Genomic DNA, 72089 nt, shown 5'->3' with positions numbered 1-72089 from the left:
GTTAGCATTCACAATATTGTGAGCTATAAAATATTTATTTTATTAATACTGATATATGGACTTCAAGTCGGTTCAGAATTTAACAACTTGGAACCTGTTCAGTCTATAGATTTAAAAGCCTGTGAACATTCCCATAAATAAATCTCAATATATGAAGCTATAATGCGATATACATTTAATTTTTTATGTGAGCTTTGTATACTCTTATTTTTCATACTTTTTCTTAGATTTCAATAAATATTTGAGTAACATAATAATTGTTGTTTTCTTATTACATAAACCTTCCCTAACATCTAGTATACAAATTTAATGAGTAAAAATATAATTTAATTCATAATAGTTGATTGAGCAATCAGCTGATTTGTTCGATATCAATTCAATAAATTGTCGATTGATCCAAGATTGATTGATGTATTAAATCAAAACAAAGGATTCTAACCTCAAATTGTACAAGCAATCTTTTTTTATAATCTGCCAATAATAAACAAGCCGCTTTATAATTTTATTTCTGCCAAACAATTCTCATTACTGCATAATTACAATTTTGCATGGTTCTCTTATCGCTTTATAGATAATATGATTACTCTTTATCATAAATAATATTAGAGTGGTACCTTGACTAGGCTATCTATTCTTTCAATTTCACAATTCTACTAAAGCTCAGTTATTTACTTCGCAATTATTTTATGGTGCCAAGACACGACGTCATACATATAAATATATTACAATTATATCTATGTCCATTCCAAAATTACTCTGTAGAATAACTCATTGATAAAAATGACTTATTGATACATCTTTATGTACGAGATTTAATTATTCTGTCGAACTAATACAAGACAAGAAAGATCACATAAGAGATGAAGTGATTCGACAGGAAGTGGCAATGAAACTCCCAATGGGATAATGCAGAAATGGCAACCGAAGTGGTTTGGCCATGTGACTAGAATTCCAGAGGAAAAAAAATACCAAATAAGTCTGGGACATGAAACCAATTATTGGAGAGGGACAGAGAGTACGTCCCAGAACAACGCTCGAAAAATACGTAGGATCACTAGGAGATCGAATGAAGAGAATGGCAGGGGATTAGATTAGATTTCTCTATTTATGTATGTTACAATATTTACTGGCTTATACACTAATTTACATTAAATGACGGTAATGCTAATATTTAACGAATTTTACAAAGTGAAAACAATTAATCAATGAGAATAAAGATTGAATGCAATTAGAATAACAATAATATAATAATGTGATGTAACTTCATAAATCGGTGGTGTATCAACAAATAATTGTTGATCCTCTAAGAAGGATATAAAATATCCTCCCCATTAACAGGGGATAGAGGCAAGTGGAGGCGCTGGTTCGAAGAATCCTCAAGCTACCCTACGCTGTGAGACAGAAGAGTATCTGTGAAAGAAGAAGTAGAACCAATATGTGATTTGTTATAGTGCTGCATTCTATATATACAGGTGATTCTTAATTATGGTAAAATAATTCAATACGTGATAGTAGAGGTAAATATAAGAAAAAAAGTTCTTATAAACATATATCCATAAACACTCCATTAGCGAGCTAAACAGGAAGAAAGATTTCGCACGGATTCATTCAGTTCCTCTGGTGAAATACACCGAAGCTGAATTGTTTGGGGACTAGTTCTTGGAAAACTTGAATAAAACTAGTCTGGAAGCTGTAGTGTGAGTAGTTTTTGGGAAAAAAGTTAAAATATGAAAAAAATCTAAGTAGAAAAACACAGACTTCTACGTTTGATGCCTAATAACTTTCTTTAATGACCAGTAAACAAATAATTTTTCGCAATAAAAATGTAGAGAATTTAATTCTGAAAAGAATCATGTAAGCTGTGTAAACTAAAGTTGAATAAAATGTATTATTATGTAGTAGTACATTACACCACAAAAATTTACTGTTTTATGAGGAGAGAACTAATAACTCATAGGTTGTAGCTGATTGCAAATAAAACATGGATTCAAATAACAGCTGTTCCAAAACAGTAGCTGATTTATTTTGTTTCAAATAAGGAAATATTCAAAAGAAATTATCAGCTGAAAGTTATTTTCAGAAATATTTTAGCTCACTGTTGAACAAAACAACAAACTGTAGACTAAGTTATGCCTACTGTAACCGCGCTGTGTTTTTTGTTTTTTGTCAGTGCAATTTAATGTCAATCAATCTATTATTTGGAGGATACTGAAAGAGCAACAATTACATCCATACAACCTCCAGAAAGTTCATACTCTATTGCCACGAGACTGTATTCCCCGTGCTGGCATTTGCCGATGGTTTTTAGAAACACTTGTTAACCCAAACTTTTTAACAACCGTTTTATTTACCGACAAGGCACACTTTACAAGAACAACTATCGTTAACGTCCACAACCAACATATTTGGGCAGATGAGAATCCTCATGCCATCAATCCTAATCGTCAACAACACCAGTTTTCAGTAAACATTTGGGCAGGAATCATAGAAGATCATCTACTTCTGTTCGAGCTTCCTCCCAGGCTCAATGACATAATCTACTTAAACTTTTTGAGAGAGGAGCTATTTATCTTACTTGAAGATGTACCTCTTCAGTTGCGCCAAAACATTTGGTTTATGCATGATGGAGCTCCAGCACACTTCAGTGTTGCTGTTTGTGAACACCTGAATCACAGCTTTCCAAATCAATGGATAGGCCGAGGTGGGCCAGTACCATGACCAGCTAGGTCACTAGACTTAAATCCTATGGATTTTTATCTTTGAGGACACTTGAAAACTTGGTATACAATACTCCGATTGATACCATTGAAGAACTCCGAGTAAGGATTTTGAACGGAATAGAAATGATAAAGCAGACTCCTGGAATATTTGAACGGGTCCGACAATCGATGAGAAGACGTCTGAACATATGCATTCAGAACAACGGAGGTCACTTTGAACATCATCTTTAGTCTTTTGGTATAAGTTAAATGTCATTTTGATATGTTACTTTCATATAAGAATCAAACTTTTCATAAAAAAACCGAATATTTTTTTTTTTGCAATCAGCTACAACCTATGAGTTATTAGTTCTCTCCTCATAAAACAGTAAATTTTTGTGGTGTAATGTACTACTACATAATAATACATTTTATTCAACTTTTATTCAAATTTAGTTTACACAGCTTACATGATTCTTTTCAGAATTAAATCCTCTACAATTTTTATTGCGAAAAATTATTTGTTTACTGGTCATTAAAGAAAGTTATTAGGCATCAAACGTAGAAGTCTGTGTTTTTCTACTTAGATTCTTGCATATTTTAACTTTTTTCCTAAAAACTACTCACACTACAGCTTCCAGACTAGTTTTATTCAATTTTTCAGATATTCTTCCATATGAATCCAGCATAAGTTTTCCAAGAACTAGTCCCCAAACCATTCAGCATCGGTGTATTTCACCAGAGGAACTGAATTCCGGGCGAAACCTCTCACTCTGTATAGCTCGCTAATGAAGCGTTTATGGATATATGTTTATAAGAACTTTTTTTTCTTATTTTAACCTCTACTATCACGTATTAAATTATTTAACCATAATTAAGAATCACCCTGTATAAAAGCGAAATGGCACTCACTGACTGACTGACTCACTCACTCACTCACTCGCAGAACTAAAAATCTACCGGACCAAAAATTTGGTAGGTATGTTCAGTTGGCCCTTTAGAGGCGCACTAAGAAATCTTTTGGCAATATTTTAACTCTAAGGGTGGTTTTTAAGGGTTTAAAGTTCGTCTTGTAGCATGTATATTCTTCTTATTCTCTTAATTATAATTGACAAATGTTCATACCATATGTTAATATAGAACTAAAATCTAGAGAGATTAACTCTTCGAAACAGTTGTTAACTGGTAACTAAATCAATAATTTTGTCAGGTTGGCATTTAGTTGAGTTGACTTTGTTAGGTTGGCACCAAGTTGAAGATAGAAATGTGTTTATCGCGGAAAAATTGATTGGGCACTGCTACTTCAATCAGAGCTATTCCTGGGAATATTATATTACTAGCCGTCAGGCTCGCTTCGCTCGCCATATCCGTCTAGCCAGACCCCTGGACCCCCGACTGGATCGTCCTAACATATGACAAAAATGTTCAAATGAAAAATGCAGACGAGCGAAGCGAGCCTGCTGATCCCATTCTTGGACAATCCAGTCGGGGGTCCAGGGGTCGGAGCCCCCTGGCTAGACGGATATGGCGAGCGAAGCGAGCCTGACGGCTAGTTATATAATAGTTTCAAATATAGAAAATTTAAAGAGTTTTCTGGAATTACTACACACTGAATATTATTGTAAACACTGATTGTAAGACAAAAAGTGATTCAGTCTTATGAATGCTTGCATTGCTCAGGATCCCAGGAATCAAATGATGAGTTAAAGAATTAAATATGAACCACCGATTAAAAATATTAATTAAACATGCTTTATATACTTACTGTAACCTCTCAACAGGATGTCGGCTCAAGTAGTAGTGAGTGATCAGCCTCTAGGTACACAGGTGCAGCTTGAGTCAGATTGCGGATATCGGTGGCAGATATCGATAGCGTGTCGCGTGTCGATAATATCAGGTTTCGTTGAGTCTGTGGGAGCGTTTCTAAAGTATTGAATTACGTGCCCCTGGTAGCTGGCACTGGCAACGCTGGGCGTGAAATGAGTTTTACACAATATAAAGGCATGTTGTTGAGGGAGGGTGTGAGGGTGCGGCAAATTAAAGTGTCAGGGTGCGAGAAAGAGAGAATGAGTGGGGGGTGAGTGGCCCTGCTAATAAATTTGCGGTCGACCAGCGCTTGTCCGCTCCAGAAGGCCTGCCTTTGACAGAGGACGGCCGTCGCTACTCTCTCTCTCTCTCCTGACTGACCATTCGCCACTAGTTGTTCGCTCACCGACTTGCCAACTCGTAAGGGACCAGACAAACAAATCGCTAATCGCATTTTCCAATTGATACACACCACATGAAAGATTGAATTAGCATAACTCAGTTATAAGTATAAGTGGTTGAAGTTTATACGAATGTTGATGTAGTTACTCATACGAGCTAACTTCAAGAAAAGTATACTTATACATCAAATGTTTCTTATTTTCATTATTTTCAAGCTAAACTGATCTTGTCACTTGTGTAGTGCAAAACGCCGCTATAGTGAGGTTCACGTTATAATGGCAGTGTTTCATTAGCAATTGTATTGTTATCCTTGTCTATCATTCAACAAAGCGGATAGCGCTATTTCTCGTTTTTCTCTGTTACAAGATCGTCTTCCAACAATGCAGAATAAATAATTAATTAACAAAGCATTTTATCTTTATTATGAAAATTCATATGAAGTTATTGAAAAAATAATTTCTCTTTCAATATAATATAATTATTTCAAATGAGAATGAACAGTTAATATTACATCAAGGGTAGTGTATCAGCTACCGTCTATAGAAGGCATTGACAAGACAGAGGATCGGCAACGTTGTTGTTCTATTTTTCTCCATTGCCATTATAAAGTAGACCTCACTATAGGTATTATAGGTATAGGTATAGTGAAAAGTATATTCACTCGTACAACAACCCGAGTGTTACCCAAACATGGGAAGATTTCAATCACCTCATACTTTTAGACAATTTGATCAAGTAGTTTTTCCATCTAAATATAAAATTCCAGCTGTTTTGCTTTAGAACCTTGTGCTAAAACACTGTTGAAGGTGTCACGTGGTAATTTAAAACCACCAAATATTTTAAAATGAACCAATGAAATGTAATAGAACTATAAAATTGAAAAGAAGGTTAGACCTACTCAAAGGATAAATCAACTTAAATCAAGTATCATTAGCGATTAGGAGTAATAGCGTTATCAAAAACGATAGGAAAACATGTATAATTGTGATTTAATAATTATGAGAACCCATTGGTAAGATCAAAAAAAATTATAAAGCGGCATACTTATTATTGGCGGATTATAAAAAATAAAATGCATGAACATTGAGGTTAGAATTATTTGTTTACATTTTGAAAAGAATTAGTCGATCTTGGATAAATCGATAATTATTAGAATCAATACTGAACGAATCAGCTGATTATTCGATCAACCCATATAACAGGTTGAATTATATAAATTTACTCATAAAGGATATATTATGTATACTAAAGGAAGTCGATGCGTAGAAATACGAACATCCATTATTTCTGTATAATATTTATTATAATCTAAAAAGCATGATAAATCAAGAGTATACAAAACTCATATAAAAACTAAATGTATTAACATCGCATGTTAGGATTTATTTATGAAATCAATTTAAGATAAACACTCCATACATTTGTATAAAAACTCTTTTTTAGTTAATTTTTTCTATTATAAAGCCGAGGAAGCCCTGATTCCCAAGGCAACCAATTGTATTGAGTTTATTAAATTGAAGGCCAATCAGAGAGTAGCTTACAGAATTATTCGTGGAAGAGACAATTTTTCTGAAAACCTCCTTCTTCTGGCTTAAGATCCCGACCTGAGAGGATGCACATGGAGTTTAGGGTTCTTTCTTCCTCTTTTTAAAATTTTAAAACTATTAAGCCAAACCCTTTTTTAATGTAAAGTATTTGTATTAAATGTCAATTATCTGTGAACTCAGTGCTGTCAAAGAGTTCGTAATTTGTAACGATTCCCATAAAAATATCTTTAATTCGAAAGAAACTTATAAAAATCTGGATCACGCGTTAGCCCAGCAGTGACGAAAAGGAGCCTACCTAATTAATTATTGGAAATAATTAATTCAATCCACGAGACCATCAAGAACTTCAGTTCAGTGAGTGATAAGTCAAACGAGCTCGTTTTTTCTATGTTCAGTGGGGTAATTAATAAAAAAAAGCGCTATTCAAATTAACTTGAATTAAATAAAAAGTCACCACGTGTTGTATAATATCACATAGTTCATAAGAACACTTTATAAATTTATTTAATATATGTAGGAAGCTTACTTCCATGCACAGCCCGAATTCATATAAATCCCTGAGATCTCATGTTTGAATATTAATTTATTAATTATAATTTTGTTAATTGAACAAAGTATATCATATCAAACTTATAGACCGAACAGGTTTTTGTTTGCAGAATTTTGTATTGATTGGAAGTATAAGTATCAGTATTAAATATAATATATTTATGAATTTGAAACTCACTATTGTGAATATTAGCAAAGCCTGTGATAATTATTCAGATTTTAGAAATAGATTATTTAAGTGAATTATAGATATATCTAATATTTTATGCACACCTTTTTTTATGGGAATATATTTTGTGTTTTATGTCAGCATACAAACTCATAGAATTTTTTATTACATCCTAACTCATCTCGTGATATACAGTTTGAGCTGTTTTAATACCAACAAATATTTGGCAGCACTTAAAATTATTGAATCGAGTAATATTAATCTTATTCAGAGCACTCAATATTTATCATCCTTTGATGATATTCATCTCATCTACCAGAACAAGTATATTAAGAAATTATATTAATAAGGTTCCAGTTATATCATATAAGGATCCAGAGAGCTTCAAGAACTGGCGTTGTAAGTTCTAAGGAATTTTGGAAGGGTATATTGGTGAATACTTGTATTCACAACGAGCGTTTTAAGAATCAACTAGAAACAACTATAGTTGGTCCTTATTATTCTCTAGTGATACATGGTTACTGATAATCAGTCATCAAATATTCTTTTACTTTCCTTATTGGTATTCTTCAAGAACTTCATAGAAGCAGCGGTAAGAATTATCAATCACCGGTCACTGAACCTTATGGTGATTATTTGTATTTATAAAATTCATGTTTCTACCACTGAGCTAGAGCTGAGGTTTGAACCCAGTAATTTTGCGAGCCGGACGGCCTTAATTTTTTGTGAATTTATTCGCAAAAGAGGGAATTTAGAGACTGCTCTTATAAATATCAGAAACATCGTATTATCTGTGAAGGATTTACAATTCACAACTTCACATAATGGCTTCACAACGTGGGACTCTATCATAAGAGATAACCCCTCAGGAAGCACCATTTCACAAAGGTTCTAACAGAACGGTCAGGTCAAAATAGAGATTTCAGCTTGCTATCTACCTTCTATATCCATATCTATTTTATCGACAGTATATCAATGACAACAGAGTGTCAAAACCATTTGGTACAATAAGGGCGTACGTCAAGGCTGTTGTCTCTCTCCAACCCTGTTCAAAATCTACCTTGAGGATATATTACAAGAATGGTAAAGAAAATGTAAATGTATGGGTATCCCAATAAATAACGAATATATTTACTCACTCTTGTTCGCTGATGATCAAGTAATAATGGCTGGTGATGAACATGTTATTCATTACATGATCAGGAAGCTTGCTGATTCTTATGAAGGAAATGGAATGAAAATAAATTCAAGAAGACCAAATAAAATACCTAGTCTCAGGAGGTACAGCTAAGGATCTACAAGTTGGAGATCATAAGGTGATGCAATGTGTTGAATATAAATACCTGGGCAGTGTAATATCATCAGAGAGCAATTCCAAAAGAGAGATCACAAGTAGAATTGTACAGGCTAGGCAGGCAACACAAACATTAAATTCCATAATTTGGTCCAAAAATATTACAAATCCCACAAAAATAAAAATGTATCATTTAATTGTACAGAGTCTATTGATCTATGGCTGTGATACATGAGAATTAACAAAACGAGACACTCAAAGAATAAATGCTGTGGAAAAGGATTTCTTGCGCCGGAGTTGTGTTTCAAGGATGGATCGAGTGAGGAATACGGAGATAAGGAACAGAATAGGGAAAGTGGACACAACAGTGGAGCAGATTGAAAAGAAGCGCCTTGTATGGTTAGGACATGCACAGAGGATGAGAGATGAGAGGTGGCCCAAAAAGATACTGAATTGGGATCCACCTGGAAAAAGAAGGAGAGGTAGACCGCCCGAACTGTGGAACAAACAGGTGTATACGTGTATGAGGTATAGAAATCTGGTCCAGGGAGACTGGAATAATCGCAATAAATGGCAGATGGGATGCGAGAAACGGCTGGAGCTGTAAAATAAACTCGATAATATATCAATGACTCCAAATGTTTCTATCTTTGCACAGTTTTTTAGTAACATCGATCTTCACCGCGACTTACTCTTTCTGTTCGTAGGTGTTGGTGCGATTCTTGATTGAAAATCAATAGCAATCTGGAATCTACATATCGACCTGACCTCTGTGTTCGTTTTCTTGTATCTGTGGAACCTATCTGAACGTTATTTCTCTTTTCACGTCCATTTTTTTAACAGAAGAAACATCCACATATTGGAACGCTTACCTTTGTTTTAATTTATCGTCAAATTTCATGAGAAAAATATCTTCGATTCATAAATCTAATACTAGACAGAAATGTTTTACTGATGTATTACTTCTTGGCTGAGAATAACTGCACATAGAGCAAATGAGAGGGATCAAACATTAATTTTGATTTTTTCAAGTCAGACGATTGATAAAATAATGAATAAATTGTAGTCTGCCACTGCAGACTACTGTTTACTGTCTATTTGGTTGGATCTTTTTTAGTATTGAACTGATTATTGCATTGAACTTTCCTGTTCAAGAGGGCTCAGAATACATTTTGATAGTTGTGCCTACCTTGATTTTCCCTGCATCCAATATCTTCGTAAAATCAATGAAGACCATTTCAAAGTTCACGGAGAAAAGCGTCAGAGAGAAGACGCCTTTTTCCGTGGAAAAGGTAGACGTTGCAAAAGTGGAAATGTGAATAGGGGGCAACGGTGGTGGTGGGGGGAGGACGGATTATGATCAAAAGAGCCGACTTGGCTGGCGAAGAAGTGGGCACTTCAGAACGGAGCACTCTTTCTCCAACACTTGTTCATAATGCAAAGCCCATCATCATTACCCTTACACTGCTTGTTGTGCCACTGGACAGGAGGCAGGAGGGTGGTGGTGGCTGATGGGGACCCGATATCACGTGATCCGTACTGTAGGTACCCTTTTTCCTCCAGCCTTGTGCTCAGGTTCTGTTTTAATACTTCCTTTCTCAATTCAGCCATTACTTAACTTATTTTCAATTTAAGAGAACTTATTTTCAAAACACAGTGAAGTTATCTGGAAGGCTGATTCGAGGTTTTCTTAGGATTTATGTAATGATGGACTCAAGTTGATGTGAATCTAGTCATCTAGTACTACCGTAGGTCTGTTATCGTGAATCCAGAACCCGTTTTTGCCGTACTATTCAGTTCTGCACTAAAAACACATGCCAGAACTTGCAGAGATTCAATCTACCTTATTCATATAATTTTTAAGTTGTACAGTAGTATCTCATAATAACTTTTAATATGATTAATAAAAAGGCGGGTGGGAGTAGCAAACTGCAAATCAAACATGACGAAGTGGGGGTACCTGGAAGGAAATATGGACCTAAACTGCAGATGCGGAGAAATCCAAGACCAAAAACATCTATATATCCTAAGTATAATCCACTTCCGATATCTTTCACACCCATTCTTCAACTATACTTCCCGAATCAACTATGTTATTAATAAATTTATCAAGTTAAATTTGTTAAGTTCATATTGTAAATTTTACTATACATGGAATTGGTAACTTGTGGTTTAGAGAAAAGATCGATCGAGACTTTAATTCTCAACGATTCTTCTCTTAATTAGGTAGCCTACTCACGTAATCAATTACAATCGACACAATGATGATAATTTCCAATAATGTGTTCTAATTCACATCATCATTCATGTTCTTCATTTAACTCATCTATCAACAGAATTGTTTCATTTTTACTGCTGTTATTAGATTAAAAAATGTATTTCTTATTTTAGAACCCGTGGCTGGAGGAGCTCAAGGCTTCTTTTTTTCAGTCACGCCAAAACCTATTGTATTTTTAATTATTGTTTCTATTTGTAAAATTATTTCTTTTATTTGGCAAAATAAATTAAACTCTCTAGTCTTCATTGTCAGTTACAGCTTCTTGGATAGTCTTCTTGTATATTATACGAATTCACTTCACTATTTCCAGTTAGATCTAACGATTTCAAAAATGAATTGGAGGAGGTTCACTAAATTTAATCGAGCGCGCCAGTAGATACTTCTATCGATGACGAAAAAACTAAGCTAATTAACCCATAGCTCGATCACTCTTAAATAGATACATCTGATCAGCATTATACTGAATCAATCAGCATGTTGGCCATGAGACATGAAATTTATTCAGCTTTGAAACAACATAACAGAGCAAATAGTCTTACTAAGCACCAGTTTTTTCCAGTCACAGTCAAAAGCCGTATTCAGCCTAATCGGGTAAGCTGACGACTTGATTTAAACAATCATTCTTGGAAAAGCGAAGTTCAGAGTTTTGAGGATTCAGAAACATAATTTGTTCTTATATCAAATTGGAAGGACTTGCGTAGATAATTCGACAGCGACTGTTGGTTGGTGATAAAGTGATTGCAAAAATTACACGCATGGATCTCCACCACCTATTTTGTTCAATTCTCATTGTAGATAAACCTACCCCACCTATAAAGTTGGATTCGAAACTCTTTTTTAACGTTTCAGCTCGAAGGCTTGTTTCCTTATGAAAGATAAGATAGTTCTCCGAAAAATGTTCAAAAGAGAATAAGATGAATAATAATATACCAAAATAATATGGTACGTCAGCTCAAGTTGTATCATTATTGTACTATATCAATTGAAAATATGTTTTTTTCTGAATGGAAAGAATCTGCATTACTCTCAACACCTTCAGAGAATACATTCTTGAATACCTCCTGTTTGTGTAATCAGTGTAATCGATCTACTTAGAAAATTCTTCATTATTTGACGGGGCAAGATAGGCTACTTGCATTACATGATCTGCGTTAATAAATTGTGGTATCATTGATTGAATGCAAGGAATGTGACAGGTCTAGAGTACCTCTTCTGTTTCAGCTTGATCAAGGCATTACTGTAAATTTGGTTGGCAACAATTTTGTTTTAGAGATTTAGTATTTACTACAGTAGCCTTCTACAGCAGTATGAGCATCATAACTATTACCATAATCTATACAAACATCGTTTATGGCATCAGCATTAACCTGTTTTGACATTGTTGTTGATAGTCCACGGTTATAGCACAGTTTCTATCATTCTTCATGTTAATCTTCAAAATAATATTAAATCATCATCAAGAATAATAGTTGTATACTGTGAAAGTCTTTCAATATTAGTATACATTCTACTGTAAGCCATTATGATAAATTTGAGTTTTGTGATGCTGATGATGTACTCCATATAACATGATTTCCAATAGAAGATTGAAAACGTGAATTCTTAATACAGTCTGTTCAAAAAGGTGTTATATTTTATACCATTCTATAAATATAAGTCGATACCCGTACACACATCGCAGTGTATACAGTTTCTATCATTCTGTATGTCAATCTTCAGAATAATATATAATTATCATTAAAAATATTCGTTTACTGTAGAAGTCTTCCAATATTAGTATATATTCTACTGTATGCCATATCCTATTGTATTAAGCGAGCAATTTATATATTGCTGTATATATTTATATCGTTATATGGTTATATATTCATGTACAACGGATTTCGAAAACGGCTATAACGATTTTCACGAAATTTGGAACATAGTAGGTTTATGATATAAAAATTCGATTGCACTAGGTCTCATCCCTGGGAAAACTTGCTGAAGGAAATGAAAAGGATAATAATTATTAATCCTAGGAAAAACATATGATAATTTCGTCGTCTGTCGATAACAGAAGATGCGTGTGCCTGTGTGGGAGAGAGACAGAATTATGTTCAGCTGAGTAATCAATCAGCTTATCTCACGAGAAATATTAATAGACTTGATCAAAATAATCTGATTTGTTGACATGACATGGTATATTATTCGAAATTAGAGTAGGCCTTTATAATAATTTTCAAAGTTACGGTAATCATTATTTTACTGTTGTAAGTGTTATTTTTTTATTCAATTTGGTTTGTGAACAATCTGAAATGGAACTTTTCTGTTTTTAAATGTTTGGACTGAAAATTGGATATGAATTCAAGTGTATGGAACATAACCTACTTTTTGGACTATATAATTATAGTGTATAAATCAAAATTCGGGAAAGAAAAAGTTCTGGGCTGTGCCTGTTAGTCCTTCCCCAATCATTTTAATGAATTGTGTTCTGTTTATCAATAAATAAATAACGAGCGAAGGTCGGTGCTCCAATACTTATTTTATATCTAATTTTACTGATAAATTAGAGAGGTTTTATTATAACTAGGGCCTCAGATCTCATAGTTCAGTTGTTTGATGCTTTGCACCCTCAACACACCCATGCAGCCTATTCACACGGCATTCTGATTCATCCCTCGACCCATAAGTTTTATTGTGTGGAAACTAGGTTGCAGCAGAAGCAACACACACATAATCAAACTTCAATATCGCTGTCAGGGGATGATGATCGGCATTGTTCACCGGTCTGCCGGCTACTTGAAGAGGCAACAAATGAGCCGGAGCCTGATAACTGATTGTGACCCCCGCTGCTTGTGACCGTCCAACGCGACAGCTGTTCCCAAAACGTTTCTTTTTTGTCGGTAGAGGGGAGGGATGGGAGCTGACAACCCCGAATCGAAAGCTCAGTGCTGACATCGATAATAGACCCCGCCCATGGCCGCCATTCATTTCCCACCACAGCCAAAGACAACTGCGCAAGGCTACCAGGCTATGCTATGCTCTCTGCTATGCACTGCTCTACTCTCACAAGTCTCTCTTATCAGCCAGTCGTCATCCATACAACGCCAATGCAGCACAAACCGTTCACAAATTCAGCTCTATACTGCAATATCTGCAGTTCTTTCAAACATCTTATTTTCATCTATCTGAAGTAATATCTTATTTCTACTGTATGTCTACTTATGCACACATCGAACTTTGGTCGTAAGATTTTTGCCGTCCTTATAAATTCCAATATAACTTGGCAAACCGATACACCCATCATGTGTTTGCTAAGTTCAATCTTTGATTGATTGATTGAAGATCTATTCAATTTGGTGGAATTTCTAAGGACAGAAGAAAATCGTACGTCCAAATATCGATATGTGTTTATAACTAGACTAGACAAAGGCGGTTGAATTCACCAACATTCTATCAAGATCTCAGTACACAACAAAAATATTCAAAATGAACCTCTCCAAGAGAAGAAAGTCATCCATGGAGTGAATCCTAGCTTAGTTTTTTTTTAATTCTGCCTACTCGAAATTATATGAATTTCTGGTTACTGAGATCTATGACTTCTGGCATTGAGGTGATTTATTTGGTGGAAGAACAAATTAGTTAGATTTATTTGTTTTCTCAGGCTCTTATCAATCTGTCCCACACTGCGTTATTCTGTTGGATTCTTATGATTGATAGGCATATTCAAACATTTAAAATACAATAATCATGTAATTTGTATTGTGATTTTCATATAAGGTCAATAGTGAACTGATTTCTTTCATTTTATAATTATAATCTAATCATATATCTCATGATTTAGAGCTCATACTTCAGTACCACTATCTAGAGGTGGACTCAAAATATTCCGTTGAATGCCTGTTTAATTCATAATAGAGTATTAAAAAATGTATCAGGAAAAATGACGTACACGTAAGCCGCATTTACACAAAAGTTATTAACAAAATGTTAATAACTTATTCCATATAGATTCTATTAGATTGAACGAAACTTGACAAACACATATGACCATCATGTGCATGATAAGTTATGTTCAATCTAATAGAATCTATAAGGATTAAGTTACTAACATTTTGTTAATAACTTTCGTGTAAACGCAGCTTTAGGTAAACAGGGAAAGGAGAATCGGGGAAGTAAGTCAATTTAAAAACACCATGGAAACTTGATATCATAGATTGTATTTTGTGTATTTACAACATATATGGTCTAAAGTATCTTGTTCAGAAACAAGTGATTGTGAGTAGGCTGAATTGGTTTTATTGAAAAATTTATAGAATTCGAAATTATTGCCATGATTCGATTAATAATCGGTTCGATACATTTTGTTCAAAACAAATAATTTCGTAATAATTGAAAATATTATTTTATCTTCACAATAATCATGAATAAAACCTGTTTAATCAATTTCTTTTAATAGTCAGCGTTCTTAATAGATTCGAAGATCATTCAACGATTATTAAAATTGCTTACTAGCATAACAAACAAAATCTAATTTAATGATACTGTAATCGTTTACTCCAGCCATCGTTTTTCCTAAAAATAGGATATTTATTGCTATTGATTAGAACAAACTATATTTTTTACTCTCTTCTGGTTTATTACAGACTTTACATTAGAAGAAACACTTGTGCGTTGTAAAGTTATAGTGATGAGTGAGATGGGAATTGTGTTTAGAATTAAAAAGAGGATAGAATATTATCTGGAATTTTCCCAAACAGGAAGCAGCCAATCCACACCCATAGTCTACCTGAACATGTTTTCATCAATGAAAAGTGTTTGAAATCGATAAAATGTCTGTTTTATGGGATTTAAAGTTATTTCCAGTGATAGTGAGAATTATATTTTCAATCACAATTCATCCAAAAGCTTTATTATTTTATTCAAACAAGTGAATTTCATCAACAATGACAGTTTAAAAAAGTATAGCCTGCTCTGAGGAAGCTGATTCTAATTGATTCTAATCATTCAATGATCAATTCGATAAATTCATCAATAAACAATGTCTGATGAAATATCTTAACTATTTGAAAAGCCTACAATTCAGTATTTCAAATTCAACTTACTAATCTAAAATATTATTCAACTCAATTACAATCAAATGGATAATAATTCAACAAGAGCTCACGCACATTTTTAATTTATTCACTCGTTCTTTTCACTCATCTTACAAATATTTACAGTTCACTTTTACAAAATTTCTATTTAAATAGTTAAGTACAACAGGCAACAATAAATTATTTATTTTAAAATTATTGCGCTTGAGGCGTACTTGTCAAGGATGCAGAGACTCTTCTATGCCTTTTAATTCCAAGAAGGGAGTGGAGAATTATTTCTAAATTATTATAATATTAATCAATACTATAGTTTCTGGTATTTTAATTCTTAAGAATTTTGGGGCTGGCTATTACCAAGTCAGAAATTGGGTAATATCGACCAATTAAATTGGGTAATAAAAACTATTTCTCGGATGTAAAAAGCTACACCTCTGAAATCGATTCTTCAAATTCACGAATGCCGATGACCGGAATGTCTAAACTAGACATAAACTAAACGAATAGAATAGACAAATCAGAGTATGGGTTTTAAAAATGAGGCACTAGGCCTATTCCGAGAATATTTCTGAAATTATGAGAATTATGGAATGCTCACCCACGCTCTCATTTCATTTTCTACCCCTATTCGAAATGAATTTTGTCAATATAAACCCATTCCATTTTGTTATTCAAAGCTAGATAAGCTTCAATACTCAGATTACTTGAATAATATAATTTATTTAAAATCAATTTAGTTGCAAAAATTATACCTTCAAGATCATTTTGGAGATACATTATGGCTGATTTATTAGCCTATAACAAAATTTTTAAAAACGTTCCATTATAGCGAAATTGAAATCGAATGAGGTAAATACTATAGAAACTAAGTAGATCTTACCCCCAACTAAAATTAAGGCTAAAGTTTCTGCACTCCTTGTAACAAGTGCCAATACCTTATATTATTCACATGTACAGTACATAATAAGTAAGACCACGCACTGATTGACTAGACAGTGAGTCTTTCTTGGCCAGATTATAACACAGTGTTCCTTTGATTACAATAATCACACTTTGGGAATTTAGTAGACTGCTCATCACTACGCTCTAGTAACTCTTTGGTCTTCACTTTCTTATTGATAGGATGACAGAAATGGGTTTCTGGTTGAAAGGTGTCAGCCAATCAGCTTTGAAATCAATCATCTTTCGTGAGCTATCACCCTCATTTGAGCCTTTGATATGCTCACATTTCCAATCAACGGGCATCTACATTGTCGAAAGATATCAAATTACAAGGATAATATCCGACATTCAATTGAATATAATTTCATTTTCATACAATTTATTTACATTCAATTCAGGCCACAATGTAGTGAATCTTGGAATCCTATTCATTTCCGAACGATGGAATACGGACATATGAATTACAAATGGTAAACTGTCCTACCAGGGACTACACATTTTTGGTCATCCGGTCGTCTTAGGTAAAGCCCGGCACACACACATCGATTTTGTTTGTACGATTTTTTGCCGTTCTTATAAATTCTATCACATTAAACAGACGATTACAAACAGATGATGTTTGTCAATCTCTGTTTGATCTGATAGAATTCATGAGGTGATCCGTGGTCTAGTGGATAGAGTGCTTGCGTAGCAGCATAGAGATCCCTGGTTCAAACCCTCTCAATACCAAAAGTTTTTTAACCAGATCACTCCCGTGTTATCGGATGGGCACGTTAAACTGTCGGTCCCGGCTGAAGTATGACAGTCTTAAGGACCATTGACGGCAAGGGACTCCCCACCAACAAAAGCCATACGAATTTACTTTACTTTAGGACGGCAAAATATCGTACGAACAAAAATCTATGTGTGTGTGCGGGGCTTTACATGTACAGACTCAATTTATTAAAGAGTTACAAGAGAATCACGTGGAAAACTTAACACTGCTTTACTGAATTCTATTGATGTGGATATACTCGAGGGCTGTTTCCCTCACTGTATAATCTAGCTATTCATAGTGATACTTGATGTGTCAAATCTTTACAGACTCAACACTTCAAACTTCAAATTCTTCTTTTCACTAGAAAGGTTGATTAGATACGTAGCCTATGGCATTTTATTGGTGAGGAGTCTCTTACGGGAAGATCTCACCTGGCCTGAATAGATATAATTTAAGCCGATTGCTTATATAGGTAATAATAATAATATCGTGTGACCTAGCTGGCTCAGGTCTTGTGTCAGAGTTTTCAGGTCGCAACTGATCAATTTCAGGGCCTCTGACATGACCTAACGTCTGCTTGTTAGGCAGCCGGGACAGACAGTTTAACGTGTCCATCCGAAACACGGGAGTGGCCCGAAAAAAATATCTTGCCCGGGCTGGGATTCGAACCCAATAATTACTATATAATTACATAGTTATAATTCAATTTTAAGACTTTTATACTTTGGCCTGGACCATAACAGTTCGTGCCCATCCGAAAACACAACGGGAATGACTTGGTTAGAACCGTTCAATTAAAAACCCGGGATCTATACATTGCTATGCAAGCACTTCATCCACAATACCATGGATCACTCCACTTTTAAAAAAGGATACACTCAAGATCTGAAAAACGTTTCTGTCAATATTTCAACAAGAAAGTGTGAGACTAATATTGGCTATAATACATTATGTTTGTATGGTCGAGTACAAGGAGCGTTGTGATGCAGCAGCTAGCGAGCACGCGGCTTGGCGTTGAGAGGATGGTCCCGCCCCGGCTAGAGGCGGCCAGTCGGACTACCAGGCGCGACCCTGCAGCGGCAGGTAGGACGAGCACTGCTGGTGGGGATGCTGCAGGTTCTGTCGCGGGTAGGCAGCTGCCGCGGCTGCAGCCGCCATGTTGCTCAGTATGCTGGCCTGTTGGTGGTGCTGTGGATGTGGACTGTGTCCCGCACAATGGCTGCCTGCCCCCGTCTGCCCCCGGCCGCCGCTGCCTCCACCTCCGCCCCCACCACTGCCACCACCGCCACCGCCGTTCTCGTTGCCGCCTCCGCTGCCGCACGGCTTGCCGTCCTTCACAAGAACGGGCACCGCTACCCGTCGCGGAGAGCTCTGCGCCTTCGATCGCAACAAAAACGTATAATTAATAAATAGTTGCATTCATTCATCTATTTCCTCTATCAAACGGAATTGACATTCATAATGATTTCAGAGCATGTAGCCTTCTATAAACAGTCGTACCATAGAAAAAAGATAGCATTAGAAGATATCCCATGGTTGTTTATGTTCCAAATTTCAAGCTGAGTTTTTTTAACTCAAGCCGATTACTGTAGATTACTGTCTATTATTGCTGGTTTGTTGAGGTGTGACTTTAAGAACGACACAGTATGAGAGACCACCAGCGGCATATTGCTTCACGGAAAACAACTACTAGGACTATATCAGCTTGAGTGAAATTTGGAAATTTTTAAATTATGTGAAATTTGTAACATAGACGCCCTATACCACGGGATATTTTCTGCTATATTTTTTCTATGGTTGTAGTGAAGTGATTTGTAACAAACACCTCTGGTTCCAAACTTACCACTTTATAATCGAAACCGATTACAGGCCAGGATCCACTTGTCATTCAGCGTTCCGATCCCACTCATATCCGATAATTCTGTTGGGTGGAGGGGTGGTGAGACACCATGTGATGGCATGGTATGGACTATTCTAGGCCGTTGCCATCCGTGATCAGATCGGAGTGGGATGGTGATGGCATGGTATGGACCATTCTAGGCCATTGTCATTCTTCATAGGATCGGAGTCGAATCGAAACGCTGCATAACAGGTGTGTCCCCGGTTCACGTCGTGGATAATTTCTCATTTAATCTTATCAAAAGCATTGACACGAGCTCAGGTTTATGGCCCAAGTTTGATAAAGTTTATTTTTTATGGAGATCTGAGAAAACTTCTTGGAGAGAGGATATGTTCATTATCTATAGACCAGAGTGCAACCAGGTTATCTTGAAAACCGTATGATGTTTCATTTGATTTCTCGTCTGTGTTCAATCATTTCATGATCTTCACAATCCTTACTAATACAATATATTATACAGAAGCCTTGTAGTACTGATTGGAAATTAATATTTTACAGTATCAACCCAACATCATCTACAAATACATTCACAGAGAATGAAGCTCGTAAAGCTGATGTAAAATAAAGGATCCCACTTTTGATGAATATAGATGTAAGCTACAATCTAATTTCATGGGCGATAATAGACTATACATTCGAAGCAATTGTACCAAAGTTTCTTGTAATTGAATCAATCTTGCTGTATTTATGCGGTGGGATTGGATAATAGTGTGAGGTCGAAGCTGTAGCATCAGAAGAGAGGGAAGTGGACGAAGAGGCGTGTGTGGGATACGCAATAGGGTAACTAGCTGAATCGCACACCCCAATTACGCGGGGTTTGGCCTTTCTGTCGACACAACCCCCGAAAATTGAATTGCCAGACCGATTCCTCCCCCAGCAATCATCGAAAACAACCAAACGACTGGTGAGTTAGCTTTGAGTAAGCCTGTACTCTCAATAGAAAATCAATTTCCTACTCGACCCTGTTTTTATGTACCCTACAGTATTACTGCTTGCCTTCAATATCAGATCACTCGCAATTGCCTTTCCAACTCCTACTTTCTTCTATAGCTCAATTATTAGTGGTTCCAGCAAATAAATTATCGAAAAAACTTAAACCCAGGTTATGTTACAGTTCACGTTCTGTCGCAGATTCTGTAACATTCCATGAATCTATTAAAAATGTTTTATTCAGCAATCCCCTGCAATTCAAATCTTTTATTTTTCCTCTTAGATTTGAAAATCTCAATCATGATGTCAATGCTTCGCTGCTATTCAGGAGACTCGACCCTTCTTGACAAATTATATATTTCCTTTGAAGGCGAAACATGAAGACTCATCAAGTCTGGTTACACACACATTGACTTTTCTACGTCCGATTTTTTTGCGTTCTTAATAAATTCTGAACATAACTTGGCAAAAACATGATATGTATCTGCACACATCATATTTTTGCCAAGTTCCTCTTAATCTGGTTGAACGGCGGCAAAATATCGGACGTCCAATAAACCAAGTGTGTGTAGCTGGCATTCAGGCTCAAGGTTCTTCAACTCATGATGGTCATTAATCTATTCAATATTCCGTAACAAAAGAGTAAAAGTATAAAATTATGCATAAGAACGAATAGACCTTTTCTTGTCCTCCCCAATTCTTCATCTTCTTAATTTATCACATCCTACATAGCTTATCCTGTTTCAGAATAATTACTCCGATTTAAAATGTTCCTGTAACATAATATAGGTTTTTGTAGAACATATTATAGATATTTCTAGAAAAGCGAAATATATTTTGAGGAACTCTCGCTAATGTTACTGAAAAGGGATTGATGTTGATAACTCACTTGATTTTGAGCGTTTTGTTCAGCCATTGCTTTTTCTTTGGCTTGCCTTTTACATTTGTATCGGTGGTTTTGGAACCAGATTTTAACCTGAAACAATACAAAATATTTCAATTATATGACAAATTAATCTCTATTGTCTAATATCTCAATTACAGTATACTGTAAATTAATTGAATGAATATTTTCAGTTCCAGAAATTGTTTTTATTTCAAAGAACCAATACTCTACTATCGATGCTCGATGCTAATCTTTAGCTGTTGACAAACTCGGAGCATTGGTTTTTGAAAATAATTATGATCGACAATAATTCATTCTTGATAGTATTATGGATAGGTTCAGTAATATCTCTGGTATTATCAATGAACATTCTTATATTATTAAGCGTTGAACTATTCCCAACTATTTTTTCTTTTAAATTAATGAGTAGAACGTAGAAAACAAGAATGATTTATTTGTAGAATATTAAAGTATAGAAGACGAGACCACGTGAACTTTCGATTCTCTAACCACAGTGCTTGGTTTTGGAGAGGATTAACACCTGGTTCCTGAAGCATTTTCTTTTGACGTTCAATCGAAAGTTGAATTACCATCTCTACCAATGTGTTATCGGGGTGAATATATGATACTTTTACAGTCGATTACCAGTTTGAGTGTCAATGATTCATTGTTATGAGAGAAGCAATCCTTTAAGGTGGATTATCTCTTCTCACTGGTCAACTATAAAGATGAAAACTTGAACGGTTGCGATTTGGGTTGTAGCATATCGAAAGCCGATTTGCCGATTCATGGGTGTTGAAGCCGAATAAGGACTGAAGTAAAACTGGAGACCTTTCGCCTTACCCCATGAGGGGGACCCGCTGCTATCACAACACGACGCATCTGCCATTAAATCATCCCTCTTTCTTTCCCTGCTGGCGTTCTCCAGCTCAGATAAGATCCCCTCTCTGCTTGTGAATACATAATTACAGCAGCACAAAATGAAGTCTAAGCTATGAATAAATACGACCACTTGAACAGAAATTGTGCAGACTATTATGTTCATTTTAGTTTGCTTTTCCTACGACAGATGGCTCTGTTTTGCTCCTCGTCCATTATGAACGTCAAATAGAGATCCTTAATGAGTAATCTGAATATTTCAATAATTCATAGTAGACAGATCTATTCCATGTTCATCAAGCCACTTTAAAACGAGGAGAGCATTTGGAATCTTCTGTACATCGGAGAAGTTCTAGGTTATTCTAATAATAAGCCTCCATCGCAAATCTACAGTTTTAGAATGATATAGTTATACATTTCAACCTGTTAAGAAATATACATTTTCCTCATTTGATTTATACTCATAATAGTTGAAGGTAATGGTGATAAGTATAAGTGAATAGTATCTTCAATTTCGAGCTATCCTGAGATTTCCTCAGCAAATAGCTCTGAGAAACAATTGTTAGTCCTGATGGAATTCTAAACTCCTCATCATTAATATCATAAACTACTGTATAAATATTATTGTGAGACAGTTACGGTGATCGGGGATTCCTGATGATTCAATCTATTTTTATATTGATAAAAAAGCATGATTTTTGAGGGCAAAATTGTACAGTAATCTCTCTTGAAAATCGTTTGAACGAATATTTCGAAGAAGCCGAGAGTTTGACAAATTGTGGACTATGAAGAGTTTGAAGTAATTCATGTAATCATCCTGTTTGATAATACTATTATCATTTATCAGAAATACAGTATCAGAACATAGACTGTATCAAGGAATAAACATTTTTAAGCAACCTGAAATTCTCTTATCGACTTTAGCGTCAGTTCCGTGAAATACTCATCAGCAGTTTCGTTTCCCAACTGTATTATACCCTCAATTTGTAATGAAAGGAAACATTACACAGTGAACTGAGAAATGCTGTGGCTTACCGTGGAATTACAAGGGTTTGTGAGAATTGTGGTTTCAAAAGGAACATATAAGAACGATCAAAAAGTGAAAGACGTAGAGGAGAATGAGAAGGGTTTGAGATAAGCGCGCTTTGCTACAAATTCACCGCTGTATTGTTGAGGTTTTGCTCTCTCTTCTGTTCTATTCGCTCACTCTCTGTTCGTTCAGCTTGTGCAATCTTATTTGGCTCTTTTGTTTCAGAAAGGCGATACACTTGTGTGGGGGAAACGGGTACCGCAAATCTACCACCGCAAGTCTCCAAAACCGAGCGACCCTCGTCTAAATGGCTACGAAGCAACAAAAGCGTAAACGCTGAGTGAGTTTTAGTCGAAGAAGCAGGAGGAGGAGGAGGACTATGAATGAGTGCTTGTATGACGGTGAAGGGGGGCGGAACAACTGAAGTGGCGGCTAAATCAAGCGTCATTTGTTTCCAATATTAGAGAGCATTGTCCCGTCCGTCCCCCGCCAAGAAACCCCGGGATTCGAACCCACTTCACTCTTCTCTATCTTCACTGCAAGCCTCTGTGTTAGCAGCCATTCTCTCTTCCTTTCTGCAGGGTAACAACGGCTAAATAATCCCAGGCACCAGCAGCACACCCTTCTTTTAAACATGGCAGCACAAAAAGCGAGAAGCTGGATGAGGGAGCAACACGAGAGGGAGACCAAAAAAAAAGAAACCGGATCACATCTGCTGAATCGCCGCGCATGGCTACCAACTTGGCCTCGCTGGCTTTGGATAAGTTAATGGTATAAAACAATCTATATAACTGAGCTATGATAATTATTTTGAACCAGTGGAACAAAAAAGCCGGAACCGTAGTAAGGTTTTAGATATATTTCTGGAAGAAAGTTATTTAGATGTGATTTATTGTCTTTCGGCAAAATTACGCGTTATTGATTTCCAATTTTTCTACAAACATAATTCTTAGAATCATGATGATCTTTTTCATTCAAGTCAGTGATATTTTACTTCTGGTCTGTAGAAATACGAATTACGAATCTATATAATGAGAGAGAGTAGGGTTGTGTTTGTTCGTGTGTTCATTTGTTCGCATCAAAACATGTCAACTTGTGGATTGCATACCGGAAAAACGGGAATGATTTAGATCTCCAAATTTTGCACATAGATTCTAAAAATATCAATCTCGTGCACCTGGAAGCTGAAATTTCAATTTTCCTTCTAGATTTTTCAGAATAATTAATGTTCAAATTCCATTAATGGTACATAATATGATTTCATAAAAAATTACCAATTCATATGGTCGAAATTGAAAAGGGAACATCTGTTTCTATTATTGCTTTCTACCTGTTACCACTTAACCTCAATAATATTGTTTTGATAATTGATAAATATTTTAATAATAATTATAATATTTTCATTATAAATATAATAATAGTATTGTTTTGATAATTAATAAATATTTCCATTTTCACAAACTCTGTATAATAATATGGTGAATGTGAAACAGCTGCATCAAAGAAATTATCTCAAAAACATCTGTTTAGAAAAAAACTTTCCCCCAGTTGCACGTACATCAGTTAACGTTTAATCGTGATAAAATTCTATACTTTAATTGAGATTAGCTCTAACAGATGCATTTTGGTTGCACAAAAAAGAAATTTCAAGTGATAACGCCCATTAAAATAATCGACGTAAACAAAAATTTAAACAGGCCATTCACTCGCAATCAAATCCAACTAACGCCGATTAGGTACCTACTGATAGCTGTCTTCCAAAATTAGTTTTTGGTAAAGAAACTAAATAATTAAAAGTATGAGCTAAATAATATATGAATGAATTTTATCAGTTAAGGGCGTGCAAAGGCTAAAAATAAATTTTTCCTATAGTTACCTTGAAAAGTGACCATTCCTGCACTGATTACAGAACGCAAAGAATCACTTTTCCGCTCTAGTGTGCAAAGTATTACTTTGCGTACTCTTAATACTTTTCATATTATCTTGCATCCATCCCAATCAGCTGTTGACATTGTTGGCATGTATTTTGAATGCAAATTTGTTCTATCAATATTTTTTCTGATTTTTAAGTAAATAAAAATGAGATCTCATTAAATTATACATTTTGAATATTATTCATTATTTCAAATAATATTTTTTTCATTCATAAATTGATTGGTTGAAAAATTATTTAAAAATTAAGATTTACTCAACTTTTTTCGAATAAATTGGATTAATTGAATATTTAATTTGAATAAATTATTGATTATAAATTTTCAATTGGATTATCAAGTTTAGAATAAATTAAAGTTGTTAATAATAACAAAATTATACAGACAAACATTTGATGGATTTCAGCCATCATTTTACCCATAATCAACCACTTCTCATATCCAATGGTAACTGTAGGAAAAATTTAATGTGAAATATGTGAGCAAAGTTCCTCTGCTGCACTCAAAAAACCATTCAGCCCTCGCCTACGGCTCGTGCCTAAACGTTTCTTTCGGTGCAGAAAACTGAGCTCCTGAAGTTTGAATTTTTGTGACAGAACATTTCAAATTCGGTAAGATATAAATCCATGAAATTTATAGGATGGATTCTTCATGGTATTGTTGATCTAGTAAAACAAAATTTTATGAAAATATCAATTTTCGAAAAAGTTATTCAATTTACCAAGAATAACTCAACAAAAAGTTATTTTTAGTAAATTGAATAACAACTATCTTAAAAAATGATATTTTCAGAAAATTGTTGTTCTACTAGACTAACAATACCATGAAGAATCCATCCTATGAATCTCATGGATTTATCTCTTACCAAAAATTCAAAATTTAGGCGCTCATATCTCAAAAAGTAATGATCGGAAAAAAATTTTTCCTGAGAAAACTTTTTCATTTTGATAGCTTAATGATATACAAAAAGGAAAACTTTGAAAATATCACGAGTAGAAAGTTTGTTTTCAGTCTTTGCACAGCCTTAATAAAATAGAAAAGAGTATTTAGCTGATATTAGCATTCAAAATTAGATAGCACCACACTGGCAACAGACGGAATATTTTTATGGCGCATGCGTAATGAATAGTCACCGCTTCAATAACATAACCTCACTTTTTGCCATTTGTTTAGAATAATAATTATTTTAATAACATCACTGTCGGATAAATTACAGTGTTGCCGGACTATGAAACCGTTAAAATCTTGGTTAGTTAACCGGAAAACTTAATCGGAATTAAAAACCAACCGATCTTTGTGGAACATAAATGAGTCCGTAAAACTAACGCTGATTTGTTAATTGGCGTTAATGTCCATATTTAACAGACGTACGTGCAACTGGCCCATAGTTTTGAAACTTCGTTGATTTTTCGAAACTTCGAAAATTTTAATATTGTGGAATGAGGGGTATTTTGGGAAGCTGAGCAAAAAAATAACGTCATAATTATCACATAAGGTGAACCAATATCTCAAAAGCTCCATCATTGAACAAAAGGAAAGTTATAAATGATATTACAGAAGAACATAATGTAAAAGACGATGAAAGTGTTTGAACTGATATAATAAATTTGTATGTCATCTCACCCCCCCCCCTAATATTTTTGCATAACCAGCTTCTGCTGATAAAGTATTAGCTGGGCCCATGTTTGACACTTGAAGTCTCATTCGTACAGTTCTCGTCCATCAGGCCAGAAGCTTTAATTGCATCGTGTTGAGAGCCCAAGAGTCAATATTATCTCTGTCTTCCCCTGAGACCTCAACAAATAAACATCTACGCCATCCCTTTCACTGTTATTGAACCTCTCAATTACAATATTATCACAGAACAAGCTAGACATATCAGCTGACTCAGTATAATTCAATATTCATGGAAAAATATCCTGAAAAAATTATTATAAGGAGCTCCTTCGATAATTATATTTATTGGACTGCAGTGATCAATCAAAGGAAAGATTATGGTTATCAATATACCCAGCTCCTACTACAGACAAAAATACAGATCTTGTGGAAAATTTTTTAATTGATCTTAATGTATATATCATGTAAACTTATTGAATCAATAATGTTATAAAATGAAATGTTATCATAGAATTATTCTAAGAAATTTCAAGTTGAAGTATATTCATCCTAATAAAACTATCACACGATAAGAAAATCGATGGAAAAGTCACCCAGCCAATTTTATGTGAACGTAGGCCTAATCATTATCACAATTTTATTGAGAAGCATTCATGAATCCCAAGTCTCCAATCATATATCCTGAATATTCAACATAGACAAATAAACTCTTTTGTGTTTTGGGACAATCGAGCAACCACATTCCATTGAGTAGTGCTGAGGTGCTGACGCGAGTCGAGTGAGACAGAGGGAGCTGAGGCAACATTGCAATTTGCCGAGTCATTAGTGTTCCTCCGACACATTTATGTTCTGTTTTCTATCACTGCTTGCTATTTCCCAATCAAAACAGCCGTAAGCTAGCCTCATGCATATTCATGAGCACGACATAGAACGCTGAAATTGAACTGCCATACACAGCTCTCCCCTTCTTTCTTGCCACTCTTCTATAAATCCTCTCCCTTCTCTTTTTCAATTTCGTCATGTACATTTTTTGGCTTGCACAACGGTAGCGGTTTCAACCAATAGTATTGCGTTTTTCAATAATTCCTCCTTTGTCATATTTCGTTTAGTGTTTCTTTCCAATCATTTCCTCCTCCTCACAATATTCGCCACTGACACTAACAACATGACAGCTCGTTGTTAAATAACAATGATATTTCAAGCTGTCATTGACTATATCAGTGGTCCTTCAGAAATACGCATTCTATTGGCTACTTGGTGGATTGATTGATTTGTGACATGTGCAAATCGGAAAATAATTATTGCTCTTGAGAATCGATGATCACAGTATAGGCTTACCGTTATCACCTTAATGGCCCGAGGAATTGTTTACAGTATATTGAAGTCTTTCTGTATTAAGATTTTGTATTACAATGGAGAAGAGAATATTGATAGCCTAGAGACATGTGAATAAATGTATGGATTTTCAAATCCAAATAATTGTACCAAATTAAGACACATTACAACCTTCGGAACTTCAACTGAATGATTAATTTATAACATCAAATTACCACTATTCAATTGTCATTTATTGCCCCTTCTTCCTTCATACAAAACCTGTGAAATATTCGAATGATATATCATAATTCTGGCAGATAACAATTCATTATCTCTTGGTTGCAAGGAAAAGAACAAGAAATAGCAATCAACTTACCTGGGTAGGCGTTAAGTGTATTAAGCTTGCTAAGTGCTCCCTTTCGGGTGCGGACAGGTACTTTTGTTGCTTAAACCTCCTTTCCAGCTCATAAACCTGTAAAAATGAAAAGAGATTGATGAATTTCAATTGTGTTAATCTCACATATGAGACTCACTTCAATACACCGATTGCAGATGGAAATTCACCATCCATGAGAATGAATCTCGATAACAGTGACAAGTGAACAATGATGGATCAAACAACCAAATTGGCTACGATAGAACTCAATCTTGAAAGATCAATATTCTCTTCAAAATTATTGGAGCACTCTCTATGATAACGGAATCAGAATGGAAAATTGATCATTTTCAATGTCGATAGACTCAAAAGTGAAAGTGAATTTTACAAAATGTTTTAATAATATTATTATTGAGTTCATGCCTTAAGTTGATCAATTTCCACAATGAACTGATCCCAGTATAAAAATAAGGGGTGAGCTGGAACTCACTCAAATAATAAAAGTTGTATCTATCTTTCTGTCTTTTTTGGATAATTATAATCATTTGAGATTGATGTAGATGTTTGATGAAGAGCTCCTCGCTCCTTCGCAATTCAATAGAAGGAGCATAATTTATGAGAAGCACGGACTGATTCCCATTGATGTCCATCAAGCGAAAACGGCGGTATTGTGTAACCTAAATGTACAGTCGGTAAATTCCATGGAAGATTATAATTTCATAAACATTGATAGATTGATAGATAGGAAGGGTGTACAGGCCATGAAATGCATGACTGGACTGAAGGTCTCTGACAATCGACATCAGCAAGAGGTGTTGACGTGTTGATGGCGGGGGTGCAGGGGTTGGTGCAGTGGGGGGGTGCTCGGCAAAAGCAAACTCAACTGGGGTGAGATGAGCCCGGCGAGGGTGGAAACGGATTAATAAATAATTCATTCGTTGGGTACGGAAAAGGGCTTCTGCTTTGTTAGGTGGAGCTCTCTCCCTTACCCCCTCCTCCAGCTACCGGCAATAGCCTCGACCAATCACGTTGCAGCAAAGTTTATGACGGCTTCCAGCAACTCTCCAACCATTCAATGTAGTTACAATCAATGGTTTGTCAGTTTCCTGACTAGTGAAGCCAAACTTCGCAACTGCTAATGGAATTAGATAACTGCAATAATTTCTGGAATTGAACTATATTTTATCAACTTTGAATATGGGTTGAATCAGAATTATACCAATCAAGAGAGGCAGGGCATCCATGTTACATAATTAAATGGAATTCATGTATTTATACACATAGTTCAGTCAACAAGAGATTATAGAGGGAAAAGTTTGGAACATAATTTTCAACTCCACAGCTCTTTCAAGGATAGTAAAAGGATTAATATATCAAAAGTCCTCACCCCTACCCACTGTGCTAAAGGGGTGAGGGTGGTTTGAAAGTACAATTTTTTCATTTTTCGCATATATCTCCGAAACTATGAATCTTATGAATATTTGTATTCTGTGAAAAATTGAAGCTTACACAATTACCAACAAGTTCTTCATATTTTTTCCATATCTCTCATAGTTTCTGAGATATCCACTCTTAAAGGTGAGACATTTTTTGAAAAACCCTTCTGCCTCCAATTTTTTTCATCTTTTCTGCCTTATAACTTTTGAACGATTGATAAAAAAAATCCGTGCTGATTATGAGCCGATGTGAGTGATTGATTGATAAGATGTCCAAGCCTATCAGTGAGATTTGAATCGACGACTAGGCAGTGCTAGTTTATTGGAGGATGCAACGTTTTAGAGCGCTGGGCCAACCTGGTCGGCATTTTCTAACGTTGATTTCAAATTTCTAGAGTTCAGATTCGTAAGTGATCTAGGTTTTTAACCGAGTTAATTAATATGATAGCCTAGCTTGATACAAAAAATAGCAATAATTTTATTTGTAATTGTTTTCTATCAAGAATAAGCGAAATTCTCCTATCAAGTTTCTTATCTCTCATAATCCCAGCCAGAGAAAACTTATATATATATATTGCTTTATTCTATGTCCCAGCCTATTAGAGAAGCAGATTTAAGAGAAGCACAATCGTTTAAAAGTCACTCAATATCGTGAAATGCCATGGATACAGATAATGGCTCGTTTTAAAAATCTCAATACAATATCTTTTCACAAATCAGCATTCATTCAATAAAGTATTACAAGGACTTTGTAGAAAGTGATATTTACATTAAAAGTAGTTTCCATTGACATAATTCAAAGCCTACTTTCAAAGATTGGAACATATATGCCATTGGAGAGCAAACACGATCAGTCACACAAATCTATAAAGTTCTAGATTGATCCATTCATTGCTTATTATAACATTCAAACCGACTAGACATTTATAGACAACTCCCAGAAAGTGACCTTTGTATGTTAGGTGCTCACTGTTTATTATAGTGTAGTAACTGAAGGATGAGATGAACAGAAAAAGAAACACAAAGAAGGATGACAAGTAAAATAGTTGCCTCTCCTTGTACGCAACCATTCACGCTCTCTTGCAACATTCTGGTTCAACTGCACAAGCCTACCTGAAGTCAACTGATCCTTGGATGATCCCGACAAAGACTGGACCCCCATCCATAGCTCTGATTGGCTGAAATCAGCTTGATGGTGGCGCCGACTGTGTCTCAGACTGTTATTATTACTTTTTCAAATCCGAGCTGACTGACTGTATGGAAGTTATTTACATTCGGCTGCTTTTTTTCATTCACTCTTTCATCTGCTCGCTTGGACCATCGGCCGTTCATAATATCCCTGTTCCTTTTGTTCGGATCTCATGAATATTCATTGAAGTCTCGAACATCTTCATCCATCAAGCTGATACAGAAGTTATCGACGTTCGACGTTTTTAGTTCTTCATGATCATCACATCAAGTGAGCAAGAATTATATTCCTGGACTGTAAGGTGTGTGCATATAGCGAGCGGTCAGCGGTCAAAGCGGTCTTAGAAGGATATGAATATTATGGATATTCATATTATTACCCTTTTCATATCATAGAAGGATATGAATATCATGAGTATTCATATTATTACCCTTCTAAGACCCCTGCCCTCTGTGTGCACATCTAACTTCGCAAGAGTTTTGCATGCTTTTTGTAGAATATTTTTATATCATTTGCATTATTCCGAGATTACTCCACTTTACTGGATACCTACTTTTCTTCCAAGAAACCAAGGTCATCAAATGGTAAACATCGAACAGCATCATCAAAGACACCTTATTCCTCTTATGAAGATCAGATTGGGCAATAAGGCTAGGAAATTTAATGTAGCAACTGATTCTGTGGTTGGAGAATGTTGGTACATATCCAGTAGGTCTATTTCTATCTGAAGATTACTTTGTATTCTCGCAATACCTGTAGCCTACCTCTTCAAAGCGATGTCTCCTGGACTTTTATTTTACGGTTTCTCAGGCTTGACAAGTTAGGCTTTGGCCTCCTGAAATCAATCTATCCAGCTGTAATTTTTTTATACTTTTTTCTATAGAGGGGAAAAGTGATTTCTTTCTATATGGTAAAAATTATCTGATTTCAAACTTCTTGAGAGTTTTCCACGTCAGTGAGTGAAAATGTAATTTTTAAAGCATCATGAAACATGATCAAGTTAATTCTCCGCCCCAATAGTATTGTGTATTCTGAACCATTCTCAAAAAATACTCTTGTATTCAAGAAATGTATGTATTTTATGGTGAACAGTTTTCATTTTGGAATTCAAAATATCTTTTTGAGGTGATTCAAATCACATTTTTCTTCCCGTTTTTACACTAGAGGATTTTTTTTATTGAATTTTGTGAACCAATATAGTTAAAATTCATTGGTTTTTGTGGGATATTCTTTGCATTTTCCAATCATTATCTATTTTTTTCTTCCACTTTTCATCCCCCGTATTCTACATTACTGCATTCATTCCCCAAATTCTATTTAATGTTCTCATACAGCAGTTGACTGAAATATTGTTCTCAATCTGCTCATTCGTTCACTTTTAGGGCTTCAGGCTTTCAGTTTCTTGAGCTGGCAATCTCAATTACTGGATTTCAATAGCAACGAAGCTTATTTAATGCATTCATGTAAAAATTATAATCATTTTTTTTTCAATGTCGGTTGAGACAGACTAGCAAAACTGATGACAGCCATTGAAATGCAAGTACTGTGAACTTGAAAAAGATCAATGCTCATAAGGCAGTTGCAATTTCTATTTTTAATCTCAATTTTTCACGTCTATCCATAGCAGCTTTAAGATGTATCTTTTGAAAAATAGTACTATTGTGGCATCAAAAATTCAAAATAGGGGAAATCAATTATGGCCCTGACGGCTTTTTCACTTAGTATTACAAATCCAAACGGATTTGATTGCGAATCAAATAGCACAAGGTGAAACTTTCTAGTCTCTTCCAATTCCCATGTGCGTTCCTTCAGTCTCTTCATTTTAATGATGTGCGTTATTGTACAAATACAGAATGCGGCAGCGAAACTTCCTTTTTTTAAAGTAAATGGAACTCTTTGTATGGATCAGAAAGTTTGTATTCATTTCTTGTAATGTAGTTACATACATAAAGTTTGCTTCAATTAGTTTTGAATATCGAATCAGATAGGTGACGTCACCCATTCACCATACATTGAGTATACCGATTTCTGTCGTTTGTCATGACTCATGCCAGCATTGCAGGCGTTATGTTAGAAATTTCTTCCCTGATACTGGTCTTCAAATCTTGTAGGGTCCTTGGACAGTTCACATAACCAAAAAAAATCAAAAACTAATAGGAAAAAATAACAGAGGTTCAAATAGGGAGATCGGGCTGACTACTCGAAATCGCTCCTGTTATTTTAAGATAAGGCTTTCTGGTAAGTGTTCCCTCAATTGAAGTCTCACATTCAGAAAGTTCATGCACAGTTGCCATCTTTCATGGATGGAAATGATGATCATCATACAGAATTCGACTCACAGAACGATCGGAAAGTCCAAGAGCAGACGCTTGTTCGCGCGCAGAACGCTGCGGTGATCATAACATTGAAACTCTCACTGCCTCAATGTTCTCAGGTGACCTAATGGGCCGAAGGACTTCAGTTCTTCGTCTTGTCGCACTTGCAGTTCATCAGAACGTAGTGACCCACGTAACAATTGATTTCCGGTCCGGGAGAGTAGCCGAAAGGGCTAAATCAAAGTGATTTTGAAATGCGTGCTGAGTTGTGATCACAGAACATCCGCTCGAAAAATGAGTCTGATCACATTGTTCCAATGCATGATGGCGACTGAAAGTCGTCGGGAAGAGAACTTTAAGATCTGGCCTCTCTAACGAGATCAAATTTGCTATTCTAAGACATTAGCTGACTAAATGGCGTTCACTTTAGAAAAGGAAGTTTCGCTGCCGCACCCGGTATAAAATAAAAATATTGGTATCGTATGAGGTGGAGTCAAATTTGACAAATCATACGGCGTTTGACGCTATGGGTTTAGACGAATATTTTTTCCATTCTATAATTAATTCTAATTTAGATTCTTGTTGAATGGATTTGTGTTATGGACTGACCTGAGCTTGAGTGAAGAGAACTCTCCTCTTGCGACGTTGCGTGAGGGGAAACTGCATGGGTTTTGTGTCGGTGACGCTGCATGTGGAGAGCGCTGACATGTTGCCCATGTTCATCGATGCAGACGCTGTGCTGCCCATCAGTCTTGATACTAGAAACAAAAAAAAAAGAAAATTAGTTGATGAAGAATTTTGACGGAGAATCACCAATAAAGAATGACTATACTCTCTATTGACCAATAGGCCTGTACTTCTATCACATGCATATCCGAACCGTTTGGACTTCAATAAGTGAATAGATAAAACTAGATAGGCTAGTTACAATATTGATTATATAGTTACAAATAACGATTACAGTTATGCAAAGATCACGTTTTTGCATCATGTGTGATCTGTTTTGAAAAAGCAAGTTACAGTTAATCATTGATAACGGCTTTCCCAGCCTATAGTCTAAATCGCCTTCACTCGTGTTATTCACGGCTCATCAAGGCGGTTCAAATTCATGTATCATAAGTCAAATTCGCTGAAAAAATGGGAAATGTATTATTGAGTGTACTTCAAACCATATTTCCGTACACAAAAATGGCCAATTTCTATATTTTTCTATGCATTCAAATAATCTATTGAGAAGTCAGAACTAAAAATGTGTATTCCAAGCACCAATGTATATTTTGACTGGACTATACTTGAAAAAATACATATCTACTTCAAAGAAGACTCAATGGGGCGTAGAGCACACGATACCTTCTTCTCAATGCTGTTGCTGTAGTACATCAGCAGTAAAACTGTATCCGTAGCAAAAGTAAACGTTCAGTAGTAGACGTATAGTATCAGCAGCTAAACTGAACTCTAGTATAAAACTTTGAATAGTATATTCTACTAATAATTTTGAATAACCAGACACGGTTTCTGTTCATCTTTTCACAAATAGTAGGCCTAATCTACTGAAACCTAACAATCTATTGAATGAGAATGTTAAATGAATTATATGAAATCATACAGAAAACTTATCAATTTATAGTTTTGAGACTGAATCTTCATAACTCATTTTGTGGGCATAACCCAGTTCCATTTAAAAATTCATAATCAGCTTCATTTTATATTAGCAATACTTTTTGTGACTAGACACTTTGATTTTGTTGAGTATTTTAAGTTCCACTCAAGCAGAACAGAAAGTTTGCTAGAAATGCTAGAAAAAAGCACGTTCAAAACTATTGAGCCGCAGGCAGACCTGGGGTTGTTGCTTCAAGTGATATGCGAAAAAATCGCCTCCCTCTTACGCTTTATGTAGTCTCCCTTTATTCAGCAGAAAGGGCTCTCAACACTCAACACTCCACACTCAACCCACATCTGCTGTACCAATAGCTTGAACAAATAAGGAGCAAGATGAATCACTTCGATTGAGCGCACTTCCTTTTAAGAAACTTACTTGGAAATGGGACAAAGGAGAGGGCAACTAAACCGAGTTTTATCGAGCAACTCTCAAAATAATTCTATCAAATAAATTTTCCATCCGAACCTCAAGAACACGTTTCTATGTCCAATAAGAGATTGAATTCTTTCACTAATAGTAGTATCTTCTCAGCCTTTTTCCCACATGTCAAAATAAGCTTCAATACTTGTTCATGAATAACTGTGCCATTCATCTTCTTCTTCTATTGGTTCCTTTTCCTATCAGAGATTGAAATTATTACAGTGATTCTCACTTTACTAGGATTTCAGTGTGTGTGTGTGTGTGTGTGTGGTGTGTGTGTGTGTGTGTGTGTGTTGTGTGTGTGTGTGTGTGTGTGTGTGGTGTGTGTGTGTGTGTGTGTGTGTGTGTGTGTGTGTGTGTGTGGTGTGTGTGTGTGTGTGTTGTGTGTGTGTGTGTATATGAGTGTATGTGCGTCTGTGTATACGATATCTCATCTCCCAATTAACGGAATGGCTTGAAATTTGGAACTTATGTCCAAAAGTCCAACTTAAGGTCCTTACACTATAAGGATTCGACACGAACATTTTCGATCAAATGCAATTAAAGATGGCGACTAAAATGGCGGAAATGTTGTCAAAAACAGGGTTTTTCGTGATTTTCTCGAAAACGGCTCCAACGATTTTGATCAAATTCATACCTAGAAAAGTCATTGCTAAGCTCTATCAACTGCCACAAGTCTCATATCTGTAAAACTTTCAGTAGCACTGCACCATCTATGCAAAGTTTGATTCTAGATTCTCAATTATCAGGCTTCAGATACAATTCAAACAAAAAATTTCAAGTGGAAAAGATTGAGTATAAAAATCTCTACACGCTACGTTAATAATGTATTTTATGTATCATGTGGAATACGTTTGGAATTTGCTTTTTATACCTTCATCAAGTAGAACATCTTCAGCAAAAACCATCATATTTTTCAAACAATCTGATGACTTCCTACTTTTCGATCACGGATCTGGTCACACAGCCCACGTCTGTGGCAAATAAATATTGCATTGACAACCAAACCAAGCCACAGACTGCCGATCACATTCCAGCATGCAGCATCTGTGAGAACTGGGAACTGTCGATGAGAGTAGAACGGTGAAACGATGAGATGACAAATCACTCTCCTCATGTTTATTCAAAGTTTGCTCTTGGCAAACAACACGCAGGGACTGGCAATGGGAATGGGAAAGCGAATAGCTTAGTTTCAAGCTTATGCGCGAACCACCACAGGGGCATGCTTGTGCATGATTGCTGAGAGTGAGAGAAAGATATAGATAGATTGAGGGAAAGGAAGAAAGAGTGAGAGGAATAGCGTGAGGTGGGTAGGACGATAATAAAGTGGAAGAGAAAATGTCATTGAAAATATTGATGAAAAGAGAGCGAAAGAAAGAGAAGAAAATCTGTGCGATGGGAAGAGTCCTCAAGAACAGTGTACGAAAAATGAGAGAATGCCACATCAGCAAGTCTACCTCGAGTGCTTGGGCAATGTCACTGAAGTCATCGGCAGTGCAGGCAATGATCTCACCCACGAAGCTTTTTAAAACGAGGGGAAGGGAAAAGAATTCTAGTTTGCACCCTGCTTTTTATTAAGTTCACTGCAATATCGAGTATCAAACAACGAACTGTGTTCACATTCTCACTCCATCGGTCTATAGATTTTCAAATCATACATTCTTCAAAAAGAAGGACCATGAAAATACATGGAGCTTATTGGATAAAATTTGTATTGTACGAGTTTTTGAGTAAACTGTTGAAGTGTAGGCATATTACTCCAACTATTGAATAGAATTCAACAATTTTATGAACAAAACACTTAAGTTAACAATGAATTCATATCTATTTAAACTGATTGCAGCTAAATACTCTTTCCCTCACGCTCTCTCTCTTTCTTTCCCTTGTTAGCATTAGGTTCTCTGGTACCCGATGTATCTTATTCCACCAGAATCATAGTATCGATTATTTAATTTATTAGTATTGGTGTGTTTTTATAATTTTAAATTGGCCATAGAGTGGGAACTACAGTATTATTTGCAGATTAATTTTGATACTCTTGTCATAGAAAGAAGATAAATTCAATTAATAACAGGCTAGGATATATAATGAGCTTCTTCCCTTGATGCAAAAGGAACTAGGAAAGACTGCCAAATATTGAATCAATTATAACTACTTGAGCTATCAAATACAGTGTATATCTTGTGTGGATATCAAAATATTGAGTCACAAGCGTTTAGTAAACATTCCTAGTTCATAACTTGAAGCTTTTCTGAATCACAACCATTGAATTCTGTCATCATCTTATGAAGCACGTTCAATTTGAGATGACAGATGCTGCAGATGCAGTGAGATGCCAGCGTCGCGACGTAGTCGTGAACAATGAACAATGACGACACGTGTCGCCACGTGTCGCGACGTGTTTATCTGTGCCCATTACGCTCATGTCATCAGCAAGCGTCACGCGTCACCACCCCTCATTGATATTCACATTTTTGACGGTTTTCAATAACAGCTACCACATGATTCTGCAGATAATTTGTTTGGATAGCGATTATTGCTCTATGCCCTTCACTGATTTGAAATCCTCTCTGTCTCCAATTGATTTGATTAGATGTTAATAAGGTGTTCTAACACAATCACTACACACCCAGTTTAAAGTAATATTATAAGAACATTTTTTTACGAAGAAAGTTGAAACAGATAAAGAAATTCAAGAGAGGAATATTATACTCTACATGATTTGGTCTGTTTAGAGGAGTATAATATCCTTATATTTTCTGGGATCGAGTACTTAAGTGGAAATTCATAGAGCACTGATTACATTGATCATTCAATTTTCCCTTCAATAACCCTTCACTGTTCACAAGAACTACAATGTAAACCCTTCGGTGAATAATATTCCTTCTAATCGGAAGATGATATACAATATATATCATTTATCATCTTTCCATTGTAGGTACAAATCAAAGTTTGCATAAGAAATTCAACTCGTCTGAGATACAGATCCGAGAACCCTGAAAAATGAGGTATATTTTTTTGTTTCCTATATTATAACAGTTATTGGAATCTCCTGGCTCTCTGTTGAGATTAAGACTAAACTGTCAAGATTTTGATTAAGTCGAAACAATAACGAACTTCTCAAGGCTAGCTGGCCCAACTCACCGAGATCATTTCTATTCGTAGATATTAAAAAATTCGAAGATATTGCATCAGTTTACATTGATTTCATTTTGGATCTATACAAGGGTAAAATTGGAAGAGATTTTCCTTGTTGATCTATTTAGTGAGAGTTTAAGATACTTCAATATTTACATTACTCAATTTTCTGTTTCTTGTACAGAACAGGATTTTTTAAGATAAATAAACCCTGAATGAAAATCAAAATATTTCAAAATCACGGAATAGAAATTCTGGTTTGTGAATATTCATTTGTATTCATGATGTCATCTTCCTCTATCAAGCTTGTTCAGTCCTATCCAGTTCATTTGCTTTAATGCCAAACAACACTGTACTCAGTTGAATTACAGTATTATGAAATTAAGGCTGATTTTGAATGAAGGACCTAAGACAAAAAAATATTAGGAAGTTTGTAAATTGCTTGGCCCAACTCTCCGAGATCATTTCGTAGAAATTAGAAAATAAGATATTGCATCAGTTTACATTGATTTCACTTTGGATCAATACAAGTAAAATTGGAAGAAAATTTCTTTGTTATGGATATTGTAAATGGATTTTATTTCTTTAAAAATGAATTTTCTTCTAACTGAAATACTTTTTATTTGTTTTGATTATTATCTTTTTAATAGTATTTTTTTTCAAATACCTTAGTGGATTTACGCCTTGTTTACATTCAACAATTAAATCAAACCTGACTCGGTAGATGTAGACAGATAGCAAGTTGAGCGCTGGAATAGAGTTTGCGTGTCAATTGGGAGTTGATTGACTGGGGTGAGTAATTGTTGAAGGGTGGGCGTGACAGGGTGTGTCGAAAGAAGCGGTTATATTAATCCGCCCCTAATTCGTGGCAAAATAGAAAGATATAAATTTCGGCATCCCCTCAGACGAGGCACAATCACGCCCTGCCCTGCGCCGCTCCTTAAATCTTTTTCAGTGTCACACTCATGCCATGTAAGCGACACCAGCAGACCATTGCGATGATGGTCGACTCTCACTCTGTCATCATCACACTCAACGCTACATCACGCTATAAATCCAAGCAAACATGCCACTCACAGCCTCAGTTATTTATATTAATTCACTTGGGTCCATTCCGTTCCCAATGTTTTTGTAATGTTTATATAGGAACAAATCTGGAAAACCTCATCTTTTCATGGTTTGAATCTGAGTTTCATTGAATTGAATTGGATGAAGTTGTGTGAGAGAGTAAGCTGAAGATGCAGAAAGAGGATGGTAGGGTGCGGGGATACAGGGTGCTGAAGTGATATTGCAACATTCTTTTTATACTTTTTCAGGTCTAGTCTTTATTTGGAAGTCGAATAGTTAGAGGCCTCCCCCCATTAGTAATTAGGATCACTCAAACAAATGACCTCATTTAACTATTTAGCTCATTTATTCAACTATCTAGAGCACTTCAAAGTAGTGTGTTTTGAGGTGGACTATTTTTACTTGGCTTATTACTACAATCTCACAGAATCTCAAGAAAATAGTTCACAGATATTTATTTTTAATTGAATTGTTTCTAGATTCATTATTGCTGATGATCACGTTTTTCTATCACTCAAGGACAGAATAAAAGCTCCGGCTATCCAGCTTGGAATAAGCAGAATAATGCCAATAAGAAATGCCTTTAAGATGCCATCGCATGCCTTTAAGAAACTCAAATTGTTTCTGATTGTGTAAGATTGTATTGATGGATACATACATGGAATTTTGGTCAACTAGGTCATTGTTCAATAATATTTGACGTTAGAACTAGACTAGATATTAAGCTAATAATGCATTACATGTTTGATAGGACGAATTGGAAAATTGAAAATCACAATAAAAATTATCCCATATTTCTCGCTTCATAACGGTAAGCCATTGTAACCTTCCTAGAGCTCAAAGAATATTCAATAGTTGTTCGGAGCACTTGGACATCTTCTGGTTCTCCAATTCCAAATCCCGAAGGATTTCATATGATTTATAGGCTAGTAGTATGTGATCCATCATCTAGTGATTTGCGCTTACAGTTCTTTTTTCAATTATCCTCATAGAGGCTAGTGATATTTCATTACACAGGCATTTTTTTCTCTTGTCTATATACTAGTAATGATTATACTTTACTAAGGTATAAGTGTGCATTTTTCATATTGAATTCAGTTACTGTATTTTCACTATTCTATCTTTTTTTCTGTATAGGGATACTTGTAATATGAATAGGAATAAAAATCTAAGTACCCTTTTAGAATTATTTTATCACTATATGTTTCAACATGAATGCCATTTTGAAGTGATCACTTGAAAATGGCATCAATGTTGAAATATATTGTGATAAAATAATTAAAAAAGGGTACTGAGATTTTTATTTTACTTCCTATTTATTGTACTATTCTATATACAACTGTATATTTCTCCTATTTTTCATTTTTATAATTATCTATTTTTATAATTTATTCTTTTCTCATCCATCTTCTTTCTATTGAAAATTGTATTATGTTGAAAATTATTGTATCATGTGAAGGAGGAAAAATGGCGTTTCATCTGTTGTCTCCATGAATAAAATAAATAAATAAAATCGCAATATAGATTTTTTACTCCTATAAAATTTGTGGAGTTAGAAAGGAATCTAGAAGCCTCATTTGTCATCCCTCTTCTTCTTCTCGATTCCATGTCCTCGAAACCGTGCTTTACTAATGATCTACCAGTGGAATTTCTTGCTAGTTTCCAAAATCATATTGAAAAAATTAGTTCATTAATAGTATTATTAGTATTTGATCTCTAAATAAATCTTAACTTCAAATCCAAATCAGAAATTAGGATTCAGTCAAGAATGATTAATTTCTTAAATGAAAATTATGAAATATAAAGATGAAATAATATAGGTATAATGGTCAGCGTTAGCCTAAAGAGGAATGTAAAGTTTTCAAAAGCCTAAAAGGGTGGGTAGAGGGCAAAGTGAGACAAAGCCTACTTTACTACTTGCACCTCCTGAGCAACAATGAACAACAATTACTGGAATTACCAGGTAAAAAATTACTATCTTAACATGGTCCAATAATATCGTCGACATGAGTGATCATCATTATAATAAAGGTCACATGATTTTTTACTATCTGCTTGTTATTCCTGTTTATGAAACGACTCATGTGAGCAATTTACATCAATTTACTGACTCCATTGTTTGAATTACAATGAGATGCAGCAGCATTCAGCAAGGTCACTTTCGGAGAGACTAGGATGACACCTAGGCCTATTTGCTCTCCTCCCGCACTCACTCCATGGGAACCACAGCCAGCTGACACACAATGCGTCAAAACAGGCGCGTGCTTGTGCATGTGCGTATGTCTCGTATCTATTTTGATTAAAAGCGAGTGGAGAAAGGCTTTCTGAGAATGGATTTCGCACGTTTCTTTCGGCGACCCGTCCGAGGGCTTCTAGTTTAAATAAACAGGGAACAAAGTGACTGGCCGATGGACGACCACTTGAACAACCGTATAATAGCAGTAGACCCGGTTGCCATAGCAACGGAGCGCATTCACCACCCTGCCACCAAAATACACAACATGGTCTGTTTGGACAGCTACCTCTGATACACACACAACTTTTTCTGTCTTATGCAATCCTCATATTGGTAGTTCCCTCTTAAGCATTCCAGTTTTTTCTTCAAATAGTTTCTCCCTTACTTTTTCTTTTATCATATTTTCCAAAAGTGCTTCTGTGATGCGCTTGCACATTCAAGGTTTTTTTAGGAATACACAAAACAGAAAGCTCCTACAGTAAATTGAATGACTTGGTAAGTTACAGTGAGGTAATAGAGACATATGCTGAATTTTGGATTTAATACACCTAGAGCTACCTTTACATCGGTCGATAACAACCCATTTCGTATTGCTCACCTACTTCATCGCAATCTTCCAATCACAATAAAAGAGGCTGAGGGATGCAGTGTTGCTAACTACAAAAAGAAGATAGTCACATGGTTGCTTGGTATTGGTCGGGAGGCATCAGAAGCCTTCATAAACTCGCCTTATATGTAGATTCTGATTTAAACTCTGTTAACTCTGGTACTGTGATGCAGCACTCTGAACTTTATAATAAGTAATTTAAAAACTTTAGGAGATAGGTACTCCAACATAATACTAAGTCTTTGATAAAAAACCCACGACATCATGCTCTGTTTATAAAAAAAAACTAACAATGATTTATATTCATTTTTCTTTATATAATATATTTCCAATATTGTAATAGTTGAGTGTGAGAATAATATTAAGGTAGAATTCTGCAGGATTTTTTATTTTACAGTTATTATAGATAGGAATTCTTCCCCCACACACGGACCAATAGTCTATGAGGGGGAATATTTATTTCCTGAAAATATTTATCATTGCATTTTAATGTAAATGTTATATTGATGTATTTTTTTATGGAGATAAATTGAATTGAAAAAAAATTGAATAATAAAGCAGAGCCGAGGTTTGTCCAGCATAAAGAACATATATCATGGGATATGAGAGAAAGAGGTCTAAAGCGAGCGAACGAACGATAAAAAAATTGATATTAGTTGAGGGTGGAGAAGTCTACAACTTCACTATTTTGAAGTTGAAGCTGAATCTCATTATAAATATTCTTCTTTCATAAGTGGACTGTATTATCCAGAACAACTCCATTGTAAACAAAGGTCTTTGATATTTATAAATTCCCTTCAGTCTCTATAGGCTTCTGTGTAGTTTCTTCATGGTATCATGGTCTTTCTCTAGAATAAATACTTCAAAAATTGTTCTGCTTGACTGAAAAAATAAATGATACATTTCGATGTAAGTTTAACTCAGAGCTAACAGGTATATCCTCATTGGCATAGATTGTTTCAGTTGTGCGTGTGATTACATTTTTCGGAATACATTGTTTTTCTAAATTTTTCAAGTACTAATCAGACCTGACATCTAAAATAATGTGACTCATAATTTTGATCCCGTTTATAGTATGAGTGTCACACAAGAGTTTGCTGAGATCAACAATAATTTGTTCAACGGTACAAGGTGCGCATTCTTTTATCGGTTTATTATTATTTTTTCATCCGAGTCATCTCATGCTTTTCTCGTAATCGTCACATCGTGGAGACCGAATTTCACACAAATTGGTTGAACTGTGGTGTAAGACATTTTCCTAAAGTCTACATGTCTGCAAAATATCATTCACAAATCGATCTAGTGTTTGGTTCATAACAATACAGAAGCTAAAAATTAGTATAAAGCTATAGCAATAAAACTGGAGCAAATTTCAGTATCAAGTGAAGACGATGCTCCAGATTTCTTTCCAACCTAAACAATGCCAAAAACACATTTATATTCCCATCGAGCTCACTCTCACACTTGCAATGCTCCTGAATCATGCAACAAACAACTGGAAGGAACACAGTTCTATTCTGAAGTAAAAGAGATAAAAGGTTTGCGTGGAAGCTTTTAGTCTTCCTATCATTACGGCAAAAAAAGTTCAAGCAAATATTCATTTCTCGTGGGGAGCGTTTTTCCCCTAGTCATCTTTTCTTCCACATTTCCCTTTCTGTTTGCGTGGGGATGAATAAATCATAGCTCTTTGTTTTGGTTCTATCAAAAGGAGGAAAATATTCAGAGACGACAATATGTAAAAATACCCACAACAACAATCATTTTTCAAAGACAACGGATTTGCATCTTCAAATATCCCATCTCTGAAACATTCATATATTGTTCTGTTTTATAGGTATTCACTACAGTATACTCAGTTGATCAAGACTACGTGATTGTTATCATTCTAAATAAGATAATAGAGTATATGAGTTACAAAATCAAATTTAAAACCTTTAAAATAGTGTATACATATATCTGTATTTTAAAATACATACACATAAATCATTTTTACGTTACTTCAATAATTTTTTTCTCTTGTGATCAATTACCATTTATTAATTTATCTCTATCACTAGTAATCTTCTAGTTATCACGACTGAAATATTTATCACTACATAATCTATTTCTATTGTACTTGTACTTGTTTTAGTACGTTCAAATCATACTTGAACTAATTTCAGAGTAGCTATATATAGCCATCATTACTTTTGATGATATTTCGAGGAGAAGTTCCTACATCTTTCAAAGGAAAAACTATATTTCCATATCACTACTGGCTAGAGCAAGCAGAAATTGATAATTACTTTGAATAAAGTTTTGACTCACAATAGGAAATTTTTTCGCCTCCAAAGCAACGGTATCCATCTCCAGCGTATCCAGCTCCATCTCAAACATAAATAAAAGTCGTATAAATTTCAAGTTAACAAAAATTCAAACGATAATACATGCTTGCATAAATATCATGCACATATATAACATCTACATTCATCATAGATCATTACTACGATAGACTCAAACCAACAGAACTGTCAGCCTCAGATTTCATAAAATATATTATTTAGAAATATATGATTTAAGAATTGATATCCTTTTAATTGAATACTGAAATTATTATCAACGTAGTATCCATTCAAGAATCTCATCTCTCTGCAGTGAGCAGGTACTGAACTTACAAAGAAATAGTGAGTAACTTATGTTAAGGAGTATTCCAGGCACTATTATTCTACTATTGTGACATCTTCTGGTTCTCCAATTCCAAATCCCGAAGGATTTCATATGATTTATAGGCTAGTAGTATGTGATCCATCATCTAGTGATTTGCGCTTACAGTTCTTTTTTCAATTATCCTCATAGAGGCTAGTGATATTTCATTACACAGGCATTTTTTCTCTTGTCTATATACTAGTAATGATTATACTTTACTAAGGTATAAGTGTGCATTTTTCATATTGAATTCAGTTACTGTATTTTCACTATTCTATCTTTTTTTCTGTATAGGGATACTTGTAATATGAATAGGAATAAAATCTAAGTACCCTTTTAGAATTATTTTATCACTATATGTTACAACATGAATGCCATTTTGAAGTGATCACTTGAAAATGGCATCAATGTTGAAATATATTGTGATAAAATAATTAAAAAAGGGTACTGAGATTTTTATTTTACTTCCTATTTATTGTACTATTCTATATACAACTGTATATTTCTCCTATTTTTCATTTTTATAATTATCTATTTTTATAATTTATTCTTTTCTCATCCATCTTCTTTCTATTGAAAATTGTATTATGTTGAAAATTATTGTATCATAAGGAGGAGAAATGGCGTTTCATCTGTTGTCTCCATGAATAAAATAAATAAATAAAATCACAATATAGATTTTTTACTCCTATAAAATTTGTGGAGTTAGAAAGGAATCTAGAAGCCTCATTTGTCATGCCTCTTCTTCTTCTCGATTCCATATCCTCGAAACCGTGCTTTACTAATGATCTACCAGTGGAATTTCTTGCTAGTTTCCAAAATCATATTGAAAAATTAGTTCATTAATAGTATTATTAGTATTTGATCTCTAAATAAATCTTAACTTCAAATCCAAATCAGAAATTAGGATTCAGTCAAGAATGATTAATTTCTTAAATGAAAATTATGAAATATAAAGATGAAATAATATAGGTATAATGGTCAGCGTTAGCCTAAAGAGGAATGTAAAGTTTTCAAAAGCCTAAAAGGGTGGGTAGAGGGCAAAGTGAGACAAAGCCTACTTTACTACTTGCACCTCCTGAGCAACAATGAACAACAATTACTGGAATTACCAGGTAAAAAATTACTATCTTAACATGGTCCAATAATATCGTCGACATGAGTGATCATCATTATAATAAAGGTCACATGATTTTTTACTATCTGCTTGTTATTCCTGTTTATGAAACGACTCATGTGAGCAATTTACATCAATTTACTGACTCCATTGTTTGAATGACAATGAGATGCAGCAGCATTCAGCAAGGACACTTTCGGAGAGACTAGGATGACACCTAGGCCTATTTGCTCTCCTCCCGCACTCACTCCATGGGAACCACAGCCAGCTGACACACAATGCGTCAAAACAGGCGCGTGCTTGTGCATGTGCGTATGTCTCGTATCTATTTTGATTAAAAGCGAGTGGAGAAAGGCTTTCTGAGAATGGATTTCGCACGTTTCTTTCGGCGACCCGTCCGAGGGCTTCTAGTTTAAATAAACAGGGAACAAAGTGACTGGCCGATGGACGACCACTTGAACAACCGTATAATAGCAGTAGACCCGGTTGCCATAGCAACGGAGCGCATTCACCACCCTGCCACCAAAATACACACTGGTCTGTTTGGACAGCTACCTCTGATACACACACAACTTTTTCTGTCTTATGCAATCCTCATATTGGTAGTTCCCTCTTAAGCATTCCAGTTTTTTCTTCAAATAGTTGTTCCCTTACTTTTTCTTTTATCATATTTTCCAAAAGTGCTTCTGTGATGCGCTTGCACCTTCAAGGATTTTTTAGGAATACACAAAACAGAAAGTTCCTACAGTAAATTGAATGACTTGGTAAGTTACAGTGAGATAATAAAGCAGAGCCGAGGTTTGTCCCCAGCATAAAGAACATATATCATGGGATATGAGAGAAAGAGGTCTAAAGCGAGCGAACGAACGATAAAAAAATTGATATTAGTTAAGGGTGAAGAAGTCTACAACTTCACTATTTTGAAGTTGAAGCTGAACCTCATTATATAAATATTCTTCTTTCATAAGTGGACTGTATTATCCAGAAGAACTCCACTGTAAACAAAGGTTTTTGACATTTCTAAATTCTCTTCAGTCTCTATAGGCTTCTCTGTAGTTTCTTCATGGTGTCATGGTCTTTCTCTAGAATAGATACTTAAAAAATTGTTCTGCTTGACTGAAAAAAATAAATGTTACATTTCAATGTAAGTTTAACTCAGAGCTAACAGGTATATCCTCATTGGCATAGATCGTTTCAGTTGTGCGTGTGATTACATTTTTCGGAATACATTGTTTTTCTTAATTTTTCATGTACTAATCAGACCTGACATCTAAAATAATGGACTCATAATTTTGATCCCGTTTATGGTATGAGTGTCACACAAGAGTTTGCTGAGATCAACAATAATTTGTTCAACGGTACAAGGTGTGCATTCTTTTATCGGTTTATTATTTTTTCATCCGAGTCATCTCATGCTTTTCTCGTAATCGTCACATCGTGGAGACCGAATTTCACACAAATTGGTTGAACTGTGGTGTAAGACATTTTCCTAAAGTCTACATGTCTGCAAAATATCATTCACAAATCGATCTAGTGTTTGGTTCATAACAATACAGAAGCTAAAAATTAGTATAAAGCTATAGCAATAAAACTGGAGCAAATTTCAGTATCAAGTGAAGACGATGCTCCAGATTTCTTTCCAACCTAAACAATGCCAAAAACACATTTATATTCCCATCGAGCTCACTCTCACACTTGCAATGCTCCTGAATCATGCAACAAACAACTGGAAGGAACACAGTTCTATTCTGAAGTAAAGAAGATAAAAGGTTTGCGTGGAAGCTTTTAGTCTTCCTATCATTACGGCAAAAAAAGTTCAAGCAAATATTCATTTCTCGTGGGGAGCGTTTTTCCCCTAGTCATCTTTTCTTCCACATTTCCCTTTCTGTTTGCGTGGGGATGAATAAATCATAGCTCTTTGTTTTGGTTCTATCAAAAGGAGGAAAATATTCAGAGACGACAATATGTAAAAATACCCACAACAACAATCATTTTTCAAAGACAACGGATTTGCATCTTCAAATATCCCATCTCTGAAACATTCATATATTGTTCTGTTTTATAGGTATTCACTACAGTATACTCAGTTGATCAAGACTACGTGATTGTTATCATTCTAAATAAGATAATAGAGTATATGAGTTACAAAATCAAATTTAAAACCTTTAAAATAGTGTATACATATATCTGTATTTTAAAATACATACACATAAATCATTTTTACGTTACTTCAATAATTTTTTTCTCTTGTGATCAATTACCATTTATTAAGTTATCTCTATCACCACTGTTATCACTAGTAATCTTCTAGTTATCACGACTGAAATATTTATCACTACATAATCTATTTCTATTGTACTTGTACTTGTTTTAGTACGTTCAAATCATACTTGAACTAATTTCAGAGTAGCTATATATAGCCATCATTACTTTTGATGATATTTCGAGGAGAAGTTCCTACATCTTTCAAAGGAAAAACTATATTTCCATATCACTACTGGCTAGAGCAAGCAGAAATTGATAATTACTTTGAATAAAGTTTTGACTCACAATAGGAAATTTTTTCGCCTCCAAAGCAACGGTATCCATCTCCAGCGTATCCAGCTCCATCTCAAACATAAATAAAAGTCGTATAAATTTCAAGTTAACAAAAATTCAAACGATAATACATGCTTGCATAAATATCATGCACATATATAACATCTACATTCATCATAGATCATTACTACGATAGACTCAAACCAACAGAACTGTCAGCCTCAGATTTCATAAAATATATTATTCAGAAATATATGATTTAAGAATTGATATCCTTTTAATTGAATACTGAAATTATTATCAACGTAGTATCCATTCAAGAATCTCATCTCTCTGCAGTGAGCAGGTACTGAACTTACAAAGAAATAGTGAGTAACTTATGTTAAGGAGTATTCCAGGCACTATTATTCTACTATTGTGACTCTCAGAAATAAGAGATAAACTTGGTCAATACTTCAGTACTTCTAGCAACTGACTCCATCAGTTCTTTGAACTACAAACGAAATTCTGATTCCTGAATCTCGGATAGAATATCATGAGTTATAAACTACAGCCTGTCCACACTTTCTCCTCACATCAGAATTAGCTGAAGTCTTAAGATAAGTAGTAGTCTTGAATTCATTCGATTAGTTCCACAACTGTACAATATTGAAGACGTAGAGTGAATATCCTTATACTTGAATAAGACTAAGAATATTTATTATAGAGTGCACTTGCAACTAATCATTTTGAGATTATCCTCATAAGGCGAGGCATACTGATTTTTGGAAGTAATTGATTTGATAAAAAGTATCTGATTGACACTTGTAATTATGTAATCATTGAACTATATGACATTCGCTATACTACAAATAGAATTCCATATTATGTAAGTGTATGATGAAATGGAACATAAGCAATTCATTGAATATCCTAGAATATTGATTAGATCAAAAGTGATAACTTTTTTGAAAACTCTTTGTGTCGGAATCAACAGTAAATTCAATGACTATATTTTCCTCTTTTCATTTGAAAGACTAGGCTATTAAAATTCAAAACCACTGGTTTATCTGAGTCCTATTGATATTGGTGGATTTCGTCTCATTCCTAGTACCTATAAGTATAATCCCTAGTAAACTGGCATTAGTTCTTATTGCGCTCAATTACATTGGGGTCGCCACATTCTGGCGGCCGGCCACCAGATTTTGACTATTTGGTTTGACTCGGGTCGCTAGACCGGCAGCCAATCCTGGTGTCGCCAGGATTTTAGATCGCCGATGGTTGGCCCCTGACGACACTTGAGTGGCTAAATGTGAAACAAGACTTAGATGTGACTTCTCAACTTGTTTGAGAAGAATCCGAATGAATTACCTGCCAAAAATATGCAATTATTTGTTAAAAATGTTAACAACAACTTTGCCAGACTTTGCGCCTCGACAATGCTTCCTAGAATTCTGTTTCAATTCATGTAATTAGATTGCTCTGCAGACAAGAAGGATGGTGGACTCCAAAATGGCTGGGGTCGTTGTATCCCCTCATCACCAATCTGTGAGATCTTCGCTTCACTTCACAGTTCACACAGTGCATCCTCGCAAGAACTAACTTATCGCCTCCTCCCTCTCCAACAAACCATTTACTCTCACTTGTCTCTTCCAATCGATCTTCCCTCGCAGAGCGCTTACAAATTGACTTCCAACCCCATGCATGCACAATGAGCTTGAAATACATTATTGTTGTGTGAGACAAGGCGGTGGTGGCGGTGTCTTGCCAGCCCGGGGCTCTGCCATTGTCTCCGCCCACGACACGGCTATCAACGTCATTAGCTTCTGTTGGAAGGGGAGCTGTCGCTGCTGCTTCTGCCGTCGCCGTTCATCCGGAAGTGTTGGCTTGGCCTCCTTTGATTTCCCACGCATCTCCCGCTGGCTGCTACCACCAACCGCCATCATCTTTAATTTCCAACTGCTAGCCAGTTACATGATGCTTTCACTTCCGCTCATTGCTTTTGCAGTGAGTCAACTGCTCGTCGACAACTCAGTTTACGATGAATTTATCCGTTCAGAATGATTATTGGTAACTAGTGATATTTTAACGGAACATTAACAGTGAGATTCCTGCATATCAAGGATAAGTTACCAAAGTATGTTCATAGAAAGGAGAGACAGCAAAAAGGTTTCATTAATACTCATATCATCTGCTGGACTCATAAATACCAGTTCATAATGCTTTCATTCGCACTAAATTTCGAACTGTGATTATTGAGGTCAGTATAATACTTGAACCACAGAATTTACAAAATTACAACAACTGTAATTAGTCTTCCTGCTCTATTCTCACATTCGCATGTTTGTTTACATCGTCTCTCGCCTCCCAGCCAGAACAGAAAAGACTTGTGCTAGACAATGATATCATTCAGAAACTACTTTTTATATTATAAATTTTGGATTCGAAAGGTTTAGGTCACTCAAGGATTGATAGCGATATTGATAAGGTATTTGTGGACAGCGCTACACGGCCTCCGTTACAAACATGGATCAACTATAACCAGTTTCAAAACGTTTCAATGACTTCTTTATAACTTTTGTATTATTTCTGAGGATCCCAGTACTCAATTATTTGAAATATAGTTCCGAAAGTATATCCTATATAACAAATTATCTTGAATAGCAAGCAAAATCGCTTAATGAAAAGATTTTATAGGTCTCTAGCAAACAGCTGCTCTGTTATCGCCGGGTGCGATATCAACAAGTGAGAGATTAGATAATAACGGGTATCCTGGCTACAATTAGAACAGCCAAATAGAAAAGAATTTTATTTGCTATTTATTGAATTATATAAAATAATGAAATTTTGAGGTTAGGCTATAATACTTACTGGTCGGCAACCTAAATAATCGATCAAGCCGTATAATTTGAAATTTAGCCAGACACCTTTGGCAAATTTTAGTTGTAAACAAATAGCATTCAACCAGAGGATTTGGTAACCACATGGCATGTTATTGTAAATGGAAAAACAACTTAATAAACTTAAAAAAATTATTGTGTAAAATGAGCATGTACAAAATACATAAAATAAATAAAAATATTAAGGAAGTATGTATATTCTATCAGGCGCATGGATACATTTGTAATTTTTAGATGAGCCAATCAAATTGCAGTGGTTGATTGGCGGTAATAACGAGTCGATTCAAAAATAACACTCCGAATTTATATAAATGATAAGAATTTGTAAGTTATCACTACTCAGATCATGTACCGGATGTAATCTGAGTAATTATAAAATATAACACATAAGATATAGGTAATAGCCTAGCAGATTGACACGGACTATTTGATTATATAATGACATAGTAGTTGAATATTTAAATAATATGCAAATTTGGAATACAGAAGTATGATTGTAGAGAATAGGGGTAGATCAGAGCCCACTTGCTTGCCAGATGTCACCATGGAACGCCACTAATTTTATAGAGCACAAGTCTCTTTTTTGTTAATAATTGTACATTTGAAAGATTTAAGTTTGAATTCAATAAATAATTTTCATAAGATTTAGTGAGGCCATATTAAGGCATAAGTCATACAGATATTTATTTATTCCCTTGGAGAGGACGACTTCGGCCACCAGAAAACCCAAGACAACGGGAAATTCGGATTGCCATCATCATCTTGTGAACTTCGGCACGTGAGTGATAGTTAACAAGAAATATATAAATCTAAGGCGCCCTCAGTGCTTCGAGTGAAACAAGATTTTAAAAAGCTAGCTCGTCAAAAGGTTATACAAATATTGAAATTAATATCAAACTTTCGCAAGTCTTGAGACATACAAAAAACGATTTTACTAATTAAGAACTATATATCAGATTTACATGTCCAAGTATACACAGATGAAACAAATATTTAAATTTTAATGTTATAATATATATATATATATGCTCACTCGATCATTAATTTTATTAGTAAATTATAAAGATATAAATGAAGCTCATGTTCACTGGATAAATTGATTTATCTAATTTCCATCAGAGGTCGAACCTTTAGCCTTGAGAAATATATATTAATATATTTGAGATTTATAATTTATTAATTATTTATTTATATTAATTTGGAAAGAAGGTATATGAGATTTTATTCGACAAGCAACAGCAAGTCGATAACTGAGCTGCATAGTCTAGATGCATAGGATTGATGATTTAAGAAGCACATGGTAATTTTTCGTGCTAAAAGCAAAAACCTAATAAGTGAGCTAATCTGTGATATTTTTTTATAAATATATTTGTTCTTATTTTAATTTTTTTACTCGTTACTCTATATATATTTGTTTATTCGTTGATATTTGGGTAATATATTTGTATCAAATTTGATGGTGTATCCTTTATTTATTTCCCTATCTCCATGCTTGACCAATCTCGTTATAATCTATTTAGTAACCAGTATTGAAATATTATTAAGATTACCATCCGACTGTATTCTTCACCGAATAAGTTAGTTAAGACAGCGATATACAGCATTGATTATCAAATCTTTGGAAATAATACGTTCCAGAGATTTATATAAATTATCCAGTATCATTAAATACGATTTGAAGAATCTCAAAATTATAGCATTAAGTTGCAGCAGCGGAAATCTGTATTTGCGGAATTCGACAAATCAGTCACAGAAATTGTGGACTGTTGGAGCAGCCGACGTCAGTAACCAGCAAGAACAGAGAACTGCGGGAGCTCCTGGGCGAGCCAGTAAGAAATTGGTATTATTATTATTCTAAGAACCACAATAAGGGTTATATATTTTGTTATTCATGCTCTACCGACTGCAGCCAAGCAGGGCAACTCGTTATTGAAAGAAATAACGTGACACCTATTTGAGACTTTTTTAGACGAGAAATATTCACAGACTTTGTGATGGAATATAATATACTACTTGTACCAAACATACTAGTTGTGATGATTAAATTTGTAGGATCCAACATGGTTCCTACATGGTGTTATTAAATACCGGTATGTCAGATTCAGAAGAACAGCATAGCTCGAACAATGCCTAATGGCTAATGAATGACATAAGAAATCAGAGACCAATGCTCGAATGTAAGGTGTTTCGCACAAAAAATAGTATAGCAGATCAAGCAAACGAAGTCTCCAATGTTTGTGGTGATCAACCTGGCAAAATGAGCTAGAAGCGATAGATATTTTTGTAAGTGGAAGTTGGGACTAGATTGTAACAAAATCAAGACTCACCCAGAATTCTAGTACGGAGAAAACAAAAATAAATTTTCTATTGAATATCGGAGGTATTCTTGCAAATACAATAATCACGTAACCGTGAACTCCGTTTATTATCGTCTTTCACTTTTCAATGTATTTATTTTCAATACCTCTAAACAAATATTTATTTGTGAATACCACGAGGAATTTACTTGTCCTTAAAACTGTGAACAGAGGTATCTCATTATCAATCAGAAAAACCTATAAATAGCACGATTTTTCTCTTAGTTATTAGAGTATCGTTATATTAGGATTTTATTCTTGTCATGATTCAGGAATAGCTTGAATCAAGCACGTAGAATGATTGGCTTCATCAACCATCATGAAGAAACTATGAAATCCAATATCAATAAGAACGATGGAGTTCAGTTCTGTGAATAAATGGAGATATAAAAACATCACCACAAAATATATAAAAACATCACCACCTGGCTGGCTCAGGTCTGGTGTCAGAGTTTTAGGTCGCAGTTATGATTCACTAGTGTAAAATTTAATGAGCTTACATCCTGTACTGGCAAATATTAATTTCGAAGGGCACCAACTTCATTAATATAGATTATATTTTCGTTAACTTCATATCTTTATAACCCCACTCCAAGAATAAATACATCATGTCCTTAAAATGGAGTTTGGCGGGAAGTGCAGATAATGTCAGCTATTTGAATCTTTTAAGAGTTCGATTACTCCATGATTTGAAATGGAGACAAATATTTGCAGTTGAGCATACGTCCAGTGGAGGGCAAAGAGTACAGACACAGAGTAGGCCCTGACTCTTGTTTGCAATTGGGATAACAAGTGGCAGTGCGGGGGTGGGACTGCATCATACCCGTCATATCACATCAAGCTTGGACAGATCAAGGCAAAATATCCCCACTGCAAACACACAGAGTCGGTTTTATTACAAGCGCACACGCAGTTATGACAAGGGCATTAGGACACCACGCTTTTACGAAGATCAGTCAGGCCTAATAAAGGGTTGATATGGGCTCAAAATTGAGATGGGATAAGTCAGTAAGTAAGCAATAATTTCTACAAACTTTTCAATCAACTCACTTTATATGAACTATAACAATCCATGGATTGGAATAGGTGTATGATTAATGATGAATTACTTGAATTATAGGCATTAAATCGATCATATTGTAGTTTGAATTAATACTGAATAGTGTTCGAAATTGACGTATTACTATCAGGTACTGTAGGCAAGTAACCTGTAAAGGATTTCAACTGCTAACTTCATCATACTCTACAAAGAGCAGTGAGCCTACTCTGCATCAAATACGGCCTATACTAATTGCTAACGGAATACCCACAGTAAAATTATAGTTTGATAATAATAATATTCATTCAATGATCACAAAACAAAAATCATTAAAATAATTGGGGAAGGCTCAGCCCAAAACTGTTCCTTACACGAATTTTGATGCATACACTAAGTCCATAAAGTAGGTTATGTTCATTCACTTTTGAATTTGAGTCCAATTATCAGTGCAAACACTTTAAAACAAGAAATTTTGGATTTAGATTGTTTGAAAACAAATTCACGAAATTACACTCACTAATAATTTAAAACTGTGAAATAGTGATTAGCTTCAAAGTTCAGGTGACAAAATTAAGTCTATGTTATGTCTTCAAAATTGAAACTAATCGAAATATATCGATCTTTGAACCCTTACTCAAGAATATGATCCTCTTTTCCTTCTCAGTAAGGCGATAGAAACATGATAGTCTCACTCACTTCAAATTGATTTTAAAATATTTTTTATATTCTCACGTCTCTCCATCTCATTCTTCTTGAAAAAATCTAGAGAAAATTGTAGGCCTATTCAAGTTCTTGAGTTTATTTCAGACTTATTAGTGAATTCAAGTACAATATTTCTGGGTACAGCCGTCCCCTATTTGAATTATTTTTCAGAGATTTTTATATAAAATCATCAATTTCTATTGTTTTCAAATGAGATCGTTTGATGAGAATGTTCAGTTGAGAACATTCCACAGAACTTTCTAGTTCCTGATTCCATATACCAACAAAAATTGAAATTTCCACTAAAACGATTACTAGACTATTTTGTATTTCTCATACTGTATGGTATCTATTCTAGCTTTCTTGAGTCTATCGTGGTGATTGATAGATATTACCATAAAGAAACAATAGCATAAGTAGATATCCCATGGCATAGGGCGTTTATGTCGCAACTTTTACTGTTATCTCAAGCCGATAGCCCACGTAGTTCTTTCCCGTGAAGCTTTATGACGCTGGTAGTCTCTCATATTGTGCCGTTCATACACTCTTACCCGGTCAAAACAGTAAAAATCAACAATAATCGACAGTAATCGGCTTGGGATAACAGTAAAAGTTGCGACATAAACGCCCTATAGCATGGGATATCTACTTACGCTATTGTTTCTCTATGATATTACCATATCTATTATTCAGAGAAATTGAAATTTAATTGAGATGTATTCAAATAACGGTACGGCTAAAAGCTGCAATTTCAATAATTATTCAAATAATATCCCAGTTGTTGTTAGCTGGTTTTTCGACGCATTTCAGATTATAACTAACAATGGGTGCATGTTCAGGAGTTTGATTCATTCTCATTGTTCCGATTTTCTGCGCCTAATAACCCTCCCCCAAACAAACGATAAAAAAGCGATTTAACGCTATGCACCGGATAATAGGGCTTGAGCGGGCGGGCGGGCGGGGGTTGATCTGTGGTCTGAGGCTGCAGGGCTGGAAGGGAAGGATTGGATGACTGGTGACGTTGAAGGGTTAGACAAGCAGGAAGCAGGCCTCTGTGGGCCGACGGAAGCTGCTGACGTGAGGGAGGCGTCGCGCCGCCAATTCCACCCCTAGCCAAACAGGAAGGCATGTTTCCACAACAACGCCAGCAATCACACACACACAACCAGATCTCTGCCAACGTCTTCATGTCACGTACATTCCTAATTGAGTTTACCTAAACAAAAGTGACACGACTATTTGACTTGCAATGGATACTGGATTGTTATACTGGAAACTAGGTAGGCCTACTAGAGAGCTGAAGAGTAGTTTTTATAATCAATCAATTAAGAATCTTCTTTATTCCACAATACAGCAAGTACAAAAATGATAAATAATTTATGAAATATTAAATACAAATAATTAGGTACTTAAATTGGGGTTTCATAATATTATACATTACGGAATGAGCCTACATGGGCACTGTGGCCTGTGCGTAGACTCGAAAAACAAGATAATAAATAACAAGACTAAGAAATTGACAAAACCACAGATTTGATTAAAAGTGGAAAGACTTTAAACTACCTGAAGTAGTTTTCATCATTACTGGAGAGTAGAGAGTATTCATTTAATCAAGGTGAACTTCATGATGATTCATTTTGCTAGAAATGATTACCAATTGTATGAATCACAGACAGTGTCAACAGCACTTCAATTACATCGTTTTGGAGGAGATATGATGAATGAGGATAATGATCAGTTTCCCTAAGCAGGAAAATACAACACTGTGATTTTCCAAATACCCAGATTAAAGAAGTGAACAGCGCTCGTTACTTGCAGTAAGGGTGGGTCGCAAAGCAGGCAGCTTAGATAACAAGGATCATGCACGCTTTGATTGAAGTAATTTAAGAATTGGAATATGTTGTATTCCTGTGTTCTGACAATTAATAAGTTACAAGAAATAGAGTAGTTGTAAGCTTCAAAATCTGTCGCAGATTCGGGATTCGGGAATGAGTGTAATGATTATCAAGGTAAGCCCCCAGGATGAACTCAGGCCACAACCTACATCAAAAGTTGTGTTTATCCTTCCAAATGAAATTAGCAACTTTTCAAAAGAAGTTCAGCTTGAGACTATAAATTAAAAAGTCTCTTTCAGATGACTTTATATGGCACCTACACATTCTCCATAATAATTTTGAATTATTTCTGTTGATAGAGTATGACACCTATATAGTTGATGGCATCTACACCTTCTTCATAATAATTTAGAATTATTTCTTTTGATAGAGTATCATTTTACATGCAGTACGAAGTTTTCATTTCATTCTGCTGAAGATACAGACATTTTTTGATAAGGTGGTTTGCGAGAGAGCGTGGAATATTATCTACTCTTAATTTAAAACTTTTGAGTAGGCAATGATAGCGAGTAGATTTGGAAAAAAGGGACTAAAAAAGAAGGTATGGATGTAAAAGTTTAGTAAATGTAACCTGTTGTACAAATTAATCTCCTTGGAATCATGAAATGTGTATTTCTCATTCAAAAGTAATATAGCCCGTCTAAAGTCTCATTATAGCCTTATCTCATTAATTTGAGCCTAATTGAATCTCATTAATTTTAGATGATTTACAGATGCTGATGGACACAGTGACAGAAAGTAGTGGGAGACATGGGTTGAATATCAATACAGATAAGACAAAGTTAATGGTGATCATCAAGGAAAATGTCCCCAGATTTCATCTTACAATTAAAGGAAAGCCAGTTGAACAAGTTGATAAATACATTTACCTAGGTGCCACTTTGAATGACCAGTGGGATCACTCACAAGAAATCAAGATCCGTATCGAAAAGGCCAGAGCTGTGTTTTTAGAAATGAATACCATGTTCAAAAGTCACGATTCGACAGTTAATTTGAAAATTAGATTTCTTCGGTGTTATGTTTTCTCCGTTCTTCTATATAGTGTGGAGTCATAGACATTGACAGCTGCAACTGAGCGCAAACTAGAGGTATTTGAATTGTGACTCTACCGGAGGATGCTGAGGGTGTCATGGGTGGACCATGTCTCTAATGAAAAGATTTTAAGAAGAATGGGAAAGGGAAAAAAATGTTCGATGCCGTAAAAGCGAGGAAGCTCCAATATCTAGGACATAATATAATGAGAAATGGAAGCAGATACGAGCTACTCCAACTTGTATTGCAGGGCAAGGTAGAAAGTAAAAGAGGTCCTGGAAGAAGGAGAATATCGTGGCTTAGGAACCTGAGGACATGGTATGGAATGAGCACAGCACAGCTGTTCAGGGCGGCAGTCAACAGGGTCATCATAGCCAGAATGGTTGCCAACATCCGGAACGGATAGGAACCAAAAGAAGAAGAATTTGAGCCTAATCGTTGGCCTACTATATTGCTACAAATCTCCTGGAATATTTACAGAAATTTCATTCATTTAATAGTTATGGAATTCCTCAAGAATGAAACAGCATTGAGTGATTGAGATAGTTTCCAATTGAAAAATAGTTCGGCGCCTGAAATCTGAATAGTTTTCCTATGAATTATTGGCTAAATCGATATGATTAATAGTAAACGTTGAATTATGATTATTAATACTAATCTCAGAATATCCTCGAATTGTGTTATAACTGCATAAGAGAACCTGAGGTGCTCCAGAATTGAATATTTGGGTGATATTATTTAAATAAGGACAAGTCTTGCTAATATGGTACTTGGAAGGAGGATTTCTTGTTTTCATAACGAGTTCACCCCTGAAACATTTTAATAGTAATAACAGTCTATCTCCAGAAAGAATTGTGTAGTAATTATAAATTAGGATCTTGATATTTATTATTGGTTGATTATAGGAGCAAATACTACTGATTTGGTCATTGATTCACTCATTTATCAGCAAGCTATGCATTTCTAAACATTCTAATTTGGTAAGCATAATAATATTCAGTTGTAGTCTACCTCTTGACCTTGACTAGATTTGATAATTTACGCTTCATATATGCTTTAGAATATTCATTGACAAAAAGATTTTTAGTTTGTTACACAGATTCAGCTAAGGTCTAGAATAATGGTGTGTTGGAAGGGCTTCGAAATTACGCAAGAAATTTGCGTTTTTCTATTTTGATTGTCTATGACTAGACTAGGAAAGTTCGTTCTTGATACATAGATTCCAGTATAGGGGTTGGAAGTAATCAATTTTTTGAAGGGTTATCAGATTTATCACAAAATGACGCCCAAAATAGGCGTTTTCCAGTTTTTCTTTGTTTTTCCAATATCTTTCAAGTAGTTGAGGACTTCAATAATTCAATTCAATTCAATTCGTTTATTTCCACTTGGCATACAATACATGTACATATTTATATTTGATATTCAACAAAATAAGAATCACAATTTTACATAAACAGTAGAAAGAACATATTGATTGAGTGGAATTCCCCCAGTAAGACTATGCGTCTGAGATTGGGGGACAGTTCCTGCAATGGATATTATTCACTAAGTAGTTATAATTATGGTATTATATTTATTATAAATTACAATATGTGTAATTAAAATTACACAACTAAGATTCAGATAACAGTAGGTGAATTATAAGTGACAACATAATATAGTGTTGGGTGTAGCTTGATATCTAGAGTGGGAGAGATATGGATATTAGTTCAGTCAACGAAAGATTATAGAGGGAAAAGTTTGGAACACAATTTTCAACTCCACAGCTCTTTTAAGGATAGTAAGAGGATTAACATATCAAAAGTCTCCACCCCCAGCCCCTGTGATAAAGGGGTGGGGGTGGTTTGAAAGTACCATTTTTTCATTTTCACTTATATCTCGGAAACTATACATCTTATGAACATTTGTGTTCCGAGCAATATTGAAGCTTACAAAATTACCAACAAGTATTGCTCTCGACATTTTCTCCATATCTCTTATAGTTTTTGAGATACTTATCCGCTCTTGAAGGTGAGATATTTTTTGAAAAAACACTCCTGCCTCCAATTTTTTCATCTTTTCGGCCTTATAATTTTTGAACAATTATTGATGAAAGAATTCCGAGCTGATTATGAGCTGATAGAGCATCAAATTATCTTTAATTTGATGTAGTTTTTCACTATTTTACGCACTTCCCTACGACTGTTGCAGCAGTTTTAGTGTTGAGAGTGAAATTTTCTGTTCAGCAACAATAGATCAGTTGACTATGAAATTTGGAGGGAATGTTTGGAGGAAATGTTTGGCCATTTTTTGTATATTGGAATATGGGCTTAAGTACACTCAACAATAAATTTTTCATTTTTCGACCGAATTTGACTTATGATGCATGATTTTGGACCGCCTTGACGAGTCGAGAAGAATGAAGTGTAGTACGATGAAATCGTCAAAAGTTGTAAGTGTTTGAAATTTTGATCCTTGAGGTGTCTTTAAGCGCGCCTCTCCACTAGGAAATACTGAAATTAAGTGCATCTAACGGGTGATTCTCATAGAACATGATCTCATGAACTTATGTCATTGTGCGAAATATCAATGTGAGGACAATGTAGTTGGTGATGATGGTTGAAGCTGAAAATTAGGTGTTTTTCACAATACAAGGAGCATTGTTGTCAGGTACCTGGAAATCTATTTGAGATAGAGCGCTCTCCCTGATCTCAGATTGTAGAGCACAAAAATACGCCCAGAGGGATTTTGAATCATACATTTAAATGTTAACAATCGGAAGATATTGTTGATCAAAAACTGAAATTCATCAAAATTGATTTTTCCTTCAAATTTCACTCATTTTTGAAAAATCATAACTCAGTACTCATTGGAGATAATGAGTTCCGAATGATCTCATTTTATTCAACATTTTATGATCTAAAAAAAAGCGAGAGCAAATATTTCTGTCCGATTACGAGATTTGGCAGAAATAGCTGAAAACTGGAGAATGAGCCGAAAATACGAGGTTTTTGGGCCACTCTGTATCTAGCACAAGGAAATTTTGCATGAAGAAATTGGTTCTGGACTTCTCTTATGTACCCAAATAATATATTAAAAAATCAGAACTACAATATAAATTGCAAGCACACCCCCTTTTTTATGTCTATTTTGACTGGACTAAAGCTCATTCACGAATATGTAGTATTGAGGCGATTGAAAAAGTATTTAAACAGGGTTGGTTTGCTGTATCACATAAGCAATATGGATTCAGGCCAGGTTTTTCTATAAATCATTCAGTGCTTTCTCTAATGAATGAAATGATGACTCCGATGGATAATAGATCATAGGTGTGTGTGGCATTATAGTAGATTTATCTAAGAAGTTCGACCTTGTAAATGAGTCAATTTTATTGGAGTCATAATTTGAAGATAGATATCAGAGGGTTGTGATTGAATTTCGTCTATGTTTATTCAATGTTAAATGGTTGAAAATAGGAAGCGGAGTAGAGTAGAGTTCCGTGCTTGTTCCTTTACTTTTCTTGTGAAAACAAAAATATTCGGAAATAAGGTTATAAATGACTTACCCATCACACACAAACACCCACATTTCAGACACAACATTCTATTGGGATGTTATCAGTTTCGGTTTAGGGGATAGAGATATATTATGATTTTGAAGAAAGGAAGCCTACATGTTTTTGTCGCGGGGGCCCGGTCACGGGAAGGTCGGGAACACTACCCCATCTGAAATTATAATCCTATTCAGTTCCTGGTATATAATAAACATTTTATTATATCTTACAGTATATCCTTGTCAAGATGTATAAGCTGAGTTCAATAATATAATTATCATTGATAGTGTTATAACGTTCCACATGGCGTCAAAGCGTTCTTAGGATACGTTCAGAGACAAAATAATATAGTATGATTCTTTTCTCTATGGTTCTAAATACTGAAATCATGATATGGAAATAAATTTGTGAATAACTCTTTTATCACTATAAAGGTTGATTGAATTCATAACCAAAAAAGAATGAATTCCAACTTCCAACCAAGTGTTTTACCGATAAAACACATTTTCAAAAATTTCCTTCAAAATAAGTAGGCTACCTGTTTACTTACACAGTAGTCATTCATGTAGTGATGATCATTGAAAAATTGGCATAATCCACATCAACATAAGTATATATTTTCATATTATTTGTCTTGGTGAATATATAACTTCACGTAAGGTTGAACCCCTCATGATTATCAGTATTATGCACGGGTACACGTTGGTGGTGGAATAATACTTTTTAGAGGTGGGTTATCGTTTGTGCGTTAGGTAGCGTATGCGATTAGTCAAAACAGCAGCTCTTCAAAATCCCACCTACTTGTGTCATAATCGCTCAGTTGATATCGTACGTCGTTCCATTTAATATCACAGTAATTTTAATACTGAACACGATATCAACTGATGAATATGATTATATAATAATATAATTATGCATGAATATGATGTATGATTTATTGTTTTGGATAGTTGCTGTTCTGACTAACCGCATCCGCTACCGAACGCAGACTCACACAAACGAAAAACCACCTCAAGTTGGGTTTTTGTTTGTGCGTAAACTTCCACTGTCGACGACGACAGGCATTTAATTGTTGTCTGAAGACATTCATATTGTCCAAATTTCCAGTTTGCCAAAACAGCTGATCCAATAACTTTTCGTTATTATTTGATTTGTGTTTATTATCTAAGAATCGAAACATTTCTAATAATAGCAACATAGTGTCATTTAAAAGTATGAACTTAATCATCCCCATTAAAATATAATTGAATATATTAATCTTTTAGGTTCTTCAGACAAATTGAAATCCACCCAATCTGAAATCCTTACCCTGTCGTGGTCGACAGCATTTACGCACAAACAAAAACCCACCTTTAAGAGAGACTCGTTTTATGAGATCTGTTCTTCATTTGTTATAAGAATTCTATCCAGTCTAAAGTGGTCATGAGGAAATATAGATTTTGACAATCATATCCCCGCTGTTGCTATGGTTTCCCTTCTGATTCTGATCTCAACCTTCATTGATACATCCTATTCATACACTAGGTGGGTGGTTATCATACACAACATACAATTTTACCATGTCCCAGTAAACCTTCGACAATAGTCTTTCTTGGAAAACTTCCTTGATTAATAATGATAATATTTATAGTAGGCTATAATGTAGAGTACCTATGATATTCTTCATGTTGGAGGATGGGCTTTCTTAGGAGTCTTCCTTGATTAAATATACATAGTATCTAGTTGGCTAAATGTAGTGGCTACTCACTTGCGAATCTTGGGTCGTTGGGGGTGGTGGGATACCATGAGGCGGCAGCGGCGGCGGCGGCCGAATTGGAGTATGGCGGCAGGTCGGCGGCGGCCGAGGCGCCATTGTAGTACTGGGGTGGCATGGCATGCATGTAGCCCTGAGGCGTGTGTGGACTGGGGGCGGTAGTCGGACCGCCGCCTCCGGCTGACGAGCCGGCACTGCTGCCTCCACTGCCCCTGTAGGGCGATCCTGGCGCGCACAGCTCCAGTTTGCGGTAGCTCTCTTCGATGGGACTGAGGATGTCGGTGACTGAGAACGGTGTAGTGTGTGGCTGGTGCTTGGGGCTCAGCGACATTGCCAGGTCGGCACCATTTAGCTCGGGTAGGAGGTCGGCTGCCTCCGTAAAGCCCGGCCCGGACATCCGCTTCCTCCCTCTCGCCCCTCAACCCTCTACTATGCACTCACAAATACAACTCGGATCTAACGACTGTGAACACGCGGCCGATCCGAACCACTCGGGCAGACACACACGATTGCTGTCTGCTGCTTCCTGCTCGCTGCTTGCTGTTTGCTCCTTCCCTACGCTCCTGCTTCCCCGCCCGCCCGTCCGCCCCGCCCTTGTCAGGCGTGCCAACCTCAAAGCGTCAATGCCCTTTTCTCCCTCTAATCCTGTTTCAAACACCCTACTGTTCCAAACTACAGATTCGCTTCCCAACAAGGGTTCTTGGAATTCACTCGCTCAAAGCGGCTTAAAAGAACTTATTTCTCGGTAACTGAGAAATGTATAATATGCAGTAATTCACATTACTGGTCGAATTCATTTCCCTTAAAAGCATTAGGCCACTTCTGAGAGCTTTTCAACTTTAGAAACTTTTCCTCTCAAAGCTACAAGACAATGAAAAACCCCAGTTCACATAGAGATGACTGTGAAAAATTGAGGTGGAAACCTAACATTGTTTAGTAAGGAAAATTGGTTGAGATATTTTTGTTGGGATTCCACTTGCTCGGCACGCACTGTAATATGTTTAGCTTAGGCCGATATTGAATTATATGGAATTTCTCTCTAAAAAAGTAAAAAAGTTGAAGCCTAAAATTAGGCTAATTCACTGAATTTTAGGATTCAATGGCTTCACAGTTCACAATGTGAACTGTATCACACCAATGAAAAATTTGAAAATACGGTAATGATAGCCTTATCTGACCTGTAGAGAGATTGAGCTTACTCAAATCTCTTCTGATAAGTCATTGATCAATGGAAATTATTGTTGAATATTGAGTCTATTGAGGAAAAATAATATTATCTGGTTAAATTGCTCAACAATAGTATGTATTATATTATTATCTGCTGGCCAGATAGCCGAGTTGACTAATTGGCGTTGTGACAAGGGCGTTGCACCCTTCAGTCTGTCTAGTAGTGCTACCTGGCCGCGGGTTCGAATCCCATCGAATCGGCATGGACGTTTGATCATCTCATAACTTACTCTCGCATTCCTTATTACCCCATTACGCACAAGCAATTAGCTCATGTGGGCATCATGCCATCATCCGCAATTAAAAAAAAAAATTATGAATTAATAATCATAATTAATAATTAATAATTAATAATTATGATTATTTTAATCGATATTAAAACATACTGAACGAGCTTCTTCCTCACACGATATTCGATAAGATTCACACTAAAATTAGCCTATATACTTTTACGCTATCCTCAATGTTATGAAAGTGGGCCGAAATAAAATTTCAACAGTTTTTCCTACAGTTCCGTAGGTCTATCTATATTCAAAAAATCTGCAACAATGAACAATTTGAGTACATCAATATGGAATCCTACAGTAAGGTCCACGCAATAATGGCAGTGGAGAAAGATAGGAGAGATTGCCCAATCCTATCTTGTGGCCTTGCCACTGCCTCCTATAGAAGAATGTAGCTGATACCGGCATATGAAATATTGATTGTTCATTCTTGATTCTCGTTGAAAATGATCAATTAATAGAGATTATTTTTCGTATGAATTTGAAATCAGGCTTATTATAAAATTCGAGTCCTCCTTCAACTGATCTGGAATAAATATATTTATTACATGGCATGGAAATAGAACCTGACAATATTATTGTTCATTGTTTGTCTCGATTATAAGGTGGAATAATCTCATCTATTTTGACGGCAATCCCTTCACCGCTCGAGTAAGCAATCAATGCTTGTGAATATTAAGGAGTCCCTTTTAAGAAATCTGGTATCATCCATTAACCAATAAATCATTTGACATCCTTTTTTCTGGAGAGATCATATCTTTATAAATTCCATAACACGGAAATGTATGTTTTGACAGTAAATGCGGGTAGGGAAAATGAAGATGAGCCAAATGTTTTGCTACTTGAGTGCGTCAAGGAGCCGGTGGCAATTCTACAGACCGGAGCTCTTCAATTAGCATACACCTGTTCTGCTCTTTAAATGATTGGTAGTGAGTGGAGAAGGGTGAGTGAGAAAGGGGTTGTGGGCTTTTTATTTAAATAAGGCAAATAAATCGGTGGCAAATGAGTGTGACTGAGTCCATCTGGAGTTTTGGGGGTGGGAGGGTTGAAGGGTGCTATCGGTGTCGCTGTTTGCCAAGTAGTTTATGTTTCATGGCAATACAGCTGTATTTCGGAACGGTGGTATTAGTTTTGTAGTGCTCTTTAGTAAAGACCGTCCTTTAGCCGTCGGGTCGGCGAGTGCTTGGTGTACTCGGCGAGAGAGCGAGCGACGATGATGCTACAGTCAATCAGGTGGCTGTGAAGGATCTGCGACTGTGGATGAGGGGTAAGCCATCAAGGGAATTTCCCCTCGACGGGATGATGCTTGAATCGAGGATCTGGCAGCCTGTTTCCTTCCACCCTTGGATTGGGTTGTGGCGCGAGCGAGACGTGAAGGGGCGGCGCTTACGAGCACCAATTGCACTGTGCGGTCGCCATACGAGTTGCATTGGTTGGGGGGTGGTTGAGGGGGCAGCACTCCTCTTCATCCCACCGGATGGAAACAAAAACGCACACAAAGACTGGCTCGCTGCTCGCTGCCTTCATCGTTTGCAGCTAGCTATAGCTACCGACTCCACTCCACTTGGCTCTTGCCACAGATTGAAAGGTTTATATTTCACTGATAAACATCGGGTAGAAAAATATTATGGTAGGCTATAATGTAGAGTACCTATGATATTCTTCATGTTGGAGGATGGGCTTTCTTAGGAGTCTTCCTTGATTAAATATACATAGTATCTAGTTGGCTAAATGTAGTGGCTACTCACTTGCGAATCTTGGGTCGTTGGGGGTGGTGGGATACCATGAGGCGGCAGCGGCGGCGGCGGCCGAATTGGAGTATGGCGGCAGGTCGGCGGCGGCCGAGGCGCCATTGTAGTACTGGGGTGGCATGGCATGCATGTAGCCCTGAGGCGTGTGTGGACTGGGGGCGGTAGTCGGACCGCCGCCTCCGGCTGACGAGCCGGCACTGCTGCCTCCACTGCCCCTGTAGGGCGATCCTGGCGCGCACAGCTCCAGTTTGCGGTAGCTCTCTTCGATGGGACTGAGGATGTCGGTGACTGAGAACGGTGTAGTGTGTGGCTGGTGCTTGGGGCTCAGCGACATTGCCAGGTCGGCACCATTTAGCTCGGGTAGGAGGTCGGCTGCCTCCGTAAAGCCCGGCCCGGACATCCGCTTCCTCCCTCTCGCCCCTCAACCCTCTACTCTGCACTCACAAATACAACTCGGATCTAACGACTGTGAACACGCGGCCGATCCGAACCACTCGGGCAGACACACACGATTGCTGTCTGCTGCTTCCTGCTCGCTGCTTGCTGTTTGCTCCTTCCCTACGCTCCTGCTTCCCCGCCCGCCCGTCCGCCCCGCCCTTGTCAGGCGTGCCAACCTCAAAGCGTCAATGCCCTTTTCTCCCTCTAATCCTGTTTCAAACACCCTACTGTTCCAAACTACAGATTCGCTTCCCAACAAGGGTTCTTGGAATTCACTCGCTCAAAGCGGCTTAAAAGAACTTATTTCTCGGTAACTGAGAAATGCATAATATGCAGTAATTCACATTACTGGTCAAATTCATTTCCCTTAAAAGCATTAGGCCACTTCTGAAAGCTTTTCAACTTTAGAAACTTTTCCTCACAAAGCTACAAGACAATGAAAAACCCCAGTTCACATAGAGATGACTGTGAAAAATTGAGGTGGAAACCTAACATTGTTTAGTAAGGAAAATTAGTTGAGATATTTTTGTTGGGATTCCACTTGCTCGGCACGCACTGTAAATATGTTTAGCTTAGGCCGATATTGAATTACATGGAATTTCTCTCTAAAAAAAGTAAAAAAGTTGAAGTCTAAAATTAGGCTAATTCACTGAATTTTAGGATTCAATGGCTTCACAGTTCACATTGTGAACTGTATCACACCAATGAAAAATTTGAAAATACGGTAATGATAGCCTTATCTGACCCGTAGAGAGATTGAGCTTACTCAAATCTCTTTCGATAAGTAATTGATCAATGGGAAATTATTGTTGAATATTGAGTCTATTGAGGAAAAATAATATTATCTGGTTAAATTGCTCAACAATAGTATATGTATTATATTATCTGCCGGCCAGATAAACGAGTTGACTAATTGGCGTTGCGACAAGGGCGTTGCACCCTTCAATCTGTTAGTGCTACCTGGCCGCGGGTTCGAATCCCATCGAATAGGCATGGACGTTTGATCATGTCATAACTCACTCTCGCATTCCCCATTACACCATTACGCACAAACAATTAGCTCATGTGGGCATCATCCGCAATTAAAAAAAATTAAAAATTATGAATTCATAATCATAATTGATAATTATGATTATTTTAATCGATATTAAAACATACTGAACGAGCTTCTTCCTCACACGATATTCGATAAGATTCACACTAAAATTAGCCTATATACTTTTACGCTATCCTCAATGTTATGAAAGTGGGCCGAAATAAAATTTCAACAGTTTTTCTTACAGTTCCGTAGGTCTATCTATATTCCAAAAATCTGCAACAATGAACAATTTGAGTACATCAATATGGAATCCTACAGTAAGGTCCACGCAATAATGGCAGTGGAGAAAGATAAGAGAGATTGCCCAATCCTATCTTGTGGCCTTGCCACTGCCTCCTATATAGAATGTAGCTGATACCGGCATACCTGATGAAATATTGATTGTTCATTCTTGATTCTTGTTGAAAATGATCAATAGATTTTATTTTTCGTATGAATTTGAAATCAGGCTTATTATAAAATTCGAGTCCTTCAAATGATCTGGAATAAATATATTTATTACATGGCTATGACATGGAAATAGAACCTGACAATATTGTTCATTGTTTGTCTCGATTATATGGTGGAATAAACTCATCTATTTTGACGGTAATCCCTTCACCGCTCGAGTAAGGAATCAATGCTTGTGAATAATGAGTCCCTTAAGAAATCTGGTAACATCCATTAACCAATAAATCATTTGACATCCTTTTTTCTGGAGAGATTATATCTTTATAAATTCCATAACACGGAAATGTATGTTTTGACAGTAAATACGGGTAGGGAAAATGAAGATGAGCCAAATGTTTTGCTACTTGAGAGCGTCAAGGAGCCGGTGGCAATTCTACAGACCAGAGCTCTTCAATTAGCATACACCTGTTCTGCCCTTTAAATGATTGGTAGTGAGTGGAGAAGGGTGAGTGAGAAAGGGGTTGTGGGCTTTTTATTTAAATAAGGCAAATAAATCGGTGGCAAATGAGTATGACTGAGTCCATCTGGAGTTTTGGGGGTGGGAGGGTTGAAGGGTGCTATCGGTGTCGCTGTTTGCCAAGTAGTTTATGTTTCATGGCAATACAGCTGTATTTCGGAACGGTGGTATTAGTTTTGTAGTGCTCTTTAGTAAAGACCGTCCTTTAGCCGTCGGGTCGGCGAGTGCTTGGTGTACTCGGCGAGAGAGCGAGCGACGATGATGCTACAGTCAATCAGGTGGCTGTGAAGGATCTGCGACTGTGGATGAGGGGTAAGCCATCAAGGGAATTTCCCCTCGACGGGATGATGCTTGAATCGAGGATCTGGCAGCCTGTTTCCTTCCACCCTTGGATTGGGTTGTGGCGCGAGCGAGACGTGAAGGGGCGGCGCTTACGAGCACCAATTGCACTGTGCGGTCGCCATACGAGTTGCATTGGTTGGGGGGTGGTTGAGGGGGCAGCACTCCTCTTCATCCCACCGGATGGAAACAAAAACGCACACAAAGACTGGCTCGCTGCTCGCTGCCTTCATCGTTTGCAGCTAGCTATAGCTACCGACTCCACTCCACTTGGCTCTTGCCACAGATTGAAAGGTTTATATTTCACTGATAAACATCGGGTAGAAAAATATTATGGTAGTGCGATGACGATGACGCCGATGATGGAGATGATAAGGACGCTCAGGACGAAAGCTCTCTCGCTCGGCCTAATTGCTCTTGACCAAGGCTTGTGGCAAGTGCTCTTCTCTTTCTCGCAAGCTCCTCTTTCCTCCTCTCAACTCTTTCGAGTGTATCTCGCGCCTCTTTGCTCACTCTTCCAACACCGCTAAGAGAGCAAAACCAGAACACACCCGTCTGTTTCTGTGCTGTTGTTGTTGTTGTTATTATCGCAATACGATGTTAGTGTGTTGCATAGCACTCAATAATACCCAAAAGCCGAGTCCAGGAATTTCATTCATTGAAATAAGTTGAAGTCGGGGGGCGCCTGCAATAAGTGGGTTAGCAGGTCAGCCTCCAAGCAACAACCATTTGAAAAGGTTATAAATACTCGAGTATAGGCGTCCACTTACACTTTTTCTGAAGTAAGCTACTTGAGCTTCTTGAGTTCGGAGAAAACAACAAGTACCTTCCACCCCACTTGAAATAAATCGCAATATAGAATATAACTCAATCGTTCCAAGTCTTCTCATAAAAACGTCATTTCTTCAATTTGAATGGGTTTTCAGAACTCAAAAGCAATGTTGAAGCAGCAGGGGATTATTTATTTCTTTTCGATTAATTTGATTGTTTGTTTACAGAATTGAAAGAGAGATTCTTTCTCTTGAAAGATTTTCTCCGAAAGTTTTACGTGTCAGGAAGGATGTTTTTCTTTTTAGTGTCAGAACACATTTATCTTGTAGCCTACCTAATGTTTGTTTGTACAGGTCAGTGATTGTTGATCAGTATACTGTACATAGACATATACTTTGCTCTGGCGATTAGAAAACAGAAATACTTCACATTCTATTCGCAAGAGATTTGAAATTCAACTGGATCAGTTTTTTTCTATTAGGTTGATCGACTAGAATCCAGTTTCATCCTATTCTAATTCTACTTCATTGCACTAAACTAACAAATGAACCAATTTGGAGAAACATGTGTGGTATCTCACCTATTCATGAACAATTATTGGGTCTGGTAGGGATGAAATGATAAAGTTAGTTTTTCATCGATTAAAGTGAGTATTTATTGCAGGAGAATTGGAAGCCAACATTACTAAAAATATCTTCAATATACCAGGATTTTGGATCATACAAAAAGGAATCTAGATTTCGGTGATGATTGGGCAGCTGCCTAGATCATTAAGATCAGTCATGCTTGATGGACCTAAATTTTCATGTGCTCGTAACTTCATAGATAACTTATTTCAAGCAAGTTATTCTGTAAGAATCAATTATTATTGACTCTGAAACGAATTATCATTCCCATTCTAAACATAAAGATAATACTTGGAGCTCTTATCAATGCTACCCCCAAAGGAGATGAATACAAGCCTCCTGTATTGAGCTTAGCACGAGAGACGTCTCAATGTTTGTCTAAATCTACAAAAGAATGAGAACTGACATTTCTGTGAGGGCGGTGAAGAATTCAAACCATCAGTTGGATATATTCCATATTCCGAATAATAAAAGTATAGACAGCATCGTCTGGAAAATAAGCTGGAATTTTTTTAGTTGACACGATGACATTCCACGGCGGTTGTGTCAACTTTGCTCCGGTTTAGTTATGTTTAGTTTTTATATCGTATTGGTTTTTGAGCAGCAGCAGACCTGGCAGCGTCGATTGTCCGCCTGTGAAACCTGAGGACAGGTCAACACGCACCTGT

General features: G+C 36.0%; 1 protein-coding gene across 2 annotated transcripts; it reads right to left on the bottom strand.

Moving 5' to 3' along the window:
* Nucleotides 1-14922: 14922 nt before the first annotated feature.
* On the bottom strand, nt 14923-64535 carry LOC111048546 (thyroid transcription factor 1). Of its 2 annotated transcripts, none has more exons than XM_039427301.1 (6): nt 63974-64501; nt 48803-48862; nt 33931-34079; nt 28382-28477; nt 21235-21321; nt 14923-18892 (listed from the first exon to the last, which is right to left on the bottom strand). In XM_039427301.1, exons 1-6 carry the CDS (start codon nt 64374-64376, stop codon nt 18572-18574), a joined length of 1116 nt encoding a protein of 371 aa, XP_039283235.1. In that variant the 5' UTR covers nt 64377-64501; the 3' UTR covers nt 14923-18571. The 2 variants fall into 2 exon arrangements, with proteins under 2 accessions (XP_039283235.1, XP_039283236.1); XM_039427302.1 differs by lacking the exon at nt 48803-48862 and adding an exon at nt 44758-44817 and having other exon boundaries at nt 17824-18892; nt 63974-64535.
* Between the last annotated feature and the right edge of the window lie 7554 nt (nt 64536-72089).

Source organism: Nilaparvata lugens, chromosome 4, assembly GCF_014356525.2.
Source record: "Nilaparvata lugens isolate BPH chromosome 4, ASM1435652v1, whole genome shotgun sequence".
In the NCBI taxonomy this organism is placed as follows: domain Eukaryota; kingdom Metazoa; phylum Arthropoda; class Insecta; order Hemiptera; family Delphacidae; genus Nilaparvata; species Nilaparvata lugens.
This window is presented reverse-complemented; position numbering and strand designations above follow the sequence as displayed.

Excerpts from the sequence above, each read along its gene's own strand:
- LOC111048546 (XM_039427302.1), bottom strand. The coding sequence starts at position 64,376 with ATGTCCGGGCCGGGCTTTACGGAGGCAGCCGACCTCCTACCCGAGCTA. Across the intron at positions 44,818-63,973 it reads CAACGACCCAAGATTCGCAA|ATGGAGCTGGATACGCTGGA; the intron begins GTGAGTAGCCAC and ends TTTATGTTTGAG. Across the intron at positions 34,080-44,757 it reads AGGCGAAAAAATTTCCTATT|TATCAAGACTGATGGGCAGC; the intron begins GTGAGTCAAAAC and ends TTTTGTTTCTAG.